Here is a 72,089-nt window from a genome sequence, read left to right on the forward strand (position 1 = left end):
TTTGTGGGGAGCATGAGGGATAAGGAGACCACCTTGCAGTAAAAAAATCTATCTATCTACATTATTAGAGGTTTACAGGGGAATGGAAAGGAAGTAGTCATATTTGGCAAATTTAAATACATTTTTAAAATTAAGTTATGTAGTTTCTACTCAAGACTTGATTTTTAAAGAATTGCAAAAGTCTTCTGTTATGTAGAGATTCTGCCTCAGTGGATTGGGTGAAATTTTACCTGCTGCTTGCTCCTTAAATTCAAAGTAAATTCCCTAAGAAAAATCCTCCTAATGTGGATTTTGAAAGGCAATTTGAGAGATATTGACATTGCTCATCTTCCTGATTGATGCACTCACAAGAGCCAGGTTTGCAGAGAAAGACATTCATCACTTTCTGCACTCTCACTCTGGGAGAGGAAGCAAAATATCAACAAGAATATTTGAAAAACGTGACTATCCCAAGTAAGTCACAGTGGATGGAAAAGAGTGGCTTGAGAAGGAAAAAGAGCCACAAACTCACATTATCTATATGGATAAACATGGATTGACATGGTGAAAAGCATGTGCACATTGTGGAAAAAAACCCATTATCATGTCCCATCCTTTGCAGCTCATGAATCCAAAACCAAAAATAATGTATAGGTTAGTCAGAAAGAAAATGAAATCCTACACACAGAAAGGAAAGGGATCAAAAAAAGTTTAAAATATTTTTTCAGAACTTCATAGTTCAGTGCACTCTCCATTTTTCAAGAACAAACCATGAACTGAAGACATACAAGTTTCAGTTGTGTTATTCATTAATCCAAATGTTCCTGAGCATGTTCTTTTTTAAATTTCATAAATCTTCCATTAAGTGTTTTGTGCCCCAGAATGAATGATCCTTTTAAATTATTTATCTTTGTCATTGCTGCAAACCTGACCTATTCAGCTTATCTACTTTGAAGCTTCCTTAGGACTAATCAGCTGTCTCACTTCAGTGTCCCAAAACCCCTTGTTTTGTCTTTCTTTCAGGATTTTCTAAATGACTAGAAAAAGCACAAAACCCAGGAAGACAGATAAGACTTTAGAAGGCTATAAAAACAGTGAAAGTCATTAAACCTGTTAATCAACACACTACATGCACATGGGGGAAATTATTTTTGATAACATTGTGGTAGTTTTCCCAGAAAATGAAAGAACTAAAAGTGAAAGATACATGTTCATATTAATAAATAGAGTCTTTGTAATTAGAATCTGCTGCTATAGCATTTACTCATGCCCTGTAAGACTGGCCCGCTGTCCACCACATGTAATGCAACTACACCTATCACAGGGTTAACCCCATTATTTGGATGTAGATAAAAGCATAGACAGGGCCTATTTAGGTCATTGGACAACTCATTTATTCAAAAGTGAAGAACACATTTGAATCACAGACAAGTCTATGAGTCATGTCTAAAAGCCTGCTTTTATGGACCACGATCATCAGCTTGTACATGGAGTGAAAATTCACAGTTTAACAGCCACATTGATAAGCATACTTCCTGCTGGATGATACAAAACAGACTTTTCATCTAAATCATTATAATGGTTTTCCAGAGGCCTTTCACAATCTCCATGGCTTAGAAAAATTAAGCACTGTATGATTTTTGTGAAGAAGTGCTCAGTGTACAAGATAGCTAAAAAAAGGAATTAATGCTCCTAACTTACAGGATTTTCCTGAGATTATTGTTTTTTCCACAAAGCGGGATCAAAGTTCTTGTCACAGCAAAGTTTTTCAAAGGAAAGATATTCCCATATAAAATCTCCGCTTTGCTGGCAAGGAGAACACTGGTTCCCAATACAGTTTTAAATTATTTCACTCTAGCTGAGACCCAAAACAGGGTCTCACCTACCAGCAGTATCACTGAACAGACTGTAAGAGCTGTTGTCTACCCCAAGGTCTCATACACCAAGTAGAAAACAAGAATATTGCATGCATTTTTCACTTTTATTTAAGTATATATAGATATATGTTTCTTGAATCCTCTTTTTTTTTTCATAGTTTGATGACTTGATTACCAAAATAACTATTAATCATCTATAGACTGCAATATTTTATTTTACAGCTAAAATCACTACTGCTCAGCTTATGGGAACATGAATGAAAATGGGCAAGAGTGTTTCATTCAGGTGCTCACTAATATTTTAAACAGAAATATAAGGGAGAATTGAAAACTTAAACATTATCATCATGATGAACATGGTAGATGGTGTGTAAATAAAAAGTGGGGCTTGACAACTGACTCCAGGCAGCTCCTGAATACACAATGTTGCATATTTTATGAAGATGGTGAGTCTGCCCCAAAACTAGAGGCATAGTCTTCAGAATTGCCTCAAAGTTATGAAAGCAAAGATCTCTCTAAACAGAATGAAAAATTAGGTAAATTGCAATTGAACATATTTCTACACCTACAGAAAAGGGAAACCACCTGAAAATTACTGGTATGTGATTGTCTTTCACATTCACTTCCCCTCTCAATTCATATTCCTTTCTTCAAAAATCCTTACATAAAAAAAACATGAAATCTAGAGCTGACAGCTTAGCTCATTTGCCTATTTTTTTTCCTCAAAGAAGTCAATACTTTTCCTTTCCATCCCAACCTCAGAGTGATAGTGCTAGTGTGTGGGTGTTCAAGCAGAAATATTATCACTTGCTCAGCCCTTTAAAATATCATTTCTGGTGTATAAACAAAACAAAGAAAGAAACTAAAATAAAGGGTAATTGTTTTTCTTGCCTCTGTGTGCTGCAGCAGTTTCTTCTTTGACGGAGCCTGTACTGAGTGGCTGCTCCTCAAGCTTGGATGGAAAGGTTTCTGTTCATAATTTTATCCTTCTCTGAGTTGGATTATATTACTGACAATTAACAGTCAGAAGGATTTTTGACCACTATAAGAGTAGAACAGACAAGATCAAAAATGTTTCTTTTTTTTCTCTTCCTTTTCATTACCTTTGTCATACTTTGTTAAGTATGCAAACATGTTCTGAAATAATAACTGTCTAGCATTAAATTGCAAGTTTTGCTACAAGTGTTGACTACTCTACTAATAGGTTGTAACTCATGAAACTACTTCTTTTCCTGCTGCAAGGAAATATTACAGAAACAGTCAAAAAACCCCTAAACCCTGCTAAAAACAATCCAAATTTTAAATGTCTACCAAATTGCACAAAGGTATAGTCTCCAAACCATACAATGACTTGTGCTCCTGCAGCTTGGCTGCAGCTTATTTCCTGCCAATAGTCTCAACAACTGCAGTGAAACTATTCATAATCTCAGAACAGAAAAGGTAGGCAAGTGCTCTGCTGGACTTAGATGAAAGTATTCCTCACATCAGAAAACAGGGCTGCAAGCTCAGGCCAACTACATTACATGCTTGAAGGTCTAAAGAGTCCTCAAAGCACTGAAAATAAATGTCAAGTGAATAGGGTCAGCTCAGGGCATGAAGACCAAACCAAGCATAATTTAATTTCTTTTGCTTTGGCTTTCTCTGGAGCAAATTCAACCAAAACCCACTCAGGATATTTGATGTAGTAGATAAAGGGCAACAGTAAAAATTAATCTAACATTTCATTCAAGGTAGTTGGAGAATACATTTATGTCTGTTCTGTGGTATAAATTAACTACCTTCAAGCTCTCTTCAGAGAAGAGAAGGTCAAAAAGACTTCATGAGAGATTAAAGGTCTCTTATCACCATTCCTCCATCCATTTAGGAAAGGCAAAATCCTTTGTGCAACAGGGCAGTTTAATCAAGATCACTTACAACTTAAAATCTGAGCAAAGATTTAAAAAAACCTACAACCCAAATTCAAAATTCAGATGTTTTTTCTGGGGACCAGCTGCAAATAAAAGATTTTAGAGTGTCCTGAAACACAGTTGTATGCATCTGTGTGCTGCCAAGAGAAACAGAGGAAAGCAAAGAAGGCCTGAAAGAGTTGAAATAAATCCAAGAGCATGAACAGACAGTCCCCATGAGAAGAAGCCTGGCTGAACACAGAGAGCTTTGTTGCACAGAGAGAAACATCCCCGTGCATCTATCTGCATCACCTGAAGCCATGAGGACTTGCTCAGTGGCAGCACACAGTGCCAAGGAGAAACTCTTTGGGCACACCCATATCTCAGGCTGGCAAAGGTGAATGGGCTTTTGTCATAAGGGAGCTTTCTAGGGCAGCTTAATAGCATCTATTGTGCAAGTTCTGTTTAAACTCTTGTCTCTAAAAACGTGGTTTCTTCCCTGCAGGACACAGGTGGCCCAACATATTCCTGTTCTCAGATGTGACATTTCAGCCTTAAGAAATTGCCTTATCTGCAGCAGCAACCAGAGTGCTGGTGTCAGAAGAGAACTTCACTATTCACTGTAGCTGTTAGTAACACCCTGACAGCAATTCATCTAGTCCAAAGGAGAACAGTCCCACATTCCTACAAGCAGATGACAAAATATCCCCTATTTCCATCCAGATCTGGTGATCTTACAAGTCCACTGCATGAAAATAAACCAAATTTTCCTATAACCATTGCTTCCGTTTTGGTAGTTGGGATTAAAAGTGAGCACATCTGAAGCCCTTGGGAGGAGCAGGAGGTAATGTAACACTATTATCCAAGAGATGGCTTCAGTTTTTACAGGCTGTGACTCTTTAAAGAGGTTACATCATGTCAAGCTACTGCTGAGGAAAGCAACTAGAGAGAAGCAATGCCAAAAGCCACAGATGACATACAGCTACCTAACTGGCCAAACTGAGAGGAAGCCTCATGAAAATTGTTACTATATAATGTCACTTGGATTAATTTGTGACAGTTTCCTAAAGAAAAGAGAATAGAAAAAAAAGTAGAGCTGACAAGAACTAAAATGTTCAGCATTTATAGGCAGTGGGCACCCTGTTGTTACTGTGAGCATGAGCTGGGCAGGTCTCAAGAGCAGTAACAAACAGACTAACATTACACAGACTCTCTGTCTGTCAAAAGTATCAGCTGAAAATGATTTTCAGGTTAACAGGCATTTATCAAAATAAAACAGGTATATCAAGACAGCCATGAAAAATTGCTAGGTACTTAATGTCTTTCATGGTGATTATTTCAGTGAATTATTTCACAAATTGATCCTCTGTTCCACAGGTTTATCCAAATATCTGTCTTTGAATAGCTCAGAGGAGAAGTTTTCTACCGAGGGGATCTGTGAGTTGTTTCCTCAAAGGAACTGGCAAAAGGAACTGTTATGTCAAACACAACTGCCTGTGTTTGACATAACAATCCATGAATGTCAGTCACAAAAGGCAAAATTTTTAACAACAGACATGGAGCATCAAGATGTCTTTTTTGCATACAGATAAACTTTGTTTATTTACTAGAAAATAAAAATATGTTTTAAAGGATGTTCCTTCTTGTGTTTTCATAAGGACCAAAACAACTAAGCCATGTACTGAGGTATGGCGGAGCTGAGATACTCCTGTTTACAGAGCATCAACCTCTTCCCAGGCCCCTCGCTGCTGACAACCTATTCACCAGCACAGCCTCTTCACCAGACCTTTCTACTCAAGTGCTCAAAACAGCCGCAGTGTGATACATTTGCTAAAAGTTTCTTTTTCCCCTTTGCTCCTGGACATCTTTTGTCTGCAGAATTTCCACACTCACAGGCTCAAAGATCCCGTTCCCTGCTTAGCAACATAAAGGATGTACCTCCTGCTTCTTTCCCCCCACAGGAGAAAGCTCAAGGGGTCTCAAAATCTTTAAGGAAGCCTCTGAGAGGGCATATAGGTGCATGGAAGTCCCAGATCCTGCCCAGGGTGACAGAGCACCTACTCCCATATTGTGAGAGAGGTGACTCTGAGTCATTTCTGCACTCCCCAACACCACAAAATAAAGGGTTCTTCCCACCCCTTGTCCACCCTTTCTGACATGACACAGTGACTGGCTGGGAGGGATTACAAGAGGTCATTTAATCTTTCTTCTTGCCCAGGGCAGGCTGCTGATGACACTCCTGGCAAGTGCTTGTTCAAGCAGTCCCTAAAAACCCCCGCCACATCCCCAGACATTGTGTCTCACAGCTTCTACAGCCCAATGCTCTATGCTATGCAAGCCAGATTATCTATCTCCTTTTTCTCTCAGCATTTGAATTAATTTCCTCACCCTTTCAGAAAAACCTGAAGGCATTGCATCTTCCCAAAGATTTTTTCCTGTGCCTGCTGCTCTCACAGCCAGATGGCCAGGGATTCTGATCCTGAAAAATTTCAGACTTCTACTGTCTACCTGATTTATATTTTTATGTTCGTTCAAGTGATTCACAGACTCACCTTGCTGCTATTAAGAGCTGATATCAGGAGCATCAGAGCCTTCACTTATTTCCTCTGGCAGAGCATGACAGCATTTCTACCAGAAACCACATTTCAGGAATAAAACTTCTACCTCTCCAAAGAAGTCAGTGCTTCCCATGACACTCAAACTGCAGCAATCCCAAGAGGCTACCAATTCCCAGTCCTGTGGGCATTAGGAGGCAATGCAGACCTGCCCCTTCTCTTTTCTAGCATTCACATGCCCTCTGGATGAGGCTGAACCAATACAACAACAGGACCATATTCTAGTTCCCCAGGAAAGGAGGAGACATTTCCCCCTGAAAGATCAACATAATATACGCTTTTGCATCCACACATAAGAGTTCCACAGGCACAACTGATATTAAACGGCTAATTGAGGATTGTCTGAGAAAATACTGCAAGGTCTTGGCCATGAAGCTCTGAAAAGAAAATAAAATTACACCAAAAATATCATAAATAAAAAAAAAGTGAAAAGGAGACTCTTGCCTTAGGGATTTAAAACATGTTAAAATGAAAGCCCCAGGGTCACACTGTGTTAATTCCTTAATTTTTCACAGGAAATAAATTTATGATAATATTTTCCTGAAGACAGTTCATTATTCCGGGCTCATTAAAAATCAATAGTCAGGAAGACTCCATTGCTATGCTGCTTTCTGTATTGTAATTAAATCCTTTAACTGCATTCAGACAGAATAATTACACACTCCAGGATGCATGAGAGGCTGGTTAGAGCTTTCTCCTGTGCCTTACAGTTTCCCAGGGTGTTATACAGTCTCATTTCTATCCACATCTATCAGTCAAATGAACCTCCAGAGCACAATGTTATTTCCTCTGCAACAATTATATTCTTATCTAGGGTATCTTGACCAAAACCAAACAGCTTTTAGAAAAGTACATTTTTATTAAACCAGATCTTTTTTTCACCTTAGGATAAAAAGAAGAATATGCATCCTAATCAAACATGAAATAACCTTATATAAACTTTATCTTTCATGGAATTTAGAGCTTGAATGTTTTGTTTTTGTGGAGGTAATGCATGTAGAAGAACAGCTTATTATACCTCAGACATCTGATTTTAACATAAAATGCTCTGTGTACTAAATAAATCCCTGTACTTTCACTTTCTCTGGTATGAGTAAACAATTTTCCCTCCTGGTCATCTGTCTGCCTCAATTCAGTCACACGAAAAGGATACCAAAAAGCACAGTGCGGTTTTTTATCTTTGTTTCTCATATATTTAACAAACATTGGCTGCTCTACTTGCAAGTATCTGCAGAGATGTGTCGTGATTATATTAATGAAACAGAAAATTAATAGATTGAAGCAAATGTGTATTCCATCAGTAACCCCAAATTGCAGCAGCCATAGAATGACAACAAAATTAAGATTTTACAAAAGACCTAAAGCTTAATTTGCTCACTGCTAGAAAATTGCTAATACTACTTGTAGTCTCCATTCTCATAATGGCTGCACAGAGATATCATTACATCCAGATTGTTTTTTTTCTTTTTCTTTATATATGCACTGCCTACAGTGTAATGGAATAAATTATTAGTTATGGATTTTTCAAATGCCCACAAATTTCAATCACTCCTCCCCCTTTTCTTTTTCAGTAATTTCCTTTTTTAGAAAAACCTAAATTAGTATCTATATACAGCTATAAGAAAAAAATTTCACTACTTGCATTTTCCTAGTATTTTGTATTCATTTTAATATGATCATGTTTGGAAAAGTGAGGTGAAGTGCTGGAAAACATTTGTTCTAAGAATTCAGAAAAATCTACTCTTTATGATAATTTTGACCTACTACTCTCTTACCATGAAGGCAAATCCCTGAATACTAAACTTAGATGACTCTCAGAGTGAATTTCTTAATTTCAGGTCACTGCAACCATGTAAATATTCTGCTAACTGTGCTGGCTGATTTACTTCTCCCTTCTCTCTTCCAACACAACTTTCACTCCACCATCTCTGCTATCTTCAGTTTCAACGCATGTCAATTTTAAGATTTAGCTCTCAGTTTAATGAAATATGTACTGGGTAAGCCAGCATGGGTTTTCCTCTTTCCAGGTAGGAGCATAAATAAACCTAGCCTTAGTGATGTGAAATATGGATGCTGTGGTATTCCAAGAAGACATGATTGCATAAAGTAATGTTGAAAGTAAGGCTTTTTAAGTGTGTTGACTCAGGAGAAAAAAGGAAGAAAAAACACCACCAATGCCCCTTCTGCAAGGAAGACATTTTGATTGTCAGAATCAGGAAAAACAACTCCAAGGATGCATATCATCCACATCTCCCCTGCAGTGCATGGGTGAGTGTGGCTTTCTCAGAATGTGGGTTTCTCTTCTTCAGATGTAATGTCTGTCTCCTCGGGAGGAATGGCCCAAAATAAGCATGTCTTACAAGCAGTCAAGAGAAAATGGCAACACTACCAGAATTAAACCACACAAGCTGCATTTCTAGCCCTCTGTTTTATCTAGCAAATTCTCCCCACAAAACACCTCAGCCTCAGAAAAGCAATTGTTCTTCAACCTCTTTCCTTCACAATTGTATTCAAACTTTCTATGCCTGGCCCTCCAGGAGCAATTAGGACAATTGAGAGTTATTTAGAAGGAGAGCAGAAGCGTATAATCCATCTGATTTCCCTCTGAAGAGACACATGTACAACAAGAAGAGAGGGAAGGGGGAAATGGCAGACAGAAACAATGGAAAAGGTGAAGACAGGTTAAGACAGTCTTTTGATCAGCGCATACCACTCACCTGTCAGCAGTTTAGAGACCACCCAGCCACAAAACCTTACCACACCAGCCTGTCACTCCTATATCAATCCTTATATCAACTCGTCTTTTTTACATTTCCTCTCTTATTATTATTCTTTTTTTTCAGTCTAGATTGTGCTTTAAAAGGTGTTCAGACATTACTAAAACTTGCCAAGTAGCAGCAGTGGTGTCTAAGGGCACTTGCTGTGAAAGACATATACTAGTCCTCTTTTAACTCATCACTGTTCTGCTTATGTTCAGAGACATTGCAGACACACAACTTCCAGCCCTCCCCAGCACTCAAGGTCAAGTTAAGGTGACATACAGCTCCACTGCAGGCCCACTGTCTCCTGTGCTTAACCTGAAAACATGAACCAAAGCCAGTGACAAGAAGTGTCCAGTTGTTTGATTTGCTCTGAAACCTGTCATTATTTTATCCTTTAGCCAATCTAGTCCCTCAATACATCTGCTCTGTTTAAACAGTCAAAGGGTCCTACTACAACCACAAAAATACACAGACTCTGATAGGAGCAATTAGGTGTAAGGATTTAAAAATAATAGCAGGAGGAAGTGCTAAAACAAATAAGATGCCAAAGGGGTTCTGCCTTGGAGCCTCCTCTTTGCATTGCAAAGGCTCAAAGACCAGACACCTGGGAAACTGGAACCATGGGATTCATTTATACTTCCAAGTGGGAACTTGTCTTATATAGCTTCAAAAATACACACTGCAACAACAACTCACAAGTGGTAATGCCTTAAGTTGTTCAAAGAGTGTGTTTTCCACCAAACTCTGTCCCACTCAACTTCTGCTCAAACAGGGTATTTTCAGTCCCTCTAGTCAGCAATATGCTTTAACATGTGGTAGATAAAATGGCCTGCAAAACTACACACAGATATTGTTCCCTTGCTGTTGCAAACAGGATTAATGGCTGTTAGTACAAACCACTGCTTGTTTGCAGGCTGGAGCCTTCTACATATCTCAAACCTAAGCAGGTGAGAACAGAGAACAACATTCAACACATGACCCATCAAAGCATTAAGCTGCAGCAGGACTAATCACTAGTGGGAGCCTCTGGGACTGTCACAGGAACCGATTTTGATATTTTTGTCTTTAAGGTGCTGCACTGATACACACTGAAACTGCACAGCCAGAAGAAATGAGCCCAAATTAGGGACTGCTGGATAAACATTGTACCTCCTTCACAGCAGTCAGAGAAGGCGATCATAATGGTAGTAGACTTCAAGTCTGTGAAGTTGTGTTGTTCTGCTTTCCAGAGAGCACTTACACATGCAGTTGAATAAATTGCCTTGTAAATTTTTAGAATACAAAACTGTAAAAAAAATGTTGTGAAAGACTATTTTGTGTGGGAGAGGATCACTGTTATGTGCACAAAGCATTCTGTGCCATGTGTGTCACAACAAGCAGCTTTGCCAGGAGTTCATACTCAGACCCTGGTAGTCTCTTCCCAGACCTGACCAGTCCTTGCATATGGGCCGCTTTACAAAAGATCCTGTCACAGAGACAACTTGCCATAGGAGGAAAAATGTGCTACAACTTAAAGTGATGTGTAGTTTTCTCCAACTGGGCAAAAAGAAGCCAAAGTAAAAGTCCTTTTCAGGCAAGTGAACTGAGCTGGCAAAACTGGTTGCTCAGGTAGTATATCAAAGACAGGAAAAGAAACCACAAGACTAAAATTTTAAAATAAGGGGGTGTAACTGAAGAATTGGCTTCCAGCAGCCATCTTATCTGTAACAGAGTGAAAGCAATCTTATCCCAACAAAATTCCTCTGAAGTACTCACATAGTAGCTTTTGTGTTGATTTTTTCAATTACAATCTCACCTTAAATTTATTCTTCATTGCAGTTTTAAATATAATGGCTTATGATCTTTCCTTATTAAAATTCTCCCTGAACTGGTGCCTTTTCAGTGTTCTGGGTGCTCCTTACACACAAAGTAGATGATGAAGAAAACAATGCATTTCCTTCAATTGTGGGGTTATTCAATGTCAGCTACCAAAGCATAGCAAGGTCCTGGGCTAATGCATTCTCCTTACAAAAGCACAATACTTTTCACCCAGGAGCTAGGTGAAAAAATCACCAGTGTTTCTGCAATGGCAGACACATGACCAGTTTACAGTTGTATAATATGCTCATACTTTGCTAGCCTCAGTTGCCTAAACAATGCCTTACATGTATTATACTCCAGGTCTGGGACAGATTATGGTGAAAAACGTACAATGCTGTGTCAAACTGTAATTGCAGAACATAAAAAACATAATGCCAGAGAATGTAACATCAAAGAACACAAAAATAGTTTACAACTTTGAAATCAAAAGAAACAGCACTCTATCTCCACCTTCACACCTCAGTTATGCATTTGAAATAAACTTTTCAGAGGCTGCTGTACTTCAGTGGCAAAGGAAATGTCACAGTCTTGGAAGTTTACTCAGCTTTGAGAAACTGAAAAAGCAACAGAAGTGGAACATTAGTTTCTGTTTGGATATGCACACAGAACAGCCAGGCTTAAGGATCCCATTTAGCAGCTAGATGCTGGAGCAAATTGTTGAAGCAACCTGGGAAGGTTGCTCTAAGGACACAGAGCAACTGCACTCATCATTGCCTTCCAGTCTTTATCCACCAAAGAGGATACATCCAACATATGACTCCCAACATCACAATTTGACCGTGTGCCATGTCACCCTACAAGATTAAATCCATTGATTCCTACTTTAATATATCCCTGAAGTTTAATATGGGCAATCTGTGAAAAGCTTTATGTAGGTTACTTAGCAGCTCCCACTGTTGCAGGTAGTCTGCATGGTAGATCATGCCCAGTCAGCCTTCCTGGAGCTGCACTGCTGAGACTCCGAAGGAGAAATGTTATAAAGAGGAATTAAAAAGAGATCTGTGGATTCACTGAAACCAAACCCAGAAATGTGATGTTTATAAGAGCTGCTTCACAATCCCTCTACCACTTAGACTGAGGCAAGCATTACTCCAGTTTCACTTACTTATGGAGCCTTGTGTTAGTACAGTGTTAGTATACTGAAATTCCATTTGAAGGCTTGCACAGGACATGAAGAGGGGATCAAGTGGAGGAACTGGCTCTACAGGTGGAGGGACTCTCAGCTAGCCTATTCCAAAACAGATTTTATCTTAAGCTAAAAGAAGAACAAAGCAAAGCTCCACATAAGAAAACAAGTCTTTTTAATCTGACTGAACAAGGCTTAGAGAGAAAAGATTCAGTCACAGCCATAGGGCAGATCCATCTACTCCAACAAGTGCAGACACATCTGAATGCCTCTCTACTGCTTGGTAGAAAGACAAGCATAAGCCAGCACTGGTCACCAAACTGCAGGACAGCCAACCAGAAAATGGGGCCATGGATCATCTTTCTGGATTAGATGTTATGCTATGCCATCTGGGCAGACAATTCCAAGTGCTGGCATAATGCTCAGCTGTCTGTGCGGATGCAACCACACACACCTCAGGAAACAGCATTCTCTAGGTTGATTCCATTATCTGTGACATTTTAGCTACTGGCTCCAGTTTTCTGAGATCCAGCCAGCTGTGAGCCCACAGGCTGGAATAGGGATCTGAGCATTACCCTGGGCTCTTTTAGCTGCCAAGGCTCTACAAACGCTGTCATCTTTGCTGTTCTCAAGTGCCAGCATGTGTGACACGATACATATTGCAGCTACACAGTGGAGAATGAAAGGCTACCTTCTCTCAATTTTTTCTTTCCTTTTCGTGATTAAATGTATTTACACACACTCTCTCCCACATTCACGCTACGTGTAGTGTAATCAGCTGTCAGCTCATCTGCTCTATATTTTACTATTCATCTGCTCTATATTTTACTATTCAGCTCTCAGAAATTCTTAACTTGTGAACCAAAGCAGGGTGACAAATAGTTTAACACATCAGATCAAAGTCACTTCACCTGCAATGGATTTTTAAAGGACAACATTCAAGGCCGATAGTGATCATTCAGGCTGTTAACACATCATTAGTCATCAGCGAGCCCAAGAAGTGAGAGGGCTGCAAACCTGCCATTTCAAACTGCCAATAGTTTTAAGTGCTTTGGAGAAGGTGGTGCTTGACTAAGGTTTTTTTTCATTTCAGTGGACATTACTTAAACAAAGGCCTTCTTGAGCTGCGACCCAAAAGAAAACAGAACAAGGCTAAGCTCCAGTGGAATTCAGACGAATGAGGCTCTCAGTAAAGAACTGCAGGTATTTTTATTAGACTAAGTTGTACAGCTCAAAGTGTAGGCAAATCTCTCTTGGCGTCTAAAACAGAGGTAGAAGATTGCAAATGCAAGCACAAGCTGAAAACAATCGAGGTTTTAATAGATATGTATCAATTTGGTCATCTTTGAAAGCAAAGTTAGATTTACCTCAGTTGAGCAGAGGGATAGAGGGAGGGAGGCAGGTGATAAAGCAGCTGTCTCAGTGTCACTAACTTACAAAAACACCCAAGTAAAAGACAGCATTTTCCAGAGGCTAAAATATTGCCTAACCTTCAGGCAGCAGACCTTTATTTCAGTATGTTTTCACCTCTGTGCTCTTCATCACCCTTATCTCATCTTTATTTGTGTTGCACACTGGTACAGCAAGACTGTTTTGGGCCCTAAGAAATGCAGAGCACATCCCCAAGCCTTCACCAGTGATGGGCAAAAACCCGGTCCCACGTGTGCTTTACTTAATACAGTAAACAAGAGGATGAACTACTTCCTTGGGCAGTGTAAAAACCATATTGGGTTAAGGTGTCAGCTTTCTCCACCAGAAAGGTCAGTATCCTAGATATTAGATTATTTCACTGCGATGACCCTCCCACAAACAGAAGCAGGCCTGTTTCATGACTGTGTGACTTGAATGGAAGTTGGTGCAATGCAGTTGTTCCTTTCAATCCCCTCTCCTTGATTCTTGCCACAGAGGGGTGGTGTAGGATGCTGGTTCCTCAGAAAAACAGGGCCAATTTATTAATGCTGTGTCCGTTCAATACTGGGTCCTCAGGAATGATGAAATACAGCTACAAGAAGCTCTAAGTACTGCCAGGTGTCTTTCTGCCCAGTGTAACAGCAGTTGAGTTGGGATTTTACTACTGTTCCAGTAAGGACAGATTAACAAAGAAAGGGAGCAGTGCTATTCTACAGGCAGCATAAGCCTCTGTTGCCAGAGAGGCAGTCTCTAACTTCAATTCTTTCTACTTTGCTGGCCAAGTAAATAGGGGGCCAGAGATGAGTGTTCAGCTTTATCACAAGGCTGGTGTAGTTAAACTCACAGATCCAAAAGCTGTCCTGCCAGTACAGGGGTGAGCCCCTTCTGCTGTTCTTAGTCATGAGTCAGCCTAATATGACCAGAAGAGATTACTTTGAAATCTAGGCGCACCACAGGGTTTTTCCAATTTTTTTAAATTCTCACACATACACTCAGACTTCTCACTCTTCCTAGAGCTAGCACACTGTTGACACATTTCCACTTCAGTGGCCATCTTTCTCCCCAAAATGCTTCTGTTGAAAGCTAAAGAGACAATGCATGTCCCCAGTTTTTTGTGAGGAAAAAGTAGCCCAGCACTGTTGTATGTCTGGACATACATGCAGCATTACAGACTAGTACAGGCAGGTAAAGGTGGCCCACAGTGCTTAAAAACAAAGGGAAGCAGTGAAAACCATCAGGTTGCCCCGTGACCCTTTGAACCCACTTGCTACCTACAGCATGGGGCATTTCACTGCTTCACCCCAGGCCATGCTACCGAGCTGGTACTCACAAGAGCATCCCAGGGACGGCAGTACCCACTGCCCTTGTGCCACAGGGCTCCATGCCAAATACATCTAAGAGGTTACTCTTAGATATCTGGATTTGTTCATACTCATCTTCCTCACACAGGTATAGTCCTGCAGGCACAAACGTATCTTGTCACTCTCTGACAAAATGACCGGGTGTTTGTTAGTGAAAAGGAAGTTCACATAGCAGAAAGCAGCACTGTACAAAAATATTCAGGCAAGTTTTGACAGAGATCAGCTGTTAAAATTACTGGTAATTAATTAAATACCAATAATTGAAATTATTAGGCTAAATCAGCTCAAAAACACTGTACTAATATCTCTGACTGGATTCAACCATGTAACTGGGCCTTTTAAATGTGAGGTCTCCTCTCTGCATATCACTATATCACACCAGGGTAATCTGACCTCCATGAAAGGAGCAAGGTGTCACCCACAAACAGAGCTGAGGAGGATGGCAAAAACACATGCAGTTGAGACTGCTGGGAGGTGAAGGTCCCAAGGAGGGGACACAGCCACTCACATATGTGCACACACATGGCAAAGATCAGCTGACAGCACATTTCCCCCACGGTCCATCAGTCAGGCAAAGAGCTTCAGAGGCCCTGCAACAGCAGCCCTCAGACATGCAGGGGACTGGCTGCTCACACATGGTCATCATATGAATCTTCAACTTTTTTGGTTAAAAACCAGAAATTTGAATCCCAGATGAAAACTGTGCCCTCAGCCTCTCCCACCCTGACTCAAGGAAGAGTGGGTCAGGAACCACAGCTGAAAGTGCCCAGCAATCCCACAGTCTCTGCCCACTCAGCAGGCAAGGGGCGGTGGCGGCTGACAGCCGGCCTGGAGGCCTCACGGTCAGAGATGACCCTAATTAGAACTTGACCAGCCTAGGCCATTAGGGAACCAGCCTAGGCCCTTGGGGAACCAGCCTAGGCCATTAGGGGCGCAGACAGCTACTGGCCAATTAGCCAGGTGACAACCAAATTCAGCCATCAAGGACCAGCTGCACGGGCGTTCGAGGGCTGTATAAAGGGAACTGCACTCAATAAAATGTGCTGTTGCCCTATGAACCTCGATTGTTGTGTCGTGTGTCTGTCTCAACTGTCACAAGAAGCCACTTCTGCCCTCACTCCTATATATCAACGCAAAGAAGGCAGAATGTTTCAAAAAAGAAGAGATAAGTCTATGTGTGATGGAAAGAACCTCTGAACTATTTCAGCTCACAGTCTAATGCCTGTCAGAAGTGAAAGAAATACAGCTGACAGCTACTTGAGCAAGGGAGAGTGATAGTTGCCCAAGATCATTCAAGCACATTTGACTTTCCACACATTTGCTTCCAAATTAAAAAAAAAAAATTGCTTTATTGTCTTGAACATTTTTCCCTCTTTTTTTTTGTCATTTTTCAAAGCTATAGGTCAAAGCTAAGAAGGGTAATCAAGCATGAATTAACTCAGACAGCATGAGAAGCAAAAAAGAACGACTCAAACATTTTGACCCACATGCAGTGATGATCAATAGTGAGCAGCATGTCTTCTATTTTTCTCTGTCCTTGCTGATCACAGCCATAATGGCTAATGCAGTCAAGGAAGTTCTAGCTTTGTTAAATGACAAAACACATTGCAAAGCACTGGCAAGGCACATGGTTTAAAAAACCACCATCAACAAAAAACCTATAAAACAACAGTGATGGAACACCCACGATGAAAAAAAAAAGCCCATAGAAATAATAAAAAAAAAACCCTACTAAAATAATAATAGGAACCATGATTTTTCTCACCATTTATCTAGAAGAAAATACATCTAACTTCAGCTAATATACAGAAAATTTCTAGGATTCTACTCAGAGAACAGGTTTCATTTTATACATTGTCCAGGTTTCTCATGAAATTGGATATTTTCCTTTATCAGTATTTCCCTGGTCATTCTACATTTTTACTGGGCATCAAAACTCCAGTCTACAAAGCATGCACAAAATAATTTTTGTAGTTCCACAGGTTCATTAATAGGATTCTGAAACTTGGAAATAAGGAGGGCTCAGTATCAAGTTTTTCTTAAAGATAGGCACAAACCGGTATAAAATATTATCTAGAATGATTCTTACTGCAATCATCAGTGCAAGTAAATAGGCAGACCTGTCACACATCCTCAGTTATTATAAATGCCTTTCATGCCTTTAACAAAACTGAGTCAAATAAGAATGGACTTCAAGCTAGTAACAAAGTCTGGTACAGAGCAGAACCTACCTGTCAGCCCAGAAATTTCAGATATCCTTGTCATTAGTCAGGGAGAGTGAAGATTCAGGCAGATGTCAACATCTGCCCAAGTGATTCAGAAGTCTCTGGATTGAAGTAATGCTCAGCTAGATACAACCATTGTATCCATTGTCGTAAGGCAGCCAAGGATGCTTTGCAGGGGAACTGTGATACATTTTATGGATTCTTGTATTTATTTCAAGCTGTTATCCAAATTGTACTGCCTCTTAACAAGAGATAGATAAACCCAGTGCACCTCACTGTGAGAGAACCTGATTTTAAGGAGAACATAACTATGGTTTGTACAATAATCAAGCTCCTGTGAGAGAACAGATTGTTTCTGAGTTTGACAGAGGCTTTCTTTGATTGATTTAGCTTCTAAAAGTAACAGAACATTCTTTTAAGGCATTATTCGGGGTTTATAAAAAAAAAATGCTTCAGGGAAGTTGTACAATTCACATATTGCAGCAAGTATCAAAGCTTCAGCAGTTGCTCACTTGGGGGCTATCAACAAAACTAAAATATATTCTACAGGTAAAAATGCACTGCTGCTAGGAGATAATCTTCAAAGTGTTATGCCAAGGTGCTGAATCTGTTAATTAACTAGGACACTAGGTTCTAAGGAGCACAGCTAGTAATGATTCTGTCCATGTGGTGGAAGGACTTGATGAGAGCTAGCAAAGTGTGACCAAGATAGTCAGCAAATACCAATACAATGCTCTCTGAGTTGTTTGTTGTGCTAACTCCACTAATTAATTCCACTGATACCTTTAAGCTGCTCATGAAAACAACAAAACTGCTTCTGAAACATATACAGCCCAGAACTATTATCAGGAAATTAAAAGTTATCTTGAGACAAAATTTTATTTGCATAGGCGGCACCAAATTGCTCTATTCATATAGTTAATAGCTTTGCCAGAGTTGACAGCAAAACATTGTAAGACAAGCTGTAACAAATGCTTGAAATGGCTACCTGCACTTGAGCCTAAAGGTCAATGTGTCTCAGAAATTAAGTCCTCTGCTTAGGAGTGGGGATCTGCATGTATGAAGACAACATGGCTTATGGGCACCCCATGGGATGGGCAACTGTGTAAATTGACATATACAGGTAACCAGGACAACCATGAAGCTGAAATGCAGAGTAGATTCATGTCACATCCTTACTAATAATGCCAGGCATTTGCCAGAGACACTGGGGGGGACAGGCTCAATCAGGCTGAATTTTTCCCACAGAACAGTGGGGGGGCCTCCACAGCCTGCATCAATATATGAAAGGGCTTTGTGCGTGTGCACCTCCTCACAAGGCTGTGCTTTTGTGATGTCTCTCTCTCCCAAAAGGAGCCTCAAACATTTTTGTGAGAGTTTATTACCTCTACACAGGTATTCCACTTCTCTAAACAGTCAGAGGATGAACAGCACTAGGCGTGGAATTTCCCCACACTGACATTCTTAGCATTCCCAGCTGCAAGGTCAGTTTGAGCAAAATTATGCCCTCCTTGCCAATTCTTCCAGTTGTAACCTTTTCCTCCAACAGCAATACAGAGACCAGCCAGCTTCAGCTGTGTTTTCCTAATGGTGCATCTGATTAACTCGCTCCACTAAAACAAGAAGTCAGGGTGAGTGCTTTATGCAGATCTGAGCACAGAGGAGAGGGTTCTGTGCCAGGCACTAATGGATTTACTGGATGTGTAACTAGTATAAAAGGTAATCAAAACTAAAACCAAAGAAGAGGCTTTCATCCAGCCACTGATGTTATACCCAGCCAGGATCTTAGAGAACACAGATGACCAGCCACAAAACTTTTGGTCTCTCAGATGGGTTGGGACTGGTGCGTGCACTCCAAATTTTCTGCTTCCTCACATGTACCCCTTTCCTTGTGTATGTATCAGGTTTAATGCATTTCCTCTCCAGTATCTCCAGTCCAGATGGCCTTACAACATGGTTTTCCTCTCCAAGTAATGGACTGGAATTTCAGGGCAGTTGATATGGTGCAGTGTGGTGTAGTGCCCCATAGCCAGCCCTGACACATAGGGGCAGCAGGGCTGGACTGCTGGGCAGGTGCAGCACAAGACAGATTCCCATCACAGCCATGTCCCAAGGTATACCAGGAGTTGTCCCCTCATGACACAAAGCCACTGCTCCACTGTCCTCCAGGAGCTGTGCAGCCAATGCTGCCACCCCTCTCATCACTCAGCCACCTGTGTACAAGCTCTTGGACACACCAAACTGCTCCACTGAACCCAAAGAAACCTTCGTATGTGAGGCTTATCTGAACAAAGCAGTGTACTAGGATTCTTGTAAATAGCATAATCTTATTTACAGTATTGGGACTAACTGCAGTGCCAGGACAGATGGAGTAGCTGAGCAACTACTGATGCCGGTCAAATCCGCTAAGACCAGTGCTGCAAGACTGTGGTTTCCAGCCACAGCTAAAACCAGGGCTACCCCTACCCTGTGTGTCGTGGAGGTGTTTCCTTCTGCCTGTAGCAGTGACTTACCTGTCACCTACCACTTCATTCACAGGTGGATATAGATGGGGACAGTCATCCCTTGTATGGAAGGGATCCCAGCCACAGGTGGTGGCCAGCCTAGCCAGTCTGTTGAGCAAGCTGTATTTGGATGCCCTGGAGGAGGTTGTGGAAGTCCCCCATGAGAAACAGAGCAAGAGCAGCCCTGGAAAGAAAGAAGAAGAAAGGTAAATCATTAGTGAATGCAGGGATAATGCGTGATTTATACTGTTCTGTTCTTGTCATTGCATTAGTTTTTTCTATGTGTGATATTACAATACAAAGTCATAAAAAGCAAAATTCCCTAGACTTTGGTCCTCATTCTTTGCCTCTTCTAGAAAACTAATCTTCCCCTGGCTGGTGGCAGTTTACACTTACCTGTCATCATATATTGCTGAGTGATTCATTTTAGCTACATTGTTCCTGTTTTATTTTTTCCCTTCTGAAAGGAGGTTCTTCTAAATTTTTCATACAGCAGTAATTTTATCTGATCTTATCACTTGTCAGATTCAAAAAAAATAAACCCTATTAACTAAAATCTGGAACTTGTACTTCTCAATTGGGCCAGATCTTGAATGGGCACTATCTTTAACTGGGATGTAAAGCTTCATGTTGCTACCACTATACTATCATGGTCCTGAGCATGAATATCTCATTATTATCTCACAATTGTCTCATCTTTGCATGTCAGGATCTGAAACCCCAAAGTTCCAGTGGGACTATCTTCCTCACAGAATAGACTAATGAACAACATCAGACTGCATTGCAGTGTTAGTTATCTCAACTAGCAAATAAACAAACCTACTCACTCTTCAAACACCTTTTTAATTAAAATTCCTGTGTGAAATTTACTGCAGTTATAATCCAGAGGAGTAATTAGTAGTGTGGCATAGACAGTTAGGACTTCATTCATAATTAAAATAAATACTGCTTATTAATAAATAAATTGTCAACCAGCCAGTTCTGTGACTTAACAGCTTAATTCTGATCATTTATTTCTTGTTTCAAATGAAGAATCTAAACTTAATGTAACATGGGCAAGAATACAAAGAAAAAAAGGTGTCTGATGGGTTTTCCCTTTCTCTGAAATTGAAGAATACTGAAAACTGAAAGAGATAGTATCTTTTCAGCCTGCTTCTCCACCAAGGCAAATGAATTATCTCTAGCAACACTCAACATGAGGCTCTGGGGGTGTTTTTTGTGATGGTACCAGACTGTCTTTGCTTCAGCAGAATTCAACAGAAATTCCTCCACAAAATTTCATGGGAAAAAGAAAGGAAGGTAGAAATGTCATGTATATCAAAAGACATTAAATATTAAGGAAGCAAAATCTTGCAAAGAAGCAGAGGTTTCCTTAGCAATGAACCATTCCCTAATTTCCTTATTCAGCTCTATGCATCTGTCCATGCTTTCTGGAGAATGCCCTTGTATTTGACACAGTGGTGGCTGCAAGTTGCATCAGAGGTTCCTCTGGCTTCTCATCCCAGACCGCTTGCACAGAGCTATGAAGTAAAGGCAGATATTTCATCCTGCCTTGTGCAATCCTAACCAAATGCTACCCCTTTTTTAAATCCAATGACACTGCCAGTGCCTTTGTGATTGTGGCAAATTATAAATCAGGAGGTGGCAAACATAAAAGGCATGAGCTGATCCGTGATTTTCATTCAAACAGCTCACATTGATGACATCAGACCGTTCTCCAGAGGCAGCTCAAATTTGGGAGAAAAGCTTTGGAAGTACATATGTGAATGGACACAAAAACCAATAAGGCTTTGGTCTAAGCTGAAAAGCCCAAGCAATTATTAAAACAATTTTTTTTTAAAAGCAACCCACTCACACTCAATCCTTCCCACAACACCACCCACAGTATGCGAGGGGTGAATGTGGCAACAGGCCTCTTCAGTCAATCTGACAATGAGAACATCTCAGTTGGATTTTGATTTCACGGTTACTCCTTAAAAAAATTTCAAAAATCTAGGTGTTTTGAGGGGGGTTTTTTTCAGATATAACATGTTAGCATGTTAGAGAAACAATCACAGTCCATGAGGGACCACACTGAAATCCAGGTGACCACAGCCCAAAAATTTTAAAAGGCATTTTTGCCTAACTTGCCTAGTTTTGCATCAATAATGTAGCAGCACCAGTCTCAGATTTCACTGGACTGTGGCATGGAAAGGATTTGCTGGACATCCAGATACCACAAATAAGGACACAGTTATGAAGAGACCGGCGGCTCTCTGAACCAATCGAAAGTGAGGCTACCCAGACCTCGCAATAGTGATGCCTGGGCATGACCATGGTTTTCAGACGCAGTTGCTTAATTGTGCCAAACTTGAGTCTGCAAGCTGAATTTTCTTTCAGCCACTTCAGCCTCCTACAAGCCTGCCCTCACTGCAGGAGCATGGGCATGAAGGAAACTACTGATGGCAAACACAAGTACACTGTGAGAGCTGAGGGTCAAGGTTTGTGAGTTTTTATGTAAAACACCTGTTTCCTAAAACATCAAAGGAGAATTTGCACCAGCTGAGAAAGGTGAAAGATAAGAGTCATCATCACCTCCAAGGAAGGAAACGGAAAGGCCTTCGGTAAAATTTGCTATTCATTAAGGATACTCAGTCGCAGGCTGACAATTTCAGTGAGATTGTAATATTTGTAATGAAGACCAAGGGTACAAGGAGAAGTATGCATAAAATGGCAGTAATTACTCAAGGAATATGAAGAGGAGGAGATGACCTAGAAAAAGGGGGAAAAAAACCAAAAATCCACCAAAGAAATCAAACCCAGGCAAAAATAAGAGAAGGCCTGAAACTGAATTTTAAAATTTACCCTAATCTAAGTCTTATGCAAGCTGATAAATATTGACAATAACCTTAAGGGCAGTTGTTCACTCATGGTCTCCAAAATGTAATGTTGATGCACCAGTAAATGTGGTAGTCATTGGTTTTCTTCCAAAGAACTTGAAATTGACCTATTTTCCTCATGAAAAAATCATGTTCATTTATTAATTTAGGATATGCATACTTTTTACATAACGAAACAGTATCCAAAGTTGGACTGCTAGGATACAAACAAAATATTTCACTCTGTCAAGCAACTAAGGAAAATAATTGAGTAAAAAAAAGGAATGTTTAAACATCTATGAAGACTTTTAAAGTAGGCTTGACAAGATTTGCAGGTGTCCAAAGGCAGAAAATCAAAGCTGACTAAGGACATACTGTTACCTTACTTTTGGTCAATATTCCACAAATGTGGAAGGGGGGAAAACCAAATAAGTTGAAGACAAGCAAAGAGAGAAAATTCAATTCATTTTCAACAAACATTGCAGACAATGCATTGGACCCGATGACATTTACTCTCAAAGCAAGTTAAGCACCAAGTCCTGACAACAATGTTTTTCATGACAATATGGGACTGCATGAAAAGGGAGTCAGGCCATATGGAAGAGGGAGTTCTGGTGCTTCCATGACTTGCAGTTGTCGAAAGAAAAATCTCATCTCCTTTTGGTTTTACCCCATCAATGGCAGATATATTTTAAATGTTCAGTTTATCCCAGCCCATGGGCCTTTCCTCACTTATTTAGAAACAGCTACTGATGCAGCATAAAAGGAGATCTTAAGCAGTAGCCTTTACTGAGATTGCAAATTTTAGTGAAGCATCCTCACCCACAGTCCTCTTCACTATAATAAAAGGACTAAATTTTATTGAGGAAATAAAATACTAACAGGACACAATTTTACCAACAGCAAAAGGAAGAACTTTGCTCCATTATTCTCCATACCTATGACTGCTTGAAGTGATTAAAGAAACAATTTCACACACAAACATAGAAAACAGATGGCATCAGAAGAAGATGGCACATGACAGCACATTACAAAAACAACTGACTCAATAAATGTTAAAGAAAAAAAGACATTTTTATATCTACATATATATATATGTATGTACTTAGTTATCCTATTAGTTTTATCTTAGGTTCTCTTTTAGGTTAACTTCCTTGAGCTCTAATCTTGAACTCTTGGCCCTAAATTTTACCAGTAGATTTACTCCGTATCAATAAGAAATAGTCCTTCTGCTGCAGTGTTTTATATACCCTGAAAACAGCCGGCTTCATTTCTTGTGTCCCATTTCTGTGCTCTTATGCCCTAAACAGAAATCTGGATTACATTCTCAGTAATATTCTCATGGATGTGACCATTGCTCTGCCTCAGCCCCTTTCCTCCTGCTCAGTCCCATGGGAAGCAGAGTACAGTGCACAGCGCAGACTAAAAATCATCACTCAAACTCATGCCTTTCCATTTACCTTAGACATCTACAAAATCAATCAGGCAGTGTTGGTGGATCTTTTTTAGAAAGGAAGGCCTGCTCCTAGCGCAGAAAGCATGGATATAATCACATTTCTGCTGACTCTTTGCCTGATCTCTAAAGTAACGTGTCCTATTTACCAAAAAGGACCTTATGCCAAGCACCTTACTACATGACTAAATTCTGCCAGTTTGCTGAAATGCCTTTAGCATTTTGCTTTTATTCTGAAATTATTATTGTTTTTATTAATTCACTTCACTTGAAAAAGAAGGACACATGTTCATAGACGTCCATAAATGCTTCCATGGGCATGGTCTTTGACACCTGTAACTTCAAATTTTATATTTATATTTCTTCCTTTCTGCATACTAGAAATTTGGAGCAACAGTACCTTAACAGTACCTACTTATTACCATAAGTAATAATTCTAAATCTGGAGGGGGGGAAATACCAGCTGTGTCAAAAATAAAAAGAGATGGTTTAGGATATTTGGACCATTGCTTTTCACTATTTGCCTAGGACATTTAATTTACAAAGACAAAAAGAGAGGAATGGGATGAACAAATTTAAGTTCAAACTTTTCAAACACAGAAAAGGATTCAGACTATTTTTAAACTTAGGGATCAGTCTTTTACTAAAAGAACACATCCAACGAAGCTTGATGCAGTTGATAATTTAGAGTGCTTTTGTACTTCTTGGAATACCATGTTCCCTCTTATTACCTTTTGCAAGTAATGACTGCTTACCTGCAAAAGGTATCATCCTTTTCCACCCTGGCCAATTACAGACACTGTTTGCATGTACTTCCAGGTCCCCCTCAAAAGCTGCAATATCACATGCCCAGCTTATGAAAGAAAATAGTAATGACAAAAATTTTTCTATACCATTATCCCCTTGGTATCACTGGCTGTCATTAGCATGTCAAGGCTGTCTTCCACTCCTTTCCATAAGTTTATCAGACTCGAAACCTTACCTATCAAGAGGCAGAAGGCCTACATAATATCTAAAGGCCGATAGCTGACAGGGCTTTTTCTCAAGGACAAACAGCTTTTCCAGCACAAATGTTAAACACAGGACAAGGACAAATCTTCCCAGGAGTTAGTCCTAGGCAATGGCGTGAGCTTTCCAGGTGTTTAACCATCACAACATTGTGATCTCTGCTCCAGTAGAGGCACATCCCTGATGTTCCCTCTTCCAGTCTCAGTCCAGGACAGTGCATGTGTGAGGAGCTCTCCCACAGCATGCTTTACCCTTGGGGAGGCAATTACTGTAGACACAACCAGAAGATGCTCAAGATCCTATGCTCCCTACTGCTGTATAAATTCCTATACAGAACAAATATATACCATACTTCAGAAGTTAGGATAACCTAAGCATAACTACTACAGCTCAAAACCTCTGCTCAGACTAAGGCAATGTGTTTTCACACACTGGAGATACATCTGCAGCACCTGTGGCTGTACTCAAGGTACCATGAGTGGAGTTGGCAACAAACGCATACACCTACTTACTGTGTAATCTGCCAGGTTCCTTGGAGGATATCTATAGCCTAGAGTACAATTTCGTAGCTATTAATATCCAAGTTAGCTAAATTAAAGCTAGCTCATGTACATGCTGCAATCACGCTTTCAATCATATAACAGAAAATGTCACAAATGGCTTAAAAGCAGAATTAGCAACAGACATGAAGGTTTTTATGGGCACGCCTGCCTGCACAGACAAGCACAACTGGCTTGTCTGTATGTACCTGGAGGACAGCCAAGGCCTGGTCATGCACTGTGTGAGGACATGAGCACGGCGCTCTAGCACAGCACAGCACAGCAGCACAAACCCACAGGCACAGGCACAGAACAGTGTTCCCTGTTCTGAACAGCACAGTTTTTCCTCGTTGCTGGAGCCACCCACCACTCCCCAGGATGCTGCAGATAAACACTGTGCACATTTTCCATCTCACTGTGGCTGAAGAGGGTCCTGGCACAAGAATGTGGTTCTTCTCCATGGGAGAGGGGTATGAGGTACTGCTTGATTCAGAAAAATTTCTTACGGCATTATTTTATTCAGCCAAATTATTAAATCTCTCTTATATCTCAGTTTTTCCACCTGTAAAATTGAAAGAAGCACACATCTACGCAGCACTTCAGAGGTTAAAATCTGTACATAGGTGCTTGTTAAATATGAAGAATAGGTAAAAGTGCACATGGAATGGTTGTCATGTTATCACATCTATGCATTACTTTTGTGTGCCTTACATAGATTTTAATGCTTATTTATTTTTTTCATGCAGATATAGAGAATTTCAGTCTGGGTTCAGCTGCTGCAGGTAGACAGTTAAAAGAGTAAAAGTGTAGGTATCTATTTTAATTAATCAACAAAAATGGATCTTTCAATGTCACTGTCTTTGGCAGCTAAACCTGTTTAGGACGTACCACTTTCTTCTGCCCACTTCTTCCTGAACCAAAGTCAGATTTATGCAACCAATCTTAGATTATGATATAAGTACATCCAGTGAAACTACCTAGGTTAAATTTTGAGAAAAAAGGAAACAAAAAACATCACGTACACACCCATTCCTTTCCCAAAAGAGAAAGAGGTAAAAAAAGTTAGTCCATACCAATTTAACAACCCAGTTGAGTAAGTCTTTGCAAACATGGTGGGAGACCTGGGGCACCCAGACTCTACGTGGAAATGCTGAGCTGCACTCTAACATAAGTTGGGGAAGATAGCTGGGGAAACACAATGACAAAAATCTCCTGGGCTGGCTACAAACCCCTCTGCTAATCTCATAACTTTTTTCAATTTTGTTTTGATGAGGCCCTCTGATACACTTGTTCTGCATGGCTAGGTTTAAATGTGGACACCCCTCTCTGCTACCCAGCACAACACTTGCAGAGTTGCCACATTATAAAGGCCAAGAGGAGGAGGCTTCATGAGCTGAGAAATCAAACATTCCTGGATGCGAGGAAGACACCAAATGCACACCACAGCAGCTGTGTACATCGTGCTGCAGGATAGCGTTAAACCTGCATGCAGGCATGCTACGAAATATCCATTGGTTTCAGGCATTTTCACATGCTGCTGCCAAGCAGGTAGAGACAAACTGGTGCTATGGGCAGCCACTTGCTGCCTGGGACTGCCAGTCTCCAGGTGTCTGGATCCAAGCAGCAGAAAACAGTTGAAAAAGAGACTGGCCTTTGTAATTCGCATTTCGGACATAGAAAGGATATCCAGCACAGGTTTGTACATGAATCCCCAGGAGCATCCTGTGTTCTCCCAGATGGGGTCTGCAACCAAGCACAGGGGAGTGCATGGCCCAAACTGCCCTGTGAGAACACTGCCAAGAGAAGGCAACCCGGGCCACTCCTGCATTGTAGGCATAGAAATGTAAGTATCTTAGAGAGGAACAAATGCTACAACCAGGTGAAACAGAGGGTGTTCAAGTTCACACTCAGCCAAGTCCTGCCAAACTAACCTGAGACTATTTTCACTGTTTTTATCTCAAAAATTGCTTTAAAATTAAAAGTACTTACATGCAGGTCTTGTCGTGGTATATAGCTTAGAAGCTGGTGGAACAGCATGCCCTGTGAGAACCATTGGTCTGACAAGAAGATCCCATTCTCAGGAAGAGAGGAGGCCCTTCCCATTTGTGATGTTACACCAGTTTACTGCCATAATATATCTCCCAGAAAAAAACTCCCATTACTCCAAGGTGCCTCTGGCCTGGGTGAAATTTTACTACATGAAAGGAAATTGTGAAGGTACACCACTGAGCTATCACAAAAGCAGGTTAAATTATGCAGACTCTACAAGGGGAAACAGTGAACACACAGAGCCTACATTGCCCCAGCTTATTGTCACACACATATTTTGAAAGATATGTCAAAACAAACAGAAGACCAGGAAAATATATCAGATGTAGTTTCTGCAAGTGTTATACTTTAAGTTAAAATACAGCTTAATTGCTCAAGAGAGGTTACATAAAAATAACCTGGCTTACTATCAGATTTCAAACCTTTTCTCTCCAGCCTCTCTCATTTAAAAACTTATGTTAATTCACCAACCCTGTCAAAATCAACAATTTGAAAAGCAAAGCTTATATGTTGTGTTAATTAGGATGTTTCTTTTTACCACAAAGCCACCAGGACTCTGCATTTATATCCTGTGTAATTTATCTTTTGTCTTAACAATATATGAACTTTATATCCATTTTATTTGACATGAATAATAATTCCCAGTATAAAACCCTGTTATTTTGAATGAGAACCTAATGTGTGCTACAATTTCCTGTTTAATATGCAATTGTTAATAAAACGAGAACAAAGTTCCTGTTAAAATATCCATAACACAAATAATTGAACAGGAGAGGCACCAGCAGTAGAATTCTCAGATGCTAGATCCTGAAACTCCTCAGATGCTGAAAACTGAGTAGATAGAACAACAAGGTGCCATCTGTTTGTATTTATTGGCAAGGGAGAAGTGGTTTATGTAAATTAACTTCTCCAGATGATATCAGACTCCCTTATTCCATTTTGTCTTATTAGCAGAAGATGAAAATCCCTTCCAATGCAACTTTTGCCAGCATCCTACACCAGCAAAAACAACAACAAAAAAAAACTTCCAGACAGCTGAAAGTAATATTTGAACAACTATCTGCCCTAAGATTTATGTTTTAGAAGTGTACAGCAAATATTGTCTCATGAATACTGCATCTGCTTAGGGAAGCTATTGTGAGTTTCAAAACTACTCATCAAATAGGACAAGGCATTGCATTAAATTTCAGTAAGAAGTTAGCACAGTGTCCCACGCAAATTACTGAGATGCAGTTACAGTATTGTGAATTTCATTCCAGTTTGCCACTTAATTATTGCATGGCCTTCAGCAAGTTACTTTACATCTCTCCTTTTCTTTAGGCTCACATATTTCTTTATACTCAATTCAGAGGTGGAATGGAACACTGGATAAAGGACATGAAATACAATGGTAATTTTCCACCAGGAATAAAGCTTTACTACTGGATAGCTTTTTTTCTTTAAAAAGAGCTTTCAAAGTGTAGTCTTCGTACAATGCAAGCTGCTGTCAAGTGCTCCAACACTGACATACCAAGATTATGCCTTGAAGTTCTGGATTTGATACTGCTTGATACTATTTGACATTAGATTTTATTCACAGTGCTCCTCTTACCCTCAGGTTTAGGTCCTCATTAAGAACAAGGTTTAGGGGTTTTGCTGTAGCCCATTTTGGACACAGGATTTTAGTAAAAAGAGAATATAATAAGCTTGACCTGGATAAGAAAAATTGTCCTGAAAACAGTAGGAACACAAATCCTACATAAAAAAAAAAAAAACGAAACCTTTTTCCTATGGCATGAAAAAAACTTTTTCAGAATCATGGGAACACTTTAAAGTGTTTCAGGATTTTTTAAATAGCCATAGTGTCAAGGACAGCTTTTTTCCTCTGATTCATAATTTGAAATAATTTTAATTTCATTTCAAAACCTTTCCCATGTTAATCCTTGGCAAAAAAAAAGACAGATTGAGACAGACATACAATGGTTAGCATTTCAGCTCAAAGAGTTAAACTCATGCTGTCATGAGACAGCAAAGTAGCATATCAGTACCTGGAAAAGTAGATGTGCTGCCATGCATGTGATAGCACAGTAAGCTTTGGTGTTTACAGAGAAAAAATATATTTTCTGCAACAAAAAACCCCCAGATTTTAAGGCAACTTTTAGTTTTTTACAGCCTAGTTTAAAATTTATCTGTAACACATTTTACTTAATGAGAAAACAAAAAATAAATCACTCCCCTTCTGTATTTCAGTCACACTTGTGACCCAAGACAGCAGCAGAAAAGACAAGTGTAAGACTGTTAATTAGTTGGACATAAGCTTTTCACTTGATCTGAATTTAGAAAAGAATGCATAATTTTCTCCTTTTATGTTAGAGTACATATTGCCCATATCACTGCAATGCCAACACAGGCACATTCTTAAGCATCACTTTAGAGGGAAATTACATGAAACTTTAATTTCCATGCACCTTTCAAAAGCACAACTACAGCAAGAAAACAACAAGTGGGAACACAAAGAAACAAGAAAGAGCTCCTAGTCCCTCGCTATTTGTAAATATAAGAGTGCCTGAGTACTTTGTAAGAAAATAAAACTACATCCAAATGCAATATGACAGCTCAATACCAAAAAATGGCCAATTGTGGGAAATATCAACGTAACTTTCATAGGATAGAAGTAAATAAATGAGTTAATTTGCTGTTTATCCTCTCACAATCTTTTATTTTTGAAGAGAACAGAACATGAATAGTCCCCATATCTCAGCTTCACACTTTCCCAAGGAATCAAGCTTCCAAGAGTGTGAATAAAAGGGACTTCCAAATTCATTTTTAGGGTCACAATTTCAGCAGGTACAGGATTATGTGCCTCTTCTCCTTAGCTAACCACTGTGCACATCTGGGAGCAATAAAATGTGCTACAGGAGAGAAGAAGGCCTGTTTGGTTGTCCCTGATGATTTCTATCAAAGGTGTTTCAATGGCTGGTGCATTTAGTGTGCAGATTTACATTGCTCCTGTAATGTTTTCAGGATGAGGATGTTTGGATACACTTACTCTCTGTAGTGCTGCAGAGGTGCTTACTTCTTTATCTTTATTCACTTACTGCAGACAAGTAGTTTTATCCCTTTTCTGTGCCCTTCCAAAGCTCTTCCATGCGACTCTGGAAGGATCTAGTTGCAGTTCAGAAGATACCAATGGCTCTGCCGCGACTGTGGCTGACAGTGACAAGGCAGCATGTGCAGGAAGGCCACTTACAGGGAGAAAACCCAGAGGGATGGTTTCTCAAAAGAGTTTGTGGTGGGACCACATAGATTAGAAATGTATGTTGTTCTTCAGTGGCTGGAGCTCACCAAGATTGTGTTGTTAATTCATCCAACAGCAGAGTGAAATCCACCGAAATTAGAGTCAAATCTCTAGAATTCTGGGGATACATCACTTAAGATTTCCAACTCCTAATATCAGAGGCTAAGGAAAAAGCAAAAAAACTCCAGTTGCATACAGCAGCTTGGGCTAGTGCAAGACCCACGTCCAGCTGCTGTTCTTCCCCTCTGTTCTGATAGATACACAATAGATACAGTGAAGATGCAGCTGGGGTAGGCCAAAAATCCAAAAGCAGGAGAGGTATCCTGAGCCCGAAGTATTATTTTGGATGTAGTAATTGCAGCAATCACTTTGATGCTTTCTGGTGACACTCAACTTCACAGTCCTTTGGGCTTCCCCATTATCTATCCCCGTTATTCTCTCATTATCTTATAAAAATCATGGTTAAAACTTACTAATTATGCTGTGCCAAAATATATCTGGTAGAGACCAGTATCCAACATATACTGGTTGTTTATCTGTATTGTGCTGGATTCTGAGAAAGAAAATGCCATGGCTGCCACTTGCTCCATGCATGAAAAGCACAAGCTTCCTTGCAGAACAGAGCGGGGTCTGCTGGCCCAGGCTTGCTCTCACCAAGGAGCCCTGTAGCACCTGTGAGAATAAAATTTCACCATTAAGTACAGCACAAGAACTTGGTCTAGTTCTGACAACTCTATCCTATCACTTCTACCACTTTTCAGAGGACTGGTTTAGCAGATTACAGTATGTATGATAAATCTGGCTCTATGCTGCCCATAAAAAACAGTTCCAAAAGGACCTTCATGCTAACTATTGTATGATTGAAGCACATAGCATATCAAACTACATTTACCTTCTCAAGAATAATATCCTTTCTGGTAGAAAAACAGTGACTACTCACCTACGGCTTGTTTCTTTGCTTTCCTCTTCATGCCATGTCCTGATCAGTGATAATCAAAATCTCTTCCTCAAAAAGTAGGGTAGGGTCTACAACCTATACACATGGTTTAAAGACACATCTTTCAGAAATACTTTCAGGTCTCTGCAAATTCAGTGAGGTTTTGTTTTCCCACAGTTACATTTGTTTTGTAATCAAATCTGAGATTTTACTCGATTAACTGAAACAAAACTGCTTGTTAAAGGAGGATAAAACCATACTTAACTTCTCTCTACTCTGAATATCCAGGGAAGTCACGGTAGAAATGCTGTTGTAGGTTTGATCCCTATGAAATTCTGTTCATTAACATACAAATAGGCCAGATTTGACTAATATTAGTACGGTAGTCAAAAGTATAAAAAAGATGCTTTTTAGTTACTTATGTATTTTGAAGACTGCAGCTGTTAATGCTGTAAAGGCCTTTTAATCTTGGTAAATTGTAATTTACTGAAAATAGCAATTTGCAGTATGTTTCTGTTCATGCTTCCTATAAAGTGAAAAAAAAAATCAGTTAACTAAATAATTTTGTTCTAATGCTAATATTTTTAATCATATAGTACTCATTAAACAGCCACCACATAAATGTGTAACTGTGAGCTTAATAAAAGATATTAAGATATTTCTCAAATTTATTTAAGAATAGAATGAACCCCTCCAATCATAATGTTTTGATCTACTTAAAGAATAGCATGTTCTTTCTTACAGGAGTAGCATTCTTTTAAATCAGGACTCCTTTTAAAACAATCGATCTCAAAGTTAGTCAAGTAGGGGAAAACCATCCATTAAACTACTGCTTTATGGGAACATAAAATAGCCTGGGATAGCTGTCCACCATATGAAATCCTGTTCGGCAAGAAATGAAACTCTACAATAAGCAGAAAACATTCCACTTCTATTAAACACAAGTCCCTGTTCCATCCACATGAGAGAGGACCAGAACTTTCTGTATTTCACATACAGCAATAGCACTTTTTACACACAGACCTGGTGCAGCACATCTGAAACAAATCTGTTTCTGCAGTCTACAGGAAAGCACTTCAATAAGCACTTAAAAATCTGACAGGCAGGTGACTGTGATTAGCTATTTGTATAATTAGCTTTACTGATCATAATCCACTTATGCAAAAAATAGAGAACTTAGACACTACTCCTGCTTCAGGGAGGGCATTGAAGGATCAAGTGTGCACTCCTGTTTCCATGAAAACACTAAACTCTGGGCTGTTTGTTAGGGTGAGGTTCCCTGAGACCCTAACCATGAAAACAGCTTCAAGTCTCTGCTCCCAGGTCCTGCCCACAGCACCCAAGGCCACCAGCATAGCTAATGCAGATGCTGCCCATCAGAGCAATTTGTAGCAGATGCCTACGTAGTTGCTGCCCCAGTAACTTTGGGTATTTGCAGGCACTGCACTGGTTACAGAGGCCAGTTTGACTCAGAACAGCTGAAAAATCCATGCTTACATGGTAGTGGGGAAAATATTTAAAGCATCTTAAGAAGTGCAAACCTCAAAACTGTTTTCCGGTCTTATGTATTCCAAATGCTGAACATTACAGGATCATGCAATAGGAACACAATCATAAAATGGTTTGAGTTGGAAGGAACTTTTATAAGTCATCTAGGCCAAACCCCCAGCAATTAGGGACATCTTAAACTATGTTAGGTTGCTCAAAGTCCCATCCAGCCTAACCTTAAAAGTTTCTGCAGATAAGACATCCACAGCTTCTCTGGGAAACTTGTTCCAATGTTTCACCACCCACATTGCAAAAAGTATTTTCCTTTTATGTAGACTGAATCTAACATCTTTCTATTCAAAGCCATTCCCCCCTAGTGATAGTGTCCTATCACTACATACCCTTGTAAAATCCCTTTTGGTACTGGAAAGTGCTATAAGGTCTCCCTGGAACCTTCTCTTCTCCAGGCTAAGCAAGCCCAATTCTCTCAGCCTTTCATCCATCTAATCATTTTTGTGGCAGTCCTATAGACCTACTCCAAGAAAGCCATGTCTTTCTGGTTCTGGGTGCAGTGCTCCAGGTGGGTCTCAGCAGAGCAGAGCAGAGCAGAGGGGCAGAATCCCCTCCCTGCCCTGCTGCCCACAGGGCTCTGGATGCAGCCCAGGACACGTTTGGCTCTCTGGGCTGGCAGTGCCATGGCTGGGGCATGTCCAGCCTCTCACCCACAGCACCCCCAAGCCCTTCTGTGCAGGGCTGCTCTGGGTCTGTCCAACCCCAGCATGTGTTGATACCAGGGGTTGGCCTGATCCAGATGCAGCACCTTGCACTGGTCTTACTGAATCTCATGGCATTCCCATGGGCCCGTTCCTCCAGGTCCCTTTGGATGACATCCCATCCTTCAGACGTGTCAACAGCACCACTCAGCTTGGGGTCATCTCCAAATCTGAGAGTGCACTCGATCCCTTTGTCTTATGTCACTGATGAAGATATTAAATTACTCTGGTCCCAGTACAGAACCCTGAGGGCACCACTTGTCACTGACGTCCATTGGGACTCTGCATCCTTGACGACAACCATCTGGATGGTCCAATCACTGAATCCATCTCTTTCCAATTTGAAGAGAAGGATGTCATGAGGGATGGAGTCAAGGACTTTACAGAAGTCCAGATAAATGACATCTGGACTTTCTCTGTGCAGTGATGGAGTCACTTCATTATATCAGGCCACTGGATCAGTCAGACAGGAATTCCTCCTGGCAAAATGGTGCTAGCTGTCTTGAATTGCCTCCCTCTTTTCCATGTTCCTTAGTACAGCTTCTAGGAAGATTTATTCCATAGCCAGGTCAATAGTTCTCAGGTCCTCCTGCCTACCCTTTTTAAAAAGAGATGCAATATTTCCCTTTTTCCAGTTAGTGGAGACATCCCCTGACTGTATGACTTTTCAAATATCATGGAGAGTAGCCTGGCAACAGCATCAGAAAATTTCCTCAGGAATCTGGGATCTCATCAGATCCCATAGATTTATGTATGTCCAGGGTCTTCAAGTGGGCACAAACCTGATCATTTGTCCCCCAGTCCCTGTCTTGAAGTCCACTGACTTGAGAGGCTTGCAAAGAGAGATTGACATTGAAGATTTGAGGCAAAAATTGTTCCATATTTCAGCCTTCTCATCTGTTGTTACCAGTTTGCCAGCCTTGTTCAATGGGGGATGGTACTCCTTCTTTTATCTTTCTTTTCTTGCTGTAGAAATCCTTCCTGTTTTTCTTTGTGTCTCTTGTCAAATTCAGCTCCAAGAGCACCTTGGCCTTGATTGCCCCATCCCTACACAACCAGGCAGCATTCCTATATTCTTTCCAGGATACTTGTCCCTCATTCCATTGTCTGCGCATTCTTGCCCATTAGTTTGATCAGCAGGTCTTGACTCATCCATGCCCATCCCTTCCTTATCTGGTTTCTTACAGATAAGAATTTTGTGCTCTAAGGAAAGTGTCCATAAACATCTGCCAGCTTATTTCTGCTCCCTTGTCCCTGAGGCAGTTTCCCATGTCATCCTACTGACTAATTCCTTGAGCAGCTGGAGTTTGCTGTCCTAAAATTCAGGGTCCTGACTGTGCTCTTGGCCTGTCCCATATTCCTCAGGACTGCAGATGCAGCAGTGATGCTCACTGCAGCCCTGGCTGCCTCCAGCCTTGACGTCACCCATGAGCTCACTGCACTGGCGACCATCAGGTCCGGTGACAGATCCCCTCTGTCAGGGCTCTCCATTACCTGGCTTAGGGTTATCCATGTGCATCCCAGCAGTCCCCTGGATTGCCTACAGCTCACTGTGCTTCTTTTCCAGCAGATGCTGAGGGTTGAAGTGCCCCAGCAGGATGAGGTCTGGTGAGTTCAGTGCCTCCTGTGCTGGTGCAAGAAGGTGTTGTTGTGAACAGGCTCTCCCTGATCAGGCAGCCTCTAACAGACACCATCCACAAGGTTCCCTTTGTTACCTCAGTCTCTGATTCTCACCCATGAAGTTTTGATCTGTTTGTGGCTGTTCTTCAGAGACAGCCCTTCAATCTCTATTCATTTCTTATGTAGGGGCAACACACAGAGATCCCTGCCTGTCCCTTCTGAACAGCCTATAGCCATCAGTGGCCACACTTGTCATGGGATTCATCCCACCAGGCAACTAGGCAACTAAAGGCAACTAGCTTGTACCCCTCTAGCAGCATGGCAGCTTCCAGCTCCTGTTCGTTTGAAGATTATATTGGAGAATTGATTCATCTGTCTGTGGATGGTCAAGGAATGGTCCACAGAGATTTAGTGAGGTGAAAGCACCCAAGTAAGCTACTGGCATCCTCCACAATAAGCTGGGGAGGGTGTTCCATTGCTTCTTACATCCTTATTTATTCTCTGAAATCTCTAGGTTCTTTGGTAAGGACCAAGATCTACATTCATCTTTCCAAGCTTATTGTTCACTTTCAGGTCAGAGGTAGTGAGAAAGGAAATTGTGTCTGTGGCTTACAACAAGACCTCTCTCCTTTCCCGTCTCTCCAGGGGGAGCAGAAAGGACAGTCTGTTTCTAGCTACCCTGCTGCTTCACTCAAAGGCAGTGTGAAAAATCCTCTTAGGCATCAGCTGGAGTAGTTTCACTCAGGGCTGTATTGACAGCAGATGTGGGTCAAGGAGAATTTCTCTGGGTCACCTTGGAAAGGATCATGACAAGGTTCAGCAACATGGTGTGGCTAAGATATTACAGTGTGTTTTGTTTGCCCTAGAGGGAGCAAACACATGGTATCTGTGGTAGATTAGTCTCTTCTGATTCTGCACAAGGCTCACCTACAGTGTCCTGAGGACTGAAATCCTTTATTTCTACTACATCATCTGTTTTGAAATAGGACATATGGACAAAATTTGACACAGTTCTTCAGGCATAGAGGTGCTCTTAAAATCTCCTTGTAGCTCTAACATTGATGACATCCTTCTCAGACTCCCAAGATGTTATAGGTAAGCGTTAAGGACAAAAACAAAAACAAAAACCAAATCAATCCAAAAAAAAAAAAAAAAAAAAAAAAAACCACAAAAAGAAAAGGAGGGAAGGAGGGCAGAGCTTCTGGGGTTTGTTTGTATTAGTATTCTCAAAGCAAACAGTAGGAAAGAAAACAGTAGGAAAGAAGTACCTCAATTCAATTATTTACAGTCCTGGAAAGACCTGGAAAACAGAAACCACTTAACTATTTTACAGTGCTGCTCTTCCACTTTTTGCAGAAGTTTAGCCCTGATGACTATTGTGCCAATGCTGATTCATGAGCAAGCCTATCAGCTTAAAGGGAAGAGAACAAAGATACATTATCTTCCAAAGCAATCATGGAGAGCAAAAGTCTCTTTTATTTGCTTGAAAGGAGCAAACACATCTTTTTGTTTAACATAGGACTAGTCTTACAGTCCAATAGAGAATGTCTTTCTGTAGAACACCACATGCTATTCAGGACAACAGAGACCCTTAAAAGTTTAACAAGAAGCTTTTTCATGGATTTTTTTTGTCTTGACTGAAAACTCCCTGCTGGGGGGCATAAAGGTTTGGGGAGTGAATTATGTGCTCAGTGCAAAAGAACCTGCTAAACAAATGAAAGCAAGGGGTAGACAAGTTTCCAATTTGTCTCACAAAGATCTCAACATGGCCCATTTAACCTTCAAAATATTTGGGGGGGTTTGCCTTTTCACAGTCTCCATGCTTTTCTACAGCTATTTTCTTTTTGGCACTGTTTTAACTTGTGAATTTAAATCCTCCCTACATGCACAAGCACAATACCAAGATAAATAAAAAGTATATTTCTTCAAGGTGGAAGCAAGATATGGTAGAATATACTGACCTAACTACTTACAATTCAAGCTGCTGCACTTTTCTCCAGTGTGGGATCTTGTTGCATCTCTCAACAATCCAGATTAACTAAATACACTGTCAAAACCATAAAATACTACAAAAACTGTCAGAGGTTTTCTGCTCCATTTGTTGATTTGATGTTTGGGAGAATGTTGAGAAATATCTAGGTCTGTACAACTTTCAGTGAGGCTTGGAGGGACAAGTCTGGAAAGATGTTTCAGCCTTTCTAGGATGAAGCAGTCTCTTAGGCTCTCTCTCTGGTAGAACTGCACTGTCCCCGTGTGGACACAGATGTAAGTAGCCTTTGTGTCATACACTGCAGTTACTTCTGTCTTTATCCTTAGGAATGCCACCGCCAGCTAGGCACCTTCACATCACAATGGCTGAATCCATGCAAGATATCGAGACAGGAAACATATATAACACATTAACTGTGTTCTTACAATTATGAAAACACAACCTGTGTGTGAACAAGCCTTTAGTTGCTGGGATTTGCAAGTTGAAAAGAGAAAGTGATTACATAATAATTTCTAAATGTGCCACTGAAAATGACCACCAAAGCTCCTTTGAAGATTGTTTTGAGGCCATCTGAGAGGCTTTGTACACTTACTCTCTTGTACATTTCACTATGCCAAAGATAACCTCATTAATGAAGGAATGGTAGTGAAACCTCCAAAGAAAATACATACACATCCTGCTGATGGCATGAGGAGGAATGATTCATCCTACATCCGATATCTTTGGCTTCCCCCTGGTGTGGATGCTACCTTGCCCTCTTTTTGACTTTTAGTTATTCTTCTTCTTTGTTCAGAAACTGGCATAATTTTTTAGATGTTTGGTAATATGTGTATACAGAACTGAATCTTGGCATGTAGTGTTTATCTCAGGAGCCTAAAGGTGCATGTTTTTAATCTCGTTTCCTCTTTGTTTAGTTGCTTCTGGGAGATATCCCTCTATGGTCTGGACAAAACTCATGGAGTGATCCCATTCAGTAGAGGCAATGGAAAGCCCGACAGCTCTCTTCTGATTCAACATAATCTGTGAGGAGGTGTTATTTTCATTTCTGTATCGAATATTAAAGAGGAAGAGACAGAAATGTGTGTTTCTTGATGCTTTGCTACATCAAATGCTCTGTTATATGTTGTCTCAACATTTGCTTATTTCTGGCATGCTGACATTTCACAACCTACAGTTGTGAAACCCACAGTGAACAGGAAATCACCAAGAATTACTCTGTTTACTTATAGATGTGGAACATACATTGCTCATAATTAAATGGCAGCACCATAAAGACATGTGTTAGCTGCAAACTTCAACTGAACTGTAAGAAAATTACCGTTGGCCATCTTAAACCCAACTATATGTAACTAGTCCGGCTTTGTGATCTCAGCAAAGCATTTAGTTGGGACGTTTACAGAATGACTGGAGGCATAATGAGGAGAGTGGAATTTTCCTCAGATTTTTCAAGCCAGTATTGGTACCCCTGCCTCTAGAGATAAAACACAGCTCAGATGTGATGCATTTTGAGGTACAGAGGGAAAGTCAATTAATAAAGGACAAAGCATCTCAAATACTGCAAAAATAACATAGGACGTTTACTTGATTTGGAGACACACTCTTGCATTGCAAAGTCTCTGTGTTAACCCTAGGTAGCTGGTAGTCATTACTGAGGAAACTGGTGTTGGTTGGTATTATAAGGGTCTATTTCCTCTGCTCTTCTAAATGAAGCACAGCTGAAGATGGAATGACATGCAACTCTGTCTTTGTACTCCAGAAAGGATGTGGCTGTTTTGTATCTCCACTCTTTGAGCAGAATAAATCCACATCTAAGAAGACATTTTGGAAGTTCATAATTGCATCCAGATGATCACATGTTGGCATCTGATCTCTCCTGTGTTCCTGATACAGAGTACTTCCCTAGGATTAAACTTCTGGTGTTTACAGCTAAGAGCCCAGACATCTACAAACCAAATTAAAACAGGACTTAGGAGTAGATCTGCAAAATATGACTTTCATATATGCCAGCATGTACCAAAGTGCCAAATTTAAGTTCTAAACTGACTTTTATGACTTCTTGCAATTTTCAACCATAAACCTGGACTTGGATACCCAATCTAGTTCACCTTGTTTCCCACCCAAGATGATAGGTCTACTAGATGATGAACCTTAGTGGATAAAACATTTGGATTAAGCTCCTATCAGTCAAGTAGAACAAGGCATGCTCTGACACAGGCCTCCTCCACAGGCTGCAGGTGGATCTCTGCACCCCCTTCAACCTCCATGGGCTCAGGGGCACAGCTGCTTCCATGGTCTGCACTATGGGCTGCAGGAGAATCCCAGCTGGAGTGCCTGGAGCACCTCATCCCCCTCCTTCTCACTTCACTTCATGCTGTGCTTGTACTATGAGGACAAGATGATGGAGCTGGGGGTGGAAAGGAGAAGAAAAGGGGGCTCAGAGAGACCTTTCCACTCTTTACAAGTGCCAGGAAGGAGGGGGTCAGCCTCTTCTCCCAGGCAACCACCAATAGGAAAAGAGACACAGTCTTAAGCTGCACCTGAGGAGGTTTGAGATGGAGTTTCTTCGCAGAAACAACGATCAGATAGTGGAATGGGATGCCCAGAGAGGTAATGGAACCACTGTGACGGGAGGTGCATAAGAAAAGACTGGATATAGCACAAAGTGTTGATACAGTGTGTCTGGTTAATACAGTGTTCCATCATAGGTTGGACTCAATGACCTCAGAGGTCTTTTCCACCCTAATTGATTCTTTGGTTTTGTGGTTCTTTGATTCGCTGACTCTGGTGCTTGCATAATTCCTCTCTTTTCTGTCCACAATTACATCTTTGCAATAACTCTTATTTTCTTTTTTTTTTCTTAAATATGTTATCACAGAAGTATTACCACTATCACTGACCTTCTTGGCCTTGGCCAGCAGCAGGTTTACCTTGGAGCCAGTTGTCATTGGCTCCCTCAGACACAGAGGAAGCTTCTCACAGCTTCTCACAGAAGCCACCCCTGTAGCACTCCCACTACCAAAATCTGGCCACACAAACCCAAAACAACAGATGTTGAATAAAGGCACTACACTTCTACTGAAAGAGGGTTAAGAAATTCTCACTAACATCTGGCAACCGTTGTCTTGCAACAGGATGTCCTTACCTAGGTGCTGCACTGGCCCTGCTAAATCATGACAACACTGCCATGAGGAACCACACTTCTTCTACAAAGGCTGCACTCCTTTAAAAACTACCTATAAGGCACATATAATACAGTATGGTTTGTTTCAGAGTCCCATTGTATTACTGCCAACTGAATGACAGCAAAATTCAGACCAAGGGGAAGTCTCAATGCTGCTGATTGAGGTGATAACTTGGGATCTGTGACACAGTGATATAATTCTCCAACTCTTGTTAGTGACTTTTGGTCTGATCCCAGGAGACTTCCTTAAATCTTTTTTTCCTACATCTCCTTCTTTATAAATTTGGCTGTTGCCATGTATCTGTAAACACTGATTATTTGCTCTCCACCCTCCCCTGATCAGATATACAGGCAAGTGAGCTCTCAAATACTGCCATAGTGGAGCTATTGGGCAGCTTAGATAAAGCTGATGCAAGCAAAAAGATATCCCTCCTGTGCTTCCAATAATGCATGCTAGTTCAGGACTACTGAAGGCCCCAGAAGAAATGGAGGCTTTCAATTTTGCTTTCAGTTTTGTAATTCCTTGAAATATATACAATCTAAGAATTATTTGCTGCTCATGGAACTATTTTTAATTGGTGTGATGGTGGAAATATTGGGCTACTAATCAATGGCCAGAGCCAGCTATTATTCATGTACATAATAGAAAGAGAGTCCCCATGAGTCTAGAATATAAGACTGCTGGTGCACACAGCTACACAGTTCTTGAAGTATTGGGGGTCTTTCTGAAGTGTAAACTAGTAAGAATTTACTAAAATGAAGTGTTTGAGCTAGACTTTCAGGGAGGAGAAGGAAACCAGCAGGTTTTTTTTTTTTTTGCTGTTGTTTTTTTGGGGGTTTTTTTTTGTTATACTTTTATACAGGACTTCTGGTTCATTACATTCCCCAGGAACATGGATATCAGCTGAAGGGTTTCAAGGGAAGTGGGGTAGTAATTAAAGAAAAATACTTTTCAACTGTTTCAAAAAAGCCATTACTTCAAAAATTGTTTGAGTAGTCCAAAATCAATTACCTAGATGTGCAGAGGGTAGCCAACAAGAGAAAATAAAAAGGCCTTAGTGAAGTTACAAGCCCACATGTTATGCAACACAGTCTCTGTGGCAGCAGCAATAGGCAGTTCAAGACTGGAGCTGTTGCTGCATGCAGGGACAGCCTCAGTGCTAGGGAATGCCAGGGACCTTCTGCTGCTGGGTGAGCAGGAGTCATGTAGAGCCACAGCAGGGCTCACTGATGGAAAGAATCCTCAGATCCAGGAGCAACTCATGTGAGCCTCCTTCCCTACTGGCACAACATGGAAAAACAGATTTTGGAGCACACAACTTGCTCTCTGTTCTTAAACCGATGCTTCAGCCCCTCTCACTGCTGCTCCATCTCTTCCTTTTTTATTCCTGTACAATATGTTAGATGCTGTTACTATTAAGAGGGAACATATAACACCATAGTAGGATTTGTGTCTGTCCCCCTATACTCCTTCCAGCAGGACACACTGCTAACTTTTGTCCCAAAGAAAAATTGAAGCTGTGGCCTTTTTTTCCTCCTCTTCACAACTGACTATGACTTGAAGGTTTCAGTTCAAGAAGAACTCTGCAGATGAACATAGGAAATTAAAATAAAAACAAAACATACAAAGACCATTTTGATTATACAAGCATAAAAGCTGAAGCACAGACAGGGAAGTAGATGAACAAGAAATGGGAAGGTTAAAATAAAATAATGAAACTATGTGAGAAAGATTAATTTAAGAATTCTGGAGCCTGCTTGCAAAAAAGAAGGCTAGGACACTATGACTGATTAATTCCTTTCTAAGAAATGTGCCATCTCTTCTTTGCCTTTAAATTCAGCCTTCACCTTGTTTCTGCATCACCCAATATTAATTAAACAAAAAAAAAAATGTCACAGAAGATCACTGGAAAAATAAGGAAAATTTAGAATTCAAAATTTTAAATCCTTCTCAGAAGTGGGATTATTGTTCTTCACTTGCATCAATATCAATCTTCCTGGACAAATCACTGTATTTTTTCTATCTCTGAGTCCTAACTGCTAAAAAGAGTTTTAAAATGTTTTCCTTTTAAAGAGTGCATTTTCATTGTGAAAATGAGTAACTAGCACCAGCTAGTCTCTCAAGCAGATAGTCACACAAATTTTATAGGATTTTTCTGTAATGTCTAGGAGCCCAAATAACAAACAAGCATGAAATTGTGTTATCTCTAGAAAAGCAGAGCCTGAAAACAGTCTTCTTTCCTTACAGCTTAAGTATTCATTGTATCACAGATTCATAGGTTCATACAATAGCCAGGGTTGGAAGGGACCTTAAACATAATCTAGTTCCAGCTCTCTGTGATGGGCTGGGATATCCTCCTCTAGATCAGTTGATCAGATCTCCATCCAGCCCGCACTCAAACACTTCTAGGCATAGGGTGCCTGCATCTTCTCGAGGCAGCCTGTTCCAGTACCTCACCACCCTCACAAATTTTTTTTCCCTAATACTCAATATAAACCTACTTTCTTTCATTTTGAAGCCATTTCCTCTTGTCCTGTTACTACATGCTCATATGAGGGGTCTCTTTCCATCTGGCTTGTTGATTCCCTTCGGGTACTGGAAGGCCACAATTATGTCGCCTGAAACCTCTTTTCCAGGCTGTACAAACTCAACTCTCTCAGCATTTCCTCCCAGGGGATGTGTTCCATTCCTCTATCTTAATGGTCTTCCTCTGGGCTCACTTCACCAGGTTGATCCCCCTCCTTGTCATGGGGACCCCAGCTCTGGATGCAGTGCTCTAGATGGGATCCCACCAGAGCAGAGCAGAGCAGAGCAGAGCAGAGCAGAGCAGAGCAGAGCAGAGCAGAGGGGCAGAATCCCCTCCCTGCCCTGCTGCCCACGGGGCTCTGGGTGCAGCCCAGGACACGTTTGGCTCTCTGGGCTGGCAGTGCCATGGCTGGGCCATGTGCAGCCTCTCACCCACAGCACCCCAAGCCCTTCTGGGCAGGGCTGCTCTGGGGCTGTTCATCCCCAGCCTGTGTTGTTACCATCTATTGACTCAGCCCAGGTGCACCACCTTGCACTTGGTCTTATTAAATTGCATGAGATTCTCATGGGCCCACTTCTCAAGATGGCCCAGGAAGTTGTAGGCATTGTTTTGTATGTATCTTTGTATTTTTCCTAGCATCAGGGAGAAAAAGTTGAGCTGGAATTGCTGGAGCCTTTGCCATTTGTCAATGCCTTCCCTCAGAACAGAGAATCCAATGCACCTGACCAATGACTCCTGACCAAACAATACAATCTGGTTTTCAGGCTCTTCTGTATGACTTTTAAACAGGTTAAGACAATTTTTCTGGACTGCAGTGCAGCAGTTTTTATGCCCTCAAGGATGACATTCCCCATTAAGCTGGAGTTTGCTACCTGCATGATGGGACAGTAAAATGACTATAAAGTTGTCTGCTAGACAGGGATATCTCCAAAAAAAAATCTTTTCCATTCTAATGCTTTTTGTTTTCTGTGCTCCTTTCTGTTTCTACAGAACAGCTGTAGTACAGTGTATTTTCCCCATGCCACTGAATTCATCCGAGCGACCACTTTTTCTATCTCTGCCTTTCTGTTTTGATTGCTGCTAGAAGTAGAAAGACCAAAATTCCATGAGTAAAATTAATCTCACAGCATTTCATGCATTGTTAGAACAAAAATGTATTTACATTTTGGAGAATACTTGCCCTTTTAAGACGTCTAGTCCAATTTTGGGGACCTAAGTTAAGTAAATTATTTCATAATGTTTTTGCACATTCTCTCATCTTAATATAACTCCATTTTGCTGCATGCTACATTTACCTAGTACATAAAAGTACAAAGTAGACCAAAATTGAATGAGAATGACCAAGTTTTCTGGTGGTTTCAAATTGGTCTTAAAGCAACACAGCCCCTGAAAGGCAATGAGAAGCCAGATACACTGTGAAACTTCCCTCCACACTCCTTAAAGTCTCTCTGCTATGTTTAATCTTGAAAGTCCAAATACAATATAAAAGTTAGACAGCTATGCCTACAAAACTTTTACAAATAAACTTCAAACTTACAGATACAAGATAAAAGTTAGGTAAAGTAAGTGAAGGAAACTGACCCAGGGAGAGAACATAGGAATTCTGGTCACAGCTTTGCACTGACCCTTTGTAAATCTGATAATTTTCTATAAAAATCGCTAAAGGCTCTATCTAAAAGCAATATGTAATTAATTATCTAACTTGTGAGCTATCGCCATGTCTGCAACAGAAGGCTTTCAGCAAAGGAGCAATTTAATTTTCGAAAGCTGTTGACTTTTGCTATGCCTCCTAAAATAAAGCATGTTGTTTTAGGCATGCTGGTGAGAAGCATGGATCTGCTTATTGTACTGAAATTAGACATTTCAAGTCTCTACAAATGCAACTACTTCAAGATTTGGCAATGACATTCAGTGAATAGGAAAGGCCTTCCTATCCAGAAACAATGTGCTTTAATCTTCTGTAAAGAAGTAGCCTGTGTGTTGTACAGAAAGCCACTGCTGGCAGAATGATGGATACTTACTTAGGCTGGCAGAATTATGGATACTTACTTAGTTCTCTCATTTGTGCCAACTTGATTTAAACATAACGTGACCATGTCTAAGATCCCAAAATGTAACAACAGAAATCTCTCTCAAAGATCACATTTACTCAGCTTTAAATCTTGCAAGTATCTCTGGCAGAAAATTCTTTGAAAGCACGTAGGTGGAGTAGAGATGCAGATAGATTAGTTACACCCTCATGTGCAGCCCACCACCTGATTGATGTGACATATGTGGGCTTCCCAGGGACACAGACATCCTCAGCATCCGTGAGCTTCAACAGATGCCTGGTCTGGGCAGGTGGAGTGGCTGGAGCTGTACATGGAAACTTCCTGGGAGAACACAGGGACCAGATGAGCAGTGCAGAAAAAAACAGAAAGCCCTCTGAATGATAATCGTGGAGATGGTGGCTGCACAGAGAAGTTACATTCCTTGGGTGCACCTCAGCAGCAGGTAGAGGCCAAGGGGAGGAAAAGAGGACCTGGAGGAGGCTCTTCTTCATCCTTGGTGGCAGCTTTCCAGGACTCTGCTCTGAAGGCAGAAAAGAAGCACCATGGCAGGCAAGCCTGGACGCTGGCTGCAGGAGCTAGGAAACCTCTAATGTATCTCTGAGGAAAGTATTAGGGAGTAGGAAGATATTTATTATCTAGGCTTAGGTAAAAATTACCATTTGCATGTTTATTTTACCTGTTTTCAGTATTGTAAATAACACCTGACTTGATATCTCACTAAAAAAAAACCATTTTTGCTTTCATTTCCTCTCAAGCAGCCTCTTGAAGCTGCAGGGAATTTTATCCTAAATTCCTAACAGTGGGCTGTCTCCACAGCAAGAAGGTGGAGGACATAATAACAGGAAATACAGGCCACCTGGAGGATGCTGCATGCAGGAAACACATTGTGGAAAGCTAAAGGTCAGGGGAAGGTTACCTGACAGCCTGACATGGACCACCACGATATAAATCCACGTACCTGAGAGGCTGAATTAATTAATCCTGGCAAGAAGTAATTGCCCAAGGGAGAGCCCTCAGAGAGCCCCAGCACCACAGACACCAAAGAGTAGCATAAACCCAGCAGGCTTAGCTGTGAGCATACATTAGAGAAAACTGATTCCATGTATTTCTGACACACACACGCTCCTCCAGATGCGCTGCCTACAGTATCAGGTTTTGAACAAAGGAAAGCTTGTAGTTGGCAGTCAGGAAGAGAAATCCATCTTACAAGGGCCCCTGGGTGCGTTTTCTTTATACCAGCCCTCCAGAACACCCTCGAAGAAATGGAACACTATTCTCTCAATGCTAAACAAAATATTCTCCTGTTCTTTCTCTTGTCTCCATCTTTCCACAAATCCCACCACGTTCAGCAACAATTCCTAGCCATGTTCCTCTGACTGGATTTTCCTGCTGTGGAAAGTGATTTTCACCATTCTGCTACTTAGTCAGTAACTATTAACACAATTTGTCCATATTCATCAGTAGTATAACATCAATGATCGCAGCTGGAGTCACACCAAGAATTAATGTGGTCTATTAATTTTGCAAAATGCTGTTGATGTGCAAGTAGTTATGATTTGCAGTTGCCAAGAGTGTTGATGACTCCTCCAGTTCCTAGGGCAAATACCAGTTGTTGTGGGGAGCTCTGCATTATCTTGTCTAAGAAGATTTAATTGTATCTGGATAAAAGTTTTTTGAAGCAATTTTTTGTCCAACAGGCTTGTTTGCTTTACATTCTGATTGTATTAAACATTTATTTTAATTTTTCAGAGAAAACTGTGTCATTCCATGGTACATCATACTTCTAATAATACATGATATCACTGTTGAGCCAATGTTTGGGAAAAGGATGCATCAGCCTTGTGTATGTAATTAGCCTATACTCCCTTTCACAGTAGATCACTAAACTCTTGTTAAGAAAGGACTTGTGTAAAAATTATCATTTGACCTAATACTTGGAGCAACCATATTTCCATGCAAGCCTTTTTCTCCCATGTATTGATGACCTTCTCATGTAAATCAAAATTTTGACATTTCTCTCTAAAAGATATATTGTGCATGACAGAATCAAGTTCAGTGCACCTAAGGTCTTTCAATTTGATACAAAAATTGATGTCATGTTATGTCTATTGATCTTTGCTATTTAAAGGACCTAGAAGATTGTTAATGGTAAGTATTAAGGATGCTTGCAGTAAAAATTGAGAAAAAAGGGGAAGGCTAGCAGACAAGAAGGAAATATTTCAAATTTCATCCATCTAGGAAGATCCACTGGAAATTACAGACTATTCATAGTATGTGGGTACTTTAATGAACAAAAATATTAGTTTTAATCAATTACAATATATCTATGTTAGTATTAAGCTTTAATGAAAATACATGGTTTGAATGAACGATAAAAATTTGCACATTGCCTTCACAACCCAAAAGACCCAGATTGTTTGACAATCCTAACAGCTCTATGACTCAGAGGAGATCATGAAGCAGAAGTCTAATGATATTGATGGAGAATATGTGCAACTACTAGATTTATCAAAAACCCCCTGAACTCTGTATGCATGTATCACACCAACTGAACCAGGCACAGGGAACTGAGAAATTTGTAGCTGAAAATACAATTTTTCCTTTTGGAACACGAATTTTGTTCAAAAAGGATTCTGAATGGCCAGTTTGCATACCCAGAGGATAAGGTCTTGTTTTCAGCCCAGCATGCCCTAGCTTTGTATCAAAAGGGCAAGGGGACAGTGCTGCTAAGAGCTCTATAAATAACCCAGGAGCAAACGCTCTCTGCAGTTTGTCTGATCTGACTATGGAGACTGTGCTCTGCTATATTTAGCTAAAGAACAAGTATTTTTAAAAGATCAGAGGAAGAACAAAAATAAGCTAAGCATACATTTGAAATACAGTCTTGAACTTCCACAGCTAACTGAATCCACGGACAATGGGAGGTACCATCTCCTGCCCAGTGGAGAAAATCCCTGCTGATTTTCAGCCTCCAGAGAGCTTGCTACGGGCAGCAGGGGCTGAGGCTTCTGTTGAGGACATCAGACTGCACAATCAGCAAAAAGACAAGAGTGAGTCTTTCTCTCTACATCACCTAGAGCAGACAAGAGGAGGACAGCATAGTTCCAACCTTGCCTCAGGACCAGTGGAAGGGAAGAGACAATTTGCATCTCTGGACCCACACCTACAAAAAGTGCAATCCAAGTCCATCAAAGAGAGTGGGATTTTTAGCAGCAGTTTTATTTCATGACTTGAATAAGTCCTGGTGTAGCCCCAGATAAAGGCTTACCTTCAGAAGTGTCTCAGAGGTAGGTCATAAATACAGTTTTGAGGTCCTGCCCTATCAGCCCATTTAAGCCTTCTCCTAAAGAGCCACTGAAGCTAAAGCCCATCACTAATCCCAGTAGTGCCATGGGACACTGTGAGGATAGGGCGCCTTTAGAGGATGGGACATGCTGGCAGGGCCAGCACCACTCGCTGCTAAGACAACCCATGTAGATTGGAGAAGAAAAGGGAGAGGAAAAAAGGACAAGTTTCAACAGATCCATTCACGTAATTACAAATTTGAAAGACAGCATTTAAAAGAATATTTGTAAAAATTTTTAAAAATCATGGGAAGAGGAGAAAAAATTTCCAGCAAATCTTTCCAGAATCAGATGTATAGATGTTTGCTTTCATTAAAACCAGATTTCTAGGCAGCATCCAGAGACTTCTGAGGCATGTGTCTGAAATAAAAATCAGATGCAAACAGAGAGCACACAGATGAAACCTGGCCAAGCCTTCAGGGAAATTATCAAGTTCACATGTGTGCTTTTAAGTGAATAATCCTCATGCTTGCTTTATATACACCAATTAACCTTGCACGAAGAGTAACACTGAGGAAGCACCGTTATTGTAGTATAAAACCAGCATAAGACCAAACTGGAGGGAGCAAATTATTCTTTGCTATAGTATCTCACTTCCTATACTGCTTATAAGAGTGAGAAGACCAGACTCTTGATCAGGATAGTCCCACATGCTGGAGCCTTACTGGATTATACAGGGGGCATAAAGGCAGTACAAAGAGCTTTCTTTCAGTGACATTTAATGCCTAAGCCTTTGGGACAAGGAAGCATTAGGCATAATTTCATGTCACCTTCATGGGTTAATGATTGAGGTCTCTTCACAGCGCCAGCTAGGATTTTGGCAGTGGGAAATGGGTGGGAAAGGATTTTGGAGAGATGTGGATGAGAGGAAAAATGCTGCAACATGTGCCAACACCTGTGCTAGACATTAACTTCTATTTCTACTACATATGTTTCTCCTTTCCTCTAAGAAGCATAAAATTATTTGGGTTGGCCCCATCCAAACAGGTGTTGAACAGTTCCAGGGACAGACACAGGCAACTTCCCAGGGCAATGTGATCCTGTGCCTCATGACCCTCAGAGCAAATATCTTCCTAATATCTAACATAAACCTACCCTCTTTTAGTTTGAAACCATTCCCTTTTGACCTATCACTACATGCCCTTGTGAAAAGCCCTTCTCCAGCTTTCTTATAGGCTCTCTTTGCGTACTGGAAGGTGCTATAAGGCCTCTACAGAGCTTTCTCTTCCCCAGGCTGTACAGGCTCTATCATCCTGCCTTCATAGGAAAGGTTCTCCAGCCCTCAGATAATCAGGATTTGCTCAAACAGGTCCGTGTCATTCTTGCATTGGGAGCCCCAGTGCAGGATGCAGCAGTCTAGGTAGGTCCTCAGCCGAGCAGAAGGGCAGAATCCCCTCCCCCAGTCTGCTGGCCAATGCTGCTTTGGATGAAGCCTAGGGCACAGCTGGTTTGCTGACCTACAATCACACTTTTCTGGATCATGTTGACCTTCTCCCCACCAGCACCTGCAAGTCCCAGGACAGCTCACAATCCATTCTTCGCCCAGCTTGTATTTGTGCTTGGGATTATCCCAACTCAGGTGCAAGACCTTGAGCTTGTTAAACTTCACCAAGTTCATACAGGTCTACTTCCTAAGCCTGTCCAGGTCCCTCTGGATTGCCATCCAGCCCAGCCTTTGCAGACTGAATGGGCAAGTGTGGCATGATGTGTACAGCAGAACCAAGCAGCAGGACCTCACTGCCTGGCCGTAGTGGCAGAGACAGGACCAGGAAGCAGCATCTCCCATCCTGGAATCACCAAAAGGGCGAGATCTCTCACATTCACGCTGGTCTCTCTTCTGTCAAAAGCGGTGCAAGGACTGCAGTGTACTGTGGTCCTCAGAGCAGAACCAGCATCCTCTTTCCCACACCCCAGGACCAAAAGACAGACCCCCCAATGCTCAGAGCAGGCCCGTCTGAGGGAGGGACATTCACAGGTTTTGGTTTAGACATTTTGGGTATCACCTTCTTCCAGTTTCAGCATGCCTTACTTTTCACTTTTCACCCTTTTTTCCTCTGTGAACTAATTGACACATATCAAAAAGCTGGCACAAGTTTTGAAGTATGCATGACATTGGTCTCTGCACTCAAAACCCCAAACTGTGCTCTCAGTTTTTCACAGTGAGGGGAAGAGTCATACCATTACCTCTGAACTCCACAGGTCCAGCAAAAGTCAACAGACTGTATCAAGAAACATTATGCTTTTTTCTAGTAGTGGGAGAATCCACCAGCAGCCCACTGGGATGACTCAGCATGAGAAATGCCCATGAGTCAGTCAGGTGGAGGGTCTCACAACAGCAAAGTTCTACATGGCTGTGAGAAATGGGTAAAACCCCTCTCTCACCCAAACTGGAGACAGACAATTGTTATGAAAGGAACAGAAATTTTAGTGAAGGGACCATTGTAGTCACAGAGAGCTCACACAGCAGCATATGGTATGTTTTATTTTTGAGTCATTTGATCAGCTCGAAAGCCTTTCTGTTTCTGGGGAGGTTCTTGAATTCATTTTCAAAGAGCAGACCCCAGTGTCAGGAGAAATGATGGGAACCCACTGCCTTCAGAGCCCTGGGTCCCAGGATGGGGCTGGCAGAGGGGGCTGGGGTGGGATTGCAGAGCTGTCACATGCAGGATGGCCCCTGGACATGGGAGTTGCAGAGCAGCTGAAGGAAAAGCACATGCAATCAGGGCCATCAGCAGAGGCTAATTTTATAAATTGAAACAACAATAATAATGGTAGAGGCATGACAAGCCTGGTTGCAGCTGGTTGGGATTCAGCTGGCTTTATGTTGTTTTGATTAGCCTGACATTCGGCTGGTGGGATGCTTGTATGGGCACATGCGTGGGCGGGAAGATAAACACAGCTGAGCAAATCTGGTCCCTCATCTTGCTTCTGCACAATCAAGTGGGCTAACCCTCAGCTGAGATAGGAGCCATGGCCATCCTCCCTCACACATCCAAAAAGGTGCAGCTGTATTTAATGGCAATTTATCATAGCAGCATTTGTGGCAATTTTGCTGACGTTATTGTTATAGACAAAGCACAAATGTCAAGCTCATGAAACTCAGTTGAGTTTCATGAGCCTGACATTTGTGCTTTGTCTGTAACAGTTGAGAAGACAGTTGAAAGTTAGAGACAGTTGAGAAGTCAAAAAAAAATGAGGTACCAAACCACTTGGAAAGTGAAAAAGGGAAAAAGTGCATCATCTTGACAGAGAAAATAGGATTGTTCCTACTTAGGTCAGGATTCTCCTTCAGGAAGCCTACTTTCAACCAGGTCTTTATTGCAGAAGCTGGACAGACTTCACACAAAGCCTATGTTTTTTTCTTGTGACACATTAATGACAACTGGTTGTAAACAGAAGCTGCACCAACAAAAGAAGATCCACCTCTCTCCAATTTAGAGAGTAGAATGTTGTGAGGGACCATGCCAAAGGATTTACAGAACATACAAAAGGATTTACAGGGCATCCACAGCCCTTTCCTTGTCCACTGATGCAGCCAGTCCACTGCAAAAGGCCACTGGGCTGGTCAGGCAAGGCCTGCCCTTGGTGAAGCTGTGCTGGTCTCTCAAATCACTCCCTGTTCTCCATGTGCCTTAGCACTGCTTCTGGGAGGCTCTGTTCCATCATCTTCCCTGGCAGAAAGTGGAGGTTGACAGGTCAGCTACTCACTTTTAAAACCAGTTCTGTTTAACTATCAGAACAACTGCAGAATCAACAAAATCTAAGTTTTGGCACTGTTCTTTCCATATAAGAGCTACTCCAGACAGAACCACAGGAGTGGGCCTTCTCTGCCAAATCCACAGAGACTGTCTATCCATCTGTTGGTTGGATTCAACTGAGAATAAGTGTGTTCTTGCTAAAATTCATCTAATTGGACCACAGCTGCAGGAATTTTCCAGCAGCAACTCTCTCATCTGTCCAGGTGTAATAAAGGGAAAGGACTTCAGTTACTCACAATATTCTGATGAGCAGCTGTGAATGTAATCATTCTTTAGTGGAGATAGTACCCAAGCAGCATCAATCGTGTAGTCCTGCTGGGTATAAGCTAACTGACCACTCTACCCAAAATATATTCGGTCAGACAGTATGCAAGATAAAGTAATTTGTTCCCATGTGTGGTATATTGACATAATCTATTATTTATATCAAATATAGATAATAGATTATGGCAATATACTACACATGGGAACAAATGCAAAAGTAATTATCCACATTGTCAGGATTATCTAGGACATGAGATACAAAACAAAGGGCAACAGAATAAACATAGAAACTTGCTGACATGAGAAGCAAACCAAAAGATTACCAGAAGAAATTTAGCATTCCAGTAGTAATAATTAAATGTAATCTATAGCCCACTTTACTACTTCTTGATTTATTCTAGTTTACCAATGTATTGCTCATGCAAGACTCCACCTCAGGAATTCAGTATCTGTTGGCTCTGGTGAACATTTATTAAGTGTAAAGATACTATAAAGAAGACGGAATTGCATCTCCTCATCAATCTATTCCTGATTATAGGGTGGATCCCTTGCTTTTTTTTCCCCCTGTATTTTAAAATATTTATCTGGGGTCATGCAAGCCGAATCCAATGGTTGATCATTTAAGGTTAGGAAATGGAGCAACCAAGTGGTTATAAAAAGATCCAAGCCAGTGAATATCTACTGTAACAGAGAAATCATGACAAAAGTGATTTTATAGCTGGATTGAAAGTGCATACACAAACAAACAACTCCTACAGGCAGCAACTTGCTGGAAGTGCAGGAAAGAGGCATATTTTCCACCCCAGAGTGCTGGCCACCCAAGGAAGGAGCTAGAGAGCAAGCTGAGGGAGCATGGGCCCTGGTGAGGGTCAGTGCTCCCTGTGCTCCTCAGCCAGCACCTAGCTGCAGCAGCAGACCCATGTCTACAGAACTTCTGGCCAGATGAAAATAACTAGTCTGCACACATGGGGACAGCAAAATTTAGTTTTCCCTGAGCTGCAGATCTCGCTGGCCCTGGTGTACGTTAAATAATGGGACTATCTGTGGTAGAGCAGAAAGGAATTTGGAAGTCACAACTTTCCCTGGAGCAGTGGGGGAGCACAAACACCACAAAATGGCCCAGCAATGGTTAATGAAGGTTAGCCAGAGCTTCATTCCTTCTCTCCTTAACAAAGATGGATCAGATGTTTCCAGCTAGATCATCTCTGATATAGAAACTTCATTCCTCCAACCACAATAATTATTTGTATCCTGCCATTATAACTAAAGTTTTAAAGGATCACTGATTTTAATTTTCTCCATAACATTTCATTTTCAGATGTACTGCCAAAACCACTAACACAAAACCAAAATTACATAAACAATCAAACTATGCATTCCATGTCTGAATTTAGAGTATGTTATTTTTGTAATCTGTATTTAGAAACAAATTATATTCTACATTATATTTATTTGAACATAAAAATACAAATATTGTTATTACTAATAAAATATAATAATAATTTATTTTTGTGTTTGACATTAAAATACCTGCTTCTGCACTGAACAGAAAAACCTTAATTCCATCAAGCTGCTGTTACAATCTCTGCCATAAGTGAATGTCTTGACTGAATTACAGTTTTTCAGTTCCTTTCCATCATTTATTTCATCAAAGATACTTCTTTAAAAAAAAAAATTGCCTTCATCCAAAAATAAATCCAGCTGAAAACAACTCCTGAGACCTCCACAAAAAGTTATTGAATAATGATGTCTGGAAGCAGCTGCCAAGCATAAGAAAGCTCAAACGGAACAAAAATTTTGACAATTATGGTTCCTACTACCACATCTACAAGGGCCTGTCAATATTAGAGTTTTGGGTTCTGAGATCAGGACAAAGTGCAACCACACAGTAGAGACAACACCTTGCAAAAGCCGAGATGCAAAATTTCCTTCACCTAAAAAACTCAAATAGGACATCCATGGAGAATTCCCCAGTCACCCTGGAAATATTTTGCAGTTTATATTTTCACAGATATTTGAAGGGCAGTCTTGGCAGCCTTAATAATCTAATTGCAGACAGCAAATCTGACTTTCATTTGCACAAGAGAATAATCTGGATTTTTCTGGTAATTCCAGCCCTCGGTCTTTAAGGTTATATACATGATGCAGCACAGGCTGTTTCCCCTGCAGCCCAAACAAGTGCTCTTTGGAGCTGTAGCAAGGGACCACTGACAGCATTAACCTGCCAGTGGCCAAAGATCACAGAATCTTAGAATCATTAAAGTTTGAAAATACCTCTAAATCAAGTCCAAGTTTGGCCAAATACCACCACTCCACTAAACCATGGCGTGAAAGCACCACATAAAAATGTGGTTTGAATTCTTCCGGGGATAGAGACTCGTCCACTTCCCTAGGTAGTACATTCCAATGTTCAACCACTCTTTAAGTGAATAAATTTTTCTGAATATCCAATATAAACTTCCCTTGGTGCAACTGGAGGCCAATTCCACTTGTCCTATCACTTGTTGGCTTGGAGAAGAGGCCAACCTCCACGTGGCCACAGCCTCCTTTCAGGCAGCTGTAGAGAGTGATAAGGTCCCCCCTGAGCCTCCTTTTCTCCAGGACAAACACCCCCAGCTCCCTCAGCTGCTCCTCACAGCACTTGTGCCCCACACCCTGCCCCAGCTCCATTGCCCTTCTCTGGGCTCTCTCCAGCCCCTCAGGGCCTTTCCTGCAGTGAGGGCCCAGCCCTGGACACAGCACTGGAGGTGTGGCCTCAGCAGGGCCCAGCACAGGGGGACAATCCCTGCCCTGGCCCTGCTGGCCACAGCATTGCTGATCCAGGCCAGGATGCCATTGGCCTTCTTGGCCCCCTGGGCACAGCCTGCCTCATGTCCAGCTGCTGTCACCAGCACCCCCAGCTCCTTTCCAGCCACTCTGCCCCAGCCTGTGGAGCTGCCTGGGGCTGTTGTGACTCCCAGTTAGGATGCAGCTCTTGGCCTTGTTGAACCTCACACCACTCACCTTCAATCCATGATCTAGCCTGTCCAGGTGCCTCTGCAGAGCCTTCCTGCCCTCCAGCAGATCCACACTCCCACCCAAATTGGTGTCATCTGCAAACAGACTGAGGATGCCCTTGATCTCCGTATCCAGGTCATTAATGAAGATATCATGTGATTCATTACTAAACTGTCAATATAGGTGCAGGCACCTGTCCTCAAGTAAGACAGCTGCACATCACTGATTCTTTTATTTCCATTTCACAAGCAGTATCAAAACCTGACCCTGTCTTTATTTTCCATCAAAGCACAGATAATGAGTGTATGTGTTTTATGTCACAAGCAACCCCTTTGAAACCTGTTAGGTAGGTAAGTAGAAGCACACTGTCTTTTTACAGAAGACAATATAAATCAATTTGTCAGAAAAAGATACAAAATTCAGATGTATCAAAATAATGTCACTATCAGTAGGAGGACATTGTTATGAAGCTTATGCACCCTTTACTGCTGAGTTACCACCCTGTGCTGTGGGAGTTGGCCACCTTCTACTGAGTGACAGCACTTCTCCCATCCTCTCCCCAGGCAGGACACATGACCTCCAACAACCTAAGCTGTCTCCTAGGGCAAGAACCCTTTGTGGGTGTGCACCATTTTCAGGTGCAGTCGGCACTTATCCAATTTTATTATTTTAATAAATTATTACTCATTTTCATATGCCTTTGATTTGGGAGTTTCATGACAGTGCTCAAAGAAAACCACTACATGGAGTCATACAAGTCTAACCAGACACTAGTGGAAACATTAAGGCTGATTTATTCTTTCAAGATTATCTGGGCTACTTTTACAGCCCTAAGAAGTTCAAAGGTAATTTGGACTAATCTGAAATGCTGCATGCTTATGAAAACCAATCAGTAAAACAAACTAGTGCTTTTGATAGGCACTACTTACCACTACATAGGAAAAGACCATGCCATTTAAATATTACATTGCACATTCCATACCAGAACTCTCTTTTACATTATGAAAAGGCCACAAAGATATTTGGACTTGGGAGCAGTTGGATCTCAAATGTGAAAGTAAGAGTGCAAATTCACCCTCAGGCAGTATACAAAGTCTGGCCAGAGTGATCAAAGCAAAACTCCCCCCACCTCCTTTTGTTTTTTTCTTGTTTTAATGCTCTTCCAAGTTGGCAACTTCTATGACAAGTTTTAGTATGATACTATTTCAAACAGAGGAGATAACATGCAGTACCATACAAACCAAATTGCTTAGAAACTAAGGGCAAAAATGCATCTAGATAAATACATCTTAATGAGTCAACAACTGGCTGACAGGGCAGGCACAAAGGGTTACAGTAAGTGGGGTTACATCATGCTGCCAACAGCTCACTACAGTTGATCTGAAATAAGCTGAAATAAGTGAACTAGCAGAAATCTGTGATGGCTATGACGTTATATCATCTGTGAAATCCTTTTACCTGAACTTGTGTCATAAAGTTAAAGTCAGCAGATCCAGGACACCTTTTCATTGTAGAATGAAAGTAAAATTTCACTTTGTGAAGTTTTAAAAAGTGTTAAGAAAGGAGAAAGTGAAAATATTATAAAAATAATATGAAAACTTTCTCCCTGATTGATCACTGAGATACCTGGAATACAAGACAATTCCTGGGTCTTAGAGATTATAGGGTGACAGGATGAAATCCACTATTCTTGTCTGCCCCTAAGCATTTTCTCAAGGTATTATTTTCTTACATATTATAGATTACAACTTCTGTCCCTGAACATTTCAGCTAAAGTCTTCTGCTTTATGAAATCTAATATCATCAAGCTGCTAACATTGTTTTACAAGTCAACTGAACAGAGTCATCTAACAGAAAACAGTCCAACATTCTCTGTATTTTACAAAATTTCTGCAGAGGCAGGAAACCTGCAGCTGCTTCACTGGCTGTGTGGTTTTCAATGTCCCACTGAAATGGAGCAGTGTAGGTAGAGGTTGGTAGGGACCTCTGGAGATTGTGATCTCTATTACCTGCTCAAAGCAGAACCAACTTCAGAATCAGATTAGATTTCTCAGGGCCATCTTCTCTCAAGTTTGGAAAGTCCTGTAACATTTCAAATGAAGGTTACTGTATGTGGAGATGTAGTGAAAAAGCTTAAGACAGGAATGGAGAACACCAGTCTTACTGAGGCTATTGATCTGTTGCTGTTGGTTTCTAATGGTATGCACAGCTGCCAGGATAAGGGCAGCAGGAAACCATCTACAGCCATCTGTAAAAAAACCATCTACAGTCATCTACCAAAAAAAACTTTCTTGTTGCTCCCTGGTGGGAGTTCTCTGCCCTTTTTAAGCCACCATGGCTGCCATCTCCCCTTACCTGCATCTAAACAGACCCACTGCACCAGCAGGGGCTGTGGACAGCCAGGACCACTCAGGCATGTGGAATCCTGCAAGCATCCTGCAAGAACATCTTTACATCTTCCCCTTTCTTTTAGAAGAAAGGTAGAGCTATGTGGTACCTCTAGACTTTCCCTTGCATTGCTGTACACCCAAATACCTTTGAGTTCTGATTATTCATCTAAATAACCTTGTAACACAGCTATGGAGTTTTTTCAGTTCTTTACACTATAGAGTACCACTGTACTCTCTAAAAGAAACTGAATAAAGTGCATGCTTGAGATAAACCAGAAGGATTTTCATCCTGTCTAACGTTAAAAGATAAAAAACAACCAAAATATCAGATACTCAGCTTGCATAGGTCAATACAATTTCACAGACTTCTGCCACCTGAGGATCTGCTCCACCATGCTATTAAAAGCTGTGAGCAACCGAGTTGCAAAAGAACTGCTAGAAATGTGTAAAAATAACCAGTAAAGCACAAAGCTTTAAAATATCCAAGGCTGTCTAGAGTAAAAAAAGTTCATGGCACGTAAGTACCATTTAAATTAATTATGGACCCTGCTTTTAGAGGATACAGATTGCAAAGTCTTTGCAACAGCCAGACAGCAGCAGCATAGAAGCAGCATCTTATCTGTCCTCACTTTGCTCCGCTCTGATAATCACTGAGCACAGACATCAGCACAGTACAACCATAGAGGTGCACATCACACTGGTCCTAATCAGACTAAGTAGATTATTTTTACCTGAAGTAATAGCAGTGAAGTTCACCTGAGCAATCTAACACATCATTTATGAAAGGAGAAACTCCTCTTGTAAATTTGTACAGGCCTTGAAGCTCCACCACATTTAAAATTTCCAGGGACAAAGTCTCAGCTAGCACAAACTGATCCCACAGAACTCTGTTGACTAATATCCACTGGGAATCTATTGTAAAGAGATTATGCCCTTCAGCTTTGCAACTGAGAGGCTCAAATAAAACAGAGGTTAAAATAAAAACTGAGAAGGGAAATTAGCCAGTGGAGGTGCATTTTCTGGTAAAAGTTTCTTTGCTATTTTAATGAAACAAATCTGTAAAAGGACTGCACAACTGAGAGGATAACAAAAGTAGCAACTTACATCTGTGCAAACTCTTGTCTATTCCTCCTGAATGCAGGAGACTGGAGAGCTTCAGTACTCAGTACATAATCAGCTCCTTATTAATCTGAGCACCCATCAAGGGTGAACATGTGAGACAGGATTCTAGGCTAAAGGAACCTTCACTGTCATACACACTTCATGCAGTCAGGGAAAGGAATGCAAGACAGCTTTCTGGAGATGAGACAGTGCCATTTTTAGCAGTGATAACACTCACACTACAGAAGAGCAGTACTTAGGTCTGCAGCTGCAGACCCATTTCTGCTGACAGGACACCAAGGCACAGTACAATACATCTACACCAGGTTAAGCTTGATTGCTTTCAGCCCCATTTCTGCTCTCAGCAGGTTCATGTGATCCAGTAGCTGCAGGGATGGAGGTGGGGTGTTGAGGTCAGGTCAGCAGGAAAAGCCATCCACCCAAAGTACACCACCTCTTACACAAATGCCCTGTGGCCTTGCCCTCTGGGAAACATCATCTGTGCCCAACCATACAGGTACACTTCCATCCACATGACAGCAGTGTGGTGAGTAGGAAAGTGATGGGACTGGGAACTGCAGGGGTATACCATCATGTAATCCACCTCATCAGCCTACCCTGCCTGGACAGGGTGCAGAAAAGACCATTGCGTTGTACCTTAAAGGCAATAACATGAAGCAAGATAGTAACAGGGTTGGATCCTGCTGCACTAGACTTCACACTCTAAAAAATCACACTGAAGCAAAAGGAAAATTTTAAGTGTTTCACCCTTTTGCAGACTTTTTTCAGACTCACAGAACTTGCAAGGTTAACTTGAGCTAAACCCAGCGGCCCATGTTCCCCTAACGAAATCCAGAAGCTGTAATAAAGTTCTGTATTTGTTCCCAATACCACAGTATAACTAGCTCATGGCCAGGATCTGTAGCACCTAGTTGAGGGGGAAAAACTAACACGAGTGCAAAATTAGCTATCCTAAATAAACTGTGTCTAGCAGACCCCATCATCACGTGTCTTCCACTGCAGCACAGAGAAGAGGCAGATGCATTACACCCTTGTAGCGCTTAGCTGGTAACAGCATGAACAGAAAGAGCAAAATCAACTGCTGAAAATCTCCCTCTTTAGATTCACAGCCACACTCAGTAACATCATATGTTGCATGTGTTCTGCTCCAAGTAGAAACAAACTTAATTTTATCCCCATGTCCTCCAGTTTAGCCATTGCATCATTCTGAGCTGGGAAATAGAGCAACATCCACAAAATAAAATCAGCAAATCAGCAAAGGAAATTTTTTCTCATTGCTGAACCATAGCTAGTGCATTCTAATTTTGGTGGTAATAATGAATAATAATTAGTTACTGGTGCATGGGGGAGTTACAACACCTGAGGATCCCAAATGATTAAGCCTCATACTGCTCACTGCTGAATCAATTTAAAACCTGATTTATGGTCCACATAATAATCAAATTAACTTTTTATGTATTGCCATTATGTTCTACCCTCAGGAAATGCCTTAAATAAACACTTAGAGCTAAAGGAAGACTCATGGCTAACCATATTAACTCATGAGTGAGGACAAGATCACAAATCAAAGTTGGTTCAAAAGCAGCAACGGTCTTGAGTTTTGGTCTATAGGGAGGGCTAGTAAAAATGCATTTCCATGAGGGACAGGAAAACAAGCAACTGATTCAGGAAATGTAATCAGTCTTGCTCTCTTGCAGCAACTAGCAAGCTCCTAAGGAAAAGTATCTGTGATGTGAATTATGATGTTAATATCTGTGAATGATTGAAGCTCCCACCAGGAGTTTATGAAGAAAGGTGGCAAACTACAGTGGAACCTGGGGCACTGCAGAGGTACCAACATTAGGCACAGCTGAATTAGAGCAAATGAACCGATAATTCCCCTCAGGAAATGATGAAAACAAATAGTGTTGATTTAAGATATGTGAATATGTTTCCAGAAAATGGAAAGGAGGCATAAATAGGCCTTAAATAATAAATAAGTATGAGTTTGCTCTGGAAAACAATTACTTGTCAACAAAGCCTTCTTGCTCAGTTGTCTGCATGTACAATGGACTGTGATCCCACGGGCTCAATTGGAGCTAAGATATTAAAGAGGTAGATATTTTGCCTTGCAGTTTTGCCTTTCCAAATGTGGTCCTGTTAGTTTGACCTGGTCAGTAGGATCCCTCTATAAGGCCCTGTATACTGCCTAAACCCCTTGGGTCTTTAGGCATGTCACCTGTTGTAAAATATTAATAGCCAAGCTCGAAATTTTCTGCTCTCTGAAGTTTGACACGTACCTTAATTGTCCTTAAGACACCAAATTTTGAGTTTTCACTTCTCTTGGCTCTCCAAAGGGTAAAGTTAGAAAATGAGGAGTAAATACAGCAAAGCAGAAAAGCCTCTACCCACAAACAGAACATAAGAGATGCTAAAGGCTGTCAGGCTGTTTCACTGAGCAGCCTACAGCTGAACTGGTATCTGGCTTCTCCAGATTGGTATCTGGTTCTGTCTCCAGAAGGAATTGGAGATGTCTATGCAGTAGAAGGCAAACCTCTACTCCCAGCCAAGACAGAGGATGGGTGGGGTAGGAGAGGGAGGCCAGTGGTGGGACAGGGCCACAAGGAGACATTTGAGGGCCGGAGCCAGGCTTGCTGCTGTGGCAGGGCAGCTGCATCTCACGTGTCCTTGCTCCCACAGATGGAGGACCCCAGGTACAATGGCCAGGAATTTTCTCAGGGGGTAAACAACAGTGAGAAAGAGCTGTCACAGCGCTGGGAATGTCTTCCTGCTCCCTCATGGGGGTCAAGTTCTGGGACTCAGGGCTCTCACAGGACCCCCACACTGGCCCCCAAGAGGGACCCAGCTGTCCCAGCAGCACAGCCACAGAGACAGCAGGAGAAGCAGGAGACCTGCACAGCACATCTCCTGCCCCCAGGTCCTGTGGACACCAAACTGGCAGCTGCCACTCTGGCTGGAGCTCCTGAGGAAGAGGAGAGCCATGCACCTCTCTCTTCTGCAAAGGCAGCAGTTTCCCCAGCCTTTGATGAGCAGGCAACAGCAGCAGGGACCCAAACTAGGCCCCTGCCCTGCACAGTTCTTCTTGCCCACCCAGGCCCTCACCCATCCAGCTGGAAGCCCATGCTTCCTGCAGGAAGCAGGGAGAGGCAATGGGGGAAGCACGCAGGAAACAAAATTGCCTTCCAAAACAGCTTCTGTCTTCTCAGTCTGCATTTCAGTTTACACCTAGATGTGTAGGAAAAAAATTCAGGCAGCCTTTGTTTGTGACTCTAGTTGTCCTCCAATACCTGTTGCTAGTTCCCAAGTCACTTGGGTACCACAGCTGGTGCTGTAGAAGGTGCTACAAAATGAAAAATGTGTAGTATAAACCCTACCCTTCTCACTGAAGCACTTTCCTCTAACATACCTCCAAAAGTGACACATCAGTTTAGTCTCTAGGTTTATCCAAACTCTGCATTCCTGCTAATCCAGGCAAGTATTGATGCGGCCCACAAGAAAGAGCTGGGCCATGAAAACCACTGAACAGCAACAAGAGTAGAAATTTTAGCCATTATGAAGATAAATCAAATCTACCTTTTAATTGCAAAATACATGGTCCCCATACTTAGAACAAAATCCTTCTCAGGAAAGCTCTCTGGCAGCTGGAGTTGGAGTGTGAGAAACCTCACTTCACCACAGTTTGTTTCATGTCTCTGGACAAGAAACATTGTCTTTGTTCTTCCTTGAAGGCACTAAGTGGAAACTCAGTGAAACAAGAATAAAACTTCCATTTTGTGACAAAAGTGTTGCAAATACTTGGGAGGTATTCAAACACTGTACCAAAAGGGCTGTGATAGAAAGTTGGCTAGAAATTAAATTAAGTGTAGAAATTAAGTGTTTCAACAACTTTTGGCATCAACACATTTGAAATTAGTTTTTATAAGTAATTTCTTTTTGACTGGCTTTCAAACTTTTTAAAACATTGGTTTTACAAATGAGATCTTTAATCCAGACAAATTATTTTGCCTGATCCCACATCAGATTTTATAATACAATTTCATAACATGTTCTTAAATTTAGAGGAGAGGAAGGGTGGTCCATTTACAACTTTCTTACCAAGTAAAGAATTGTTCCTGAATACTTACAGGAATATTCTACAGAAAAAAGGATGAATGCATGGCATTCTGAGTGAGAGAAGGAACACAAACCAATAAAAACTGTATGCATGCCTATATATAAAACATTGTTCACACCAGGTACATGTGGTAAAAAACAACCTCTAATATTCAGAAAGAACGTCTCCCTTGTCTTGCTTCAGTTCAGTTTTTTATTCAAATTTTTCTGTTCTTTCATTTTCTCCTTTTCCACTCTTTGCTTTATTATTATTGTTATTGTTATTGATGACATTGTTGCTGCTGCAGCTTTATTTTTTTCATTGCTTTAAAGCTATTTTAAAAAAATATATTAGGCAAAATACTTTTCCCCACATTTTCTTTTACTTAATCTTGGAAATTCTGCATTGAGCTCAAATATTGTTCAACCATCAAGTTCATGAATCATGCTGAAGACTAATACACTGAAGTTGAGGAAAAAACCTTCAAACCTTGAGGAATTTTCTACACAAGTGGTTGAAGAATAATTGATAAAGTAATCATCTGACCATATTTGCCTTGCATACAATAGATGTTTTAAAAAACATAATGATAATGATAATGATAATGATAATGATAATGATAATGATAATGATGACGATGATGATGATGATGATAACAATAATAATAATAATAATAATAATAATAGTACCACCCTTTTTTTCAGGTAATACCACACAGAAGACTACTTCTAATCAACATTTGGAAATCTGTAGCTCTATTCCCACCAGCATGCCTGAATAATGGAAGATGATTTCTATCAGGGCACAGGAGCAAGCACCAAAAATATGTGTCTAGATATTATTTCTTACTGCATGTAAAGGCCACTCAGACAGCTACTGACACTGTTAACACAACCACTTGGTTCTTCTGTCCTTTGACGTCATCTAAGTTATTCTCTAGCAAATAGCTTTCTTTAAAAATCTCTTAATGAATTGTTAAAAGTATATTAACTCGAATCTGGACAAAGGTATTTTCTTAAAAGAAGATGTTTTGAGAAGGACCAGGCTCCAACACTCAAAATGTGTAGAAGACATTGTTTCACATTCTGTGGGATTGTGAGGACACTTCAGCTCACCTCATCCCAGGAAAAATAAAGTGACTGTGGTTTTCCTTGGTGTCCCATGGGTCATCTGCACCCAGGAATGCATCCAAACAGTCTGTGTGTGAGGTGGCAGTGCAGTACCACTGGCTGCCAAGTCCTGGCACAGCTCTTAGATTTGCTTCTAGTGACAACAAACTCTGTTCTGTATCTGCCTTTTGAACCCCAGTGTTCTGACAGGATATTTATTAAATGCTAAATTCCTGCTTCCTGTTGTTCTGTTGTTTTCTTTACCAGGATGTTTTGTGGCACCCCTCCAGTTTCTCCTCATCTCTTTACCACAGATTCAGGCTTTAATTTATTCTTTGCCTCCTTGTTATGAATTTCTTTGAATGAATTTTCTTCTACAATGCCCTGTAGTGATTAACCTATTCATTTCATTAACCCTTGTTTTTCTGTTCCTGCTAGTGATTTCACATGCCCATTCCGTTCACCTTCACCAGCCTCAGGGCTTCTGTGAAAAGATTCTGACCTGTTCCAAAAAGCATCACTCTCACCAGTGTCCAGGCATGATCTGGGGATAGGTACTGCTCCCCACAGCCAGCAGCACCACCTTGCTTCCAGGAAGTAGAAAAGAGCTGTACAGATGTGAGCTGTATGCACTGCTACATGCCCTCAGGGCCGCACAATAGCTCAGGGCCTCCATCCTTTATTGCTGACAAATAGCCATGCCTGTACTTATGGTGAGAGATGAGAGGGGGCCAGGAGCTGTCCCGTGCATTTGGGTGCATTGCTGCAAGGTCTGCTTAGCAGCCTGGACAGTCCCTGGCTCTTTTGATCATTCCAAGTAGATCTCTCCATTACCAAACAGCTACAAATGTAGCCAGCTCCAGATGGGAGGAAAGAGATGGGGTTAATCACAACAAGAACCACATTAGCAAATTCTACACTTAAATGCCAGAAATTTTTTCACCCGTAAAATAGTAGGCTGCTCTACATGTTTCCTACAAAAAACTTAGCCCTTGCCTCACATCAGTGCTCATGTCTGAATGTGCTCTGAAATGTTTCTAAAAAGCCAAACCCAAAGCTTTGGTGTTGTGTTACAGAAACCTACCACAAAACAGGTTTAAACCCCCACCGCTATGAAGGACTTCATCCATATCATGATACTGAACCTGCAGAGGCACAAGGTATCCAGAGTGTTGATATAATGCCAAGCTACAATGTGCATTTCAAATCTAGCAGAGCAGAGCAACCCTTTAAAATCACCAGTTTCGAAAAGTCCCAAACTCTGATTACAGTCTCGCCTTTTCAAATCCACTTTTGTGACATTAATTATGATACCATTTAACCACAGAATCAAAAAGAGTTACTGAGAAATGGCAATTTCCCATACTCTTCCTATCACTGCCAGCCTACAAATGTAAAAAAAAAATCTGTGATTGTAGCAAATTTTGATAGCAAAGGCAGAAGGAAAGCAGAAAACCCAGATCTGCTATGAGTATGTACAGCATGACACTCATCTCTACTAATACATCTTTTCATGCAAATTGTCTTTGTATTCCTCTCCAAACATGCTGAAAGAATTTCTCTCCAAACATAAGGAAGAATTATGTCATCTTGGAGACCTAGGTTTTCAAGAAAATAAGGTAGAAAACAAAAGTTAAATCATAGCAGTCCTTCCAAAGGAAAGAGCCTCGATCTCATTTGTCTATGTGAACATAAAGCTACATAGGTCACTGCAAGATTAAAATAAATCAGTTTATGATCCCAGGAAACAAACAGAGAAAGATTTCCCAACATAAATTGAGACATAATGTCTAAATCATTTAGGGAATAAATAGAATAAATCAAATAATTAAGAATTTCAAACTAAAGAACTGTGGGAGCACCAGAAAAGAAGGTAAGTCCAGCAGTAGCCAGCTGAACCCACCTGTCCCTGTACTTTGCTGAACTGATGACTAATGCAGCTCAAGTGCTGCAACCCCCTCAGCAGTTCCTTCTCATTATAAACACAAGGCTCCTACTGCCTCCAGTGTGGCAGTATCTTTCTACCTGCCCCTGTAGAGATGTTCTTTTCTTTTCAGAATCAGGTGCCAATGTACAGCACAAGAGCTGCAACTCACTGCATGTGTGGCAAAACAAGTGATGTTCTCACGATCTTAAAATTGCATTTCATAAAGAGGTTTTGTTAAAATGAGGCAAAGTCACACATTTGTTACTTTTTTGCTTCACTTGCCTGAAAAGAACCACTGATGGGGAGCATGGGATGCTCATGGAGAGCAGAGACGTGTGGAGAAGCCAGACAAGGCTGTTTCATAGGTACAGTGCTCAGAGCGCACTGACTTGCAGAGGTGCAAGCACTTGAGGAGAAACAGGTCACAGTCCCTGGCTGAGATGCTCCACCACCCCTCACACCCAAATCTGAGGCAAGAAGAGTCAGTGGAAGCCCCCCATTCCCCCTTGGAGCCAGATCAGAGTGCATCTGCTGTGACAGCAGTGTTTTTCCCTTCTCTGTCTCCCCCAAAGGCAGTAATGGGTGTCACACTGTATTAATGAAAACAGAGGGAGATGCTGGCCTAGCAGAGGTACCTGACACAGCTGCAGCTTCGCCTCTGTGACACCATTAGCCCAGAAGAGCAGCTCATGAGAACCAGCAGTGGTGTATGGCCTGTGCTGGCACACCAAAGACAGCTGCAATTTTTTTGTAGCATGTAGCTATACATTTCATTTTGGCACAGATAAGGCCACACTGTTCCTTGAGGGCAGACGTGAAGAATGAGACCTCTCCTTAAAGTGGTGCAGTGTAACAACAGTTCCTCACACATCTACATTTGTCTAACAAACGTACATCTAATAAACAATAAAGACCTCATTCTTTAATGTTCATATATTGGAATTATTTTAACAGAGAGCAGTGCATAATTCAACCTAACTAAGCTGTAGAAGAACATTCAGGGTTCTGATTAATTTTCAGCCCTACATCTGAAAAATTCTCAAAACAGTCACCAGAGTCAAATCCCACCACCACAAGAATTTATTCCCCAAAACAATGTTCCTTTAAAGCCAGAGCTGGGAGCTTGTAAATCCCAGCACAATAATTGCCCTGCTGCAAAAGGCTTCAGACTAACAGTGTCCTGCTAATTCACACACCCAGGGGTGCAAACACCTGCCCCAGAGGCTGCTTTGGGTGCCTGGCACCGTGTTGTGAACAGTCAGTAAACACTGATAGGCCTAAACAGGCTCCTCAAGCCTTTCTCCTCTTTTAATATCATTGTATCTGAAAAATCATCACATATAGGCATACAAGAAAGGCGTTTATATTCAAGAAAAATAAACTGCTGAGTTTATTCTACATTTTCAAAGCAGTGCACATATCATTTTCTACAGATGAATGCTTAATAACGCCTTAATTTAAGACAGCTGACTGCTGGAAATTCGATTGCTGATAGAGAATTAACACCATATGATAATTTGTTTTTTCCAGAGTTTATCACTTTGAACATGGAGATGAAGTGAATATTTTCTGGTCATACAGAAAATGAAAAGCTTTAAGGGATTTTAAAAACCAGGATGATTTAAAGCAAGACAAATGGTACCTGTTTTAAGCTTGCCCTCCCACATTAAAAAAGGCTTCCTTACCCTTGATCTGAAACAGAACTGTGGCTGATGACAGCAAATACATATATGAAAAATATTAATGTGCTACTGACTCCAGGGAACGAAGTCTCTGGTTCTTTATCGAATTTCCTGTGGTGGCTCTTTGATCAGAAAAAAAATAGTAAGTTATTTTTAAAAATATCTGTCATCAAGTGAATAGTACTGCTGTGATATATTGTAATAAAATTCAATTTTAAAAGGTCTTTATAATTGGAAGAACTGAAAACAGAAATACAGGAAACGAATATGCAGAATTCTGTGATGTGGGTGGCAAGAACAAAATGAGTCTAAGCTGTGGTATCTGAACCTAACTACCATCTTTCCCAAAGACTGGGGGGCTGTGTCTTTGGGTGTAGGCTATATTTACCACTTTGTGTTATAACTCATTCTTGTATTACATTTCCTTTCTCTTTTGTTTGACAGATTAATATACTGACTCTTAACTAACAGAGGACAACACTGTGCAGGTATTTTCTGGAGAGATGTGGATAGAAAATTGTTTTTTTCCCTTCTTACCATGGAGAAACTTCCATCCCTCAGAGCCACCTTTTCTATTATTCAATGCATACAAATTAGGTACTCTAAGAAATATTAAAAAATGTAAATACCCAAGAGTTTCAGTTTTTTAATTGTAAGTAATAGTAAGTCAGGTTTTTCCCATATGTTTCCTTTTGTGTTACACATGCTGCCTTCATGAGGGGCCAGCTAAGGCCTCTGTCACACAGAATCTGAAGGCAGAGCTGACCCAGATCCACCTCAGCAGAGGTCTGTAGCATACTCCATGCCATAGCTGGCAATCAGAGGGAAACATCCCATCTCTTACTGATAGGGTTGTACTGCTGTGCAGACAGTGCAAAAATACCAAGCAGCAGAGGACACATGAATCCCACTCTCAGTAGTTTGTATTACATGACCAAAAAAAGGTCCTTTTACAAGATGATGTCCATTGCAGCCAGCAAAGCGTGTGTGTCAAGAAGATACATTTAACTATATGTGTGGCCATAAGACAAGAAATAATATGATAATATTAGACAAAAATGGCAAATACATGCTTTTCGTACAAGCAGTATATGGGAATTTACACAGCTTTGGCCTATATACATGTTCAGTATTTGTAGAATGTTTTCAGATCTCAGAAATTAATTATATGAAAGCCAGTCTTATTTGATCAGAAAAAAGAAACTCTTCCTATTCCCACTGTGACACAGTGACAGAATTCCAAATAACTTCAAAGGGAAACAGAAACAGATCAAGAAATGAAGTGACCTTTTTACCCCACTTCCAGATTTTGCTCTTTAGATCTAATATTCATGTATGAAGATCAGCATCATGAAATAATAATACCCTTAGCATCTGCCTAACCATGAGTTTGGATGAGTAAACAGAAAATAAAACATGTGAAATCTGCATTGTCTGCTCAGAGGGGTGCTAAGTGGAACAGCAGTGCACCCCTGTGTGGTGCAGCCAGCTGGCAGCCAGGATCCTGCACTGGTGGCCAGCTGAAACGATGCAGACCTGGAGGATGCAGCTGCAGGCACACATTGTCTTCCAGACTGTCCCACACTTGGGGCTCTGAGATCTGGGCTGAATAAAATTACTGCTCTTGTAAGCCCAATCATTAAGTCTTAACCTGGTCGCCAATATACCTTTGCAGTCTTTTTTTTTTTTTTTCTCCTTAGGGGTTCTTTTTCCTATTTTTTTTTTTTTTGGATGGTATTAAACAAACAAGCAAACAAATAAAAAACTAAAACAAAAAAAACCAAGACCAAAATCACTCTTAAGTATTTCTGTACAAGGTGACCAGAGCAAATACATTTTTATTAGGTTTGTTCATGGTTGTCTTCATTTACATAGGCCAAGCAACCTGTGGATGGGAAGATTCAGTAAAATTAAACCAGAGCCAAAGTAGTCAGCACTTTGCACTTTCATTTTAGCACTATGGGTTGAGACAACAGAAGTTCTCACCTCACAGGAAGTTTAGGATGCTTCAGATACAGTGTGGGTGCAACCCAAGCCACATGAGGAGCTGCCTCGCAGAGGGAGGCTCGTGCAGTCTCTCCAGAGCCACAGGGCGAGCTGTGGGACAGCATCCGGAGGAGCCAAGAGCCACCTAATCAGCTTGGGACCAGCCCGTGAAGCAGCCCCTAACAAGGAGCCTGTGGAGAGTTTAGTTCAAGCATGGCTTAAAGAAAAAGGCTATGATGGCATACAGTGGAGAGAAAAGTAAAAGGTAGTTGCAAAGCAGTTCTAAAAGCAGTTCTCAAGCTGATTTTTATAAACAATTAAGCTCTCTCATGCATCACTTTATAAACAATAAAGTTCTCAGACAGTCTTTTCATAAGCAAAACACTCTCTCTGAGAAAAGATGGCACTCTGGGAACAGATATGGAAGTTTTGAGAACTTTTCATATCACAGTGAGAACACTAGTTTTGTTTTTAATAAACAATTATAAGTATTGTAAAACAAAAAGAGTGGTTAGAGTTTTTTCTATTAGCTTATCGTGAGCTTAGATTTTGTAATATGCATGAAGTTAATTAACACTTTTATATAAAGTGGCTGATCCATCAATAAATAGGAGTTCAATGCATTAAAGGATGGTCATCTCTTTTTCACTTCAATAGGAGCCTTCTGTGCTGTCTCCTACCAGTGTGAGGGCAGATATGGGGGGTAAAGGGGCAAGCTGCACCCGTTGCCTCCAGCTGTCTGAGTGAGAGACACCACCACCATCCTTACAGCACAAAGGTGAGTAAGATACTGAGGACGTGCTGTAACCAATTGCTAATGAGTGTTAGCCTGCACGGAGAGACAAAGGCAAAGTGTGAATTCCAGTGTCATTGTCTCCTGCTCTGATATCTCCAAGGATCAACATCATCTCCTGTATGGACTATGCACACCTATACATGTATTTGCCTAGTCTGCTTCCACTCTAGTTCAAAAATGTGTTGATCCAGAAACTAGTCCAAATTCCTGGTAGTTAAATTTGCATTTAAGCAGTAAATAGAACCTCCTCCTTTTTTTTTTTTCCACCTCTTTTTTTTTTTTTCCTTTCTTTCTTTTTTTTTTTTTTTTGGTCACTGAAACTTGAAAGACATCTCAAATATCATTTTCTGTCATCTTTATGCCAGAGACTGCCTAAGTAGAGCCTTGCTGACATCAAATTGCACTAGAAACAATCACAGCTCACTAAAATATTACAACCTTTATTCTTCCTTTTGAAGAAGGAAAAACATGCCCTCAGGCAAAAAAGTTTACATAGCAGAATTCAATCCCAGACTTCAAACAGCTGAATGGAGCTGCTGTAACAAGGGATTATAATGAAACAGCTTCAGAGCCCTGGGTGTGGTGGGTGGTAGAACAAGGGCTGCTCAAGGGAACTCAGAGCCTAATGTTTCATGTGACATTGTTCCCAGCTTCAAAGCCATAAGCTAAATTGCTGTGCTGAAACCAGTATGAAACAGCACCGTTTTTAATATATGGCATGCTGTATAACCGCACTTAAGAACACAAAATGTTAACAAATGTTTTCCTTAACCACTGTGTGGTCTGCTGGGACAGAATTTCCCAGAGCCAAAGAGATGGCACAGACCAAACTTCATTCTTGGATTGGGTGATTCGTGGCTGCTGGCACAAAATAACATCTCACAGGCCAATCCCTAACCTACTGCTCACCCCTCTGGTCCTTCAGGACATGCAATATGGCATATTTCCTCACATGCCATTTCAAACACCACCCACCCATTTGATGTCTGCAGCCCACCTCCTCAGTTTACTCCTCTTCGGGCGGGGACACAGAGAGAGCTGCTATCAAGCAAATCCAAACTACCCCTGCCCTTGCTGGAGTTGAGACTGCATGTCCTACTGCACAGCCCCTGCAAGAGCAGAACCACAGAGTCACAGAATAAGATCAGTTGGAAGATGGAGCAGGGCAGACAGCTGAGGACAATAAGCCACTTAAGCCACTTCAATAGCAGGCACTGCCAAACAGGGTATTTTCTGAGCTCTCCTCCCTTAGAGGTTTGCTTTT

The sequence above is a fragment of the Ammospiza nelsoni genome, chromosome Z, assembly GCF_027579445.1.
Source record: "Ammospiza nelsoni isolate bAmmNel1 chromosome Z, bAmmNel1.pri, whole genome shotgun sequence".
Lineage (NCBI taxonomy): Eukaryota > Metazoa > Chordata > Aves > Passeriformes > Passerellidae > Ammospiza > Ammospiza nelsoni.